The 72089-nt window shown below is 45.2% G+C and overlaps 1 long non-coding RNA gene across 1 annotated transcript; it reads left to right on the top strand.

The window, feature by feature from the left end:
• The first annotated feature begins 25925 nt into the window (after positions 1-25925).
• On the top strand, positions 25926-56355 carry LOC117516498. The gene is made up of 4 exons (XR_004562430.1): positions 25926-26041; positions 47389-47395; positions 52628-52634; positions 56345-56355. It is a non-coding gene; the product is annotated as an uncharacterized LOC117516498 (long non-coding RNA).
• Positions 56356-72089: the final 15734 nt, after the last annotated feature.

Genomic DNA, 72089 nt, shown 5'->3' with positions numbered 1-72089 from the left:
CTGCTGAAACTGAAATATGTTTAAACCTTGAGCAGAAATAATACATTCTTGCAACATTCAATGGGTTAGGGACATTTTCAATGCACTTGCTATGCTTTCCATGGTGAGGGAACTAGTCAGGGACACGTCTGATTTCAATGAGAGGGTGAATGATCACTTTGCTGCATTGAAAGACATATGAGAAAATTCCTGTGTGAGTTATTACAACCCCATTTCCAATGAAGTTAGGACATTGTGTAAAATGTAAATAAAAACAGAATACCATGATTTGCAAATCGTCTTCAACCTATATTCAATTGAATACACCACAAAGACAAGATATTTAATGTTCAAACTGATAAACTTTATTGTTTTTTGTGCAAATATTTGCTCATTTTGAAATGGATGCCTGCAACACGTTTCAAAAAGCTGGGACAGTGGTATGTTTACCACTGTGTTACATCACCTATCCTTCAAACAACACTCAATAAGTGTTTGGGAACTGAGGACACTAACTGTTGAAGCTTTGTAGGTGGAATTCTTTCCCATTCTTGCTTGATGTACGACTTCAGTTGTTCAACAGTCCGGGGTCTCCATTATCATATTTTGCACTTCATAATGCGCCACACATTTTCAATGGGCGACAAGTCTGGACTGCAGGCAGGCCAGTCTAGTACCCACACTCTTTTACTACGAAACAACGCTGTTGTAACACGTGCAGAACGTGGCTTGGCATTGTCTTGCTGAAATAAGCAGGGACGTCCCTGAAAAAGATGTTGCTTGGATGGCAGCAAGTGTTGCTTCAAAACCTGGATGTACCTTTCAGCATTGATGGTGCCATCACAGATGTGTAAGTTGCCCATGCCATGGGTACTAACACACCCCCATACCATCACAAATGCTGGCTTTTGAACTTTGCGCTGGTAACATTCTGGATCTTCTTTTTCCTCTTTTGTCCGGAGGACATGACGTCTATGATTTCCAAAAACAATTTGAAATGTGGACTCATCAGACCACAGCACACTTTTCCACTTTGCGTCTGTCCATTTCAAATGAGCTTGGGTTCAGAGAAGGCGGCAGCGTTTCTGGATGTTGTTGATATATGACTTTCACTTTGCATGGTAGCGTTTTAACTTGCACTTGTACATGTAGCAACGAAGTGTGTTAACTGACAATGGTTTTCTGAAGTGTTCCGGAGCCCATGTGGTAAGATCCTTTACACAGTGATGTTGGTTTTTAATGCAGTGCCACCTGAGGGATAGAAGGTCACGGACATTCAGTGTTGGTTTTCGGCCTTGCCGCTTACGTGTTGAAAGTTCTCCAGATTCTCTGAATCTTCTGATTATGGACTGTAGATGATGGAATCCCTAAATTCCTTGCAATTGAACATTGATAAACATTGTTCTTAAAGTGTTTGACTATTTTTTCACAGTTGTTCACAAAGTGGTGATCCTCACCCCATCTTTGCTTGTGAATGGCTGAGCCTTTTGGTGATGCTCCTTTTATACCCAGTCATGACACTCACCTGTTTCCAATTAGGTGTTCTTTGAGCATTCATCAACTTTCCCAGTCTTTTGTTGCCCCGTCCCAACTTGTTGAAATGTGTTGCAGGCATCCATTTCAAAATGAGCAAATATTTGCACAAAAACAACAAAGTCTCTCAGTTTGAACATTAAATATCTTGTCTTTGTGGTGTATTCAATTGAATATAGGTTGAAGAGGATTTGCAAATCATTGTATTCTGTTTTTATTTATATTTTACACAATGTCCCAACTTCATTGAAATTGGGGTTGTACATTCAGTCATTTTCAATGTCTCATTCGCTCTGTCACACACACACACACACACACACACACACACACACACACACACACACACACACACACACACACACACACACACACACACACACACACACACACACACTGTAACGTGTGGTGGTGCGGGCTGTAGTTAGCCATGGACAGGTGCTGCTGGATAGCAAAAGAGCATGACTTGTAGTTGTAGATTTCCACAAAATACCAGTTTATTTACCAAAAGAAAAAGAGAAGTTGCCAGCTTTACCACAAGTTACTGGAGGTTGCACAGCGGTCCGAGTACACATGGCCGAGTCCATGACATGAGAGCGAAGAAGAAAAAAAAAGGACCATTATCTATGGTAAAACACAGGGGCGCCCTCTTGAGGCGTAATACTGTAATACCATGGTAATGACTATTAAAATGGACTGTAACATAGTCCTCCCTCGTGAGAAAAGGCTGTCCCCAGCCGTACACAGAACATGAACATGCACTATACCACACCTACTAGCATCCTGTACATAGAGCATAGTTAAGGTTGGATAACACTCAGGGCAAAGAGAATGTACTAAAATCAAAATGCAAATACATTAGGCAAGATAAAAATAGAACTATGTATCGTGGAAATCTTTTTTTTTTTTAAACACGAACCACCGCTCACTGAAGAGTGCTTAACATGGGCTGAGTAGCATTAACAACATCTACACCCTGAAACATTGAAATGCAGTGAAACAACGCAACAGAGGGAAACAGTTATTCCACCAAAACAAGTCACTTCAGATCAAGTCTGTCAGTGTGAAAAACATTTGTCCATCTTCTGTCATGCCAACCAGACGTGATCCTGGGGCACTGTCTGGGCCTGAGGTTGTAATGTCCAGTAGAAACCAGGTCTGGGCTAGAACTGAGCAAAAGACCATTGGAATCAGTGTCCACGTCGGTATTTGAGTCAACGTCCGGTAAATTAAAGGGAATTGGGTCAGTGTCAGTGTATGTGGGCGGGGCCTGAGGGGCAAAAGAATCATTGTTCATAACCTCAGGGGTCCCACTTGCAAAAGGAGAGGAAACAGAGTGTCCTTTGGAAGAGAGAGAGTCCCAAGTATGGAATGGGTGCATATTCACAACATGATAAACACCAGCATCAGCACCAGAGTCCGCTCGTGCGAGTCTGTAGTTAACATCACTGAGCTTTTGAGATACACACAGAGGACCTTCAAACAGCGGTGCAAGTTTAGCAGCAAAGTTAGACTGAGCATCAGACCTGGGGTGCGTCTTAACCCTAACGCGGTCACCGACATTAAATGTGGCATGTCGATGTCTCAAGTCATAGTAGTGTTTTTGTCTGTCATGACTATAGTCAAGAGCTGCTCTCACATCAATCAATCAATCAATTTTTTTATATAGCGCCAAATCACAACAAACAGTTGCCCCAAGGCGCTTTATATTGTAAGGCAAGGCCATACAATAATTATGTAAAACCCCAACGGTCAAAACGACCCCCTGTGAGCAAGCACTTGGCTACAGTGGGAAGGAATGATCATGATCACATGATCATGAGCTTCCTGCAAGGAGGCTCTGAGAGTCTCAGGGTAAGGTACACCTGGCTTGTCAACACCGTCACTGGAGGGTTGTGTGATGAGGTCAAGTGGGGTGTCCAACTCACGACCATAAAGCATCATGGAGGGACTCAGTCCAGTACTGTCATGTGGGGCGGTACATAGAGCAAAGCAAATCTGGGGGAGGTACTTGTCCCATGAAGTGTGCTTGTCACCTACATAAGCGTGTATGGCAGTTTTCAGAGTGCGGCTGACACGTTCAGTAGCATTTGTCTGAGGGTGGTAAGCCGTAGTGAGTCTGTGTACAGAGCCTATGGCTGATACAACATGTTTGAAAAGTTCACTCACAAAAGGAGACCCTCTGTCAGAAATCAAGTAAGTGGGTGCACCATGTCTGACAAAAATGTCAGAAATGAATTTACCAACTGCAACCTGAGATGTAGCTTCTTTCACAGCACTTGCTTCAATCCACTTAGTCATGTAGTCAACAAACACGATCAGGTAAGCATTACCACCTGGGGTGCGGGGTAGAGGGCCAACAAAATCTACGCCAACATACTCCCAGGGTTTCTGAGGTACAATGGGAACCATAAGACCTGAAGGTTTTCTCTGACTAGACTTAGTGAACTGGCAGACTGAGAATGAGGTTACATAGCGTTTGACATCAGCTGCCATTTTGGGCCAGAAAAACCTGAAGCGCAGCCTAGCTAAGGTCTTAGAAACACCAAGATGACCTGCAGTGGGGTGGTCATGGTAATACTCAAGCAAGGTGCCTCTAACAGATGTAGGGGCAAACAGTTTCAGCTCTTTCAAAGGGTGCAAAGCGCATTTGGACTTAGAATCTTTACAATACAGTAAAGAGTCATGCACAGCATAATGAAACAGATTTTCACTCTGAGTTGATCCGTGAGTCGGCTTTGATGTCTCTGAGTAGCGGCCTGTGACAGGATCATCTAACTGTAACTGTCTCAACTGCAAACAGTCAGAAAGCATCACAGGGGGCAGGGCACGAATGTCCAAACTGCCAATCACAGCATGCTCAGGCAAGAGATCTGTTGGGCTGTCACAAGTCAGAGGTAAGGGGTCACATGACAGTGCATCTGGCACTTTGTTGTGTGTGCCAGGTTTGTGCACAATCATGAAATCAAAGTCTTGAAGGTGAAGTGACCAGCGGGCAAGCCGACCAGTGGGGTTTGGACAAGACATCAGCCATTTAAGACTGCTGTGGTCAGTGTAAATAGTAACATGCATACCTTCAACATATGGGCGAAAGTGCTTCTGGGCCCATATCACAGCAAGGCACTCCTTTTCTGAAGTGCAGTAGGGGAGTTCAGCTTTGTGAAGGGAGCGACTAGCGAAGGCAACAGCATACTCACGACCTTTGTCATCCTTTTGCATTAATGCAGCACCAAGACCAATGTCACAAGCATCAGTGTGAATGAAAAAGGGACGCTTGAAGTCAGGAAATGACAGGACAGGGGCTGATGTGACATGGTCTTTCAAAACGTCCATGGCTCTTTGGCAGTTGTCATCCCAGCAGAAAGTGGCATCCTTTCTTGTCAGAGCGTGACGGGCGTAATCCTGAATGAAGCGACGATAATAGCCAGTCAGGCCGAGAAACTGACGGACGTGTTTCACCGAGGTGGGAGTGTTAAACTCCTTAACTGCCTTAACTTTGTCCGGATCCGGTTTAACATCTGATGAGGAGATGCGGTAGCCTAGGAAGGTGAACTCTTTGAGGCAGAACTGGCACTTACTGAGCTTCACTGACAGGCCAGCATCTCAGAGTCTGTCCAGCACTTCTTTAAGATCTGCCAAGTGCTGTTCAAAGGTGGGTGAGGCAATAACAATGTCGTCGAGGTAGATTGTGCACGTTTTATAAATGAGGCCGGCAAGTACAGAGTTCATGAGTCTTTGAAAAGTCGCAGGTGCGTTGCAAAGTCCAAAAGGTAGCACCTGAAACTGAAAGAGGCCACAGTGTGAAATGAAGGCAGTTTTTGGCTTAGAGTCCTCTGCAACAGCAACTTGCCAATAACCTCGTGCCAAGTCCAGTGCTGAGATGCACTTACCCCTAGCCAAGAAGTGTAAAGACTCATCTATTCGAGGTAAGGGATAGGAGTCCTTTTGAGTAACTTGGTTGAGACCTCGAAAGTCTAAACAAAACCGTGGGTCAGTAGTGGCTCTGTTGACGATGACCACGGGAGCAGCCCAGGGGCTTGTGGAAGCTTCGATAATATTGTCTTTAAGCATCTGCTGCACCTGTTCTTCAATCACACGCTTCTTCGCAGGTGACGTGCGATAGGGTGGTCGATTCACAGGCGTAACATTAGCAGTCTCTATGACATGCTCGGCGAGAGAGGTTTGACCAAGATGACCGTCAAACATGGGGCCAAAGCTGGTGAGCAGATTGAGCAAAGTGTCTTTGTTGTCCTCTGAGAGGCTGGCTTCAGACACTTTTGCGTGAAGGTTTGAGTTTAGTAAGTCCATTGACATTACTGTTTCCGCTGAATGCGAGTAATCATTTTGGCAATCCTCCTCTTCATCTGAAAGGGGGCAAGGAATATCATCAATGTAGACTGTCCTTGTGGGAATGTGGATAGACAATGAAGCTCTGGACATTAAATCCATTCCCAGGATGAAAAGGAGAAGAGAACTTTGGTATTACTGCAAAACGCTGGTAAAAGTTCTTGTTCATGAATCCAATGTTGAGCCAAGTGACACCCTCAGGGATGCAAGGAGCATTATTGGCGAGGTTGACTGCAGGACCAATTCACTCACTTGTTTTGTTGGGGTAGGTGCCATTGACTTAAATGAGATCTGCTCTTACTGCTGAGAGGGAAGCACCAGTGTCAAGAGTAGCCTCCAAAGATGTAGCGTTGAAGCTGACTTTTGTTCTCAGAGGAGTATTCCAGTGGGCTTTGGAAAAATTGTCCTCCAAGTTTCCGAGAATTGGACCATCTTGGGGTGTCGTAGGTGAATGAGGCTCTGTTAGCGGCTGGAGGGAGGTTGGCCTCTGCAAAATGTCCTCCCTCCCCTGCAGTTTCCCGATTGCTTGCTTTCTGTCGGGGCCCGGGCGCTGTCGTTGTTTTTGTGTTGGCCTGAGTCAGGGGGACCAGACGCTGGAGATGGTTGAAATGGGTTGGGCCGCGTAGCATCTGCAGGGGTTTGCATAGAAGAAGGCTGGCCGTTGCAATTTGGGCAGGTGCGCGATGTGAATCCTGGTTTAGAGCATTTAAAGCAGTATGGCTCAGGCTTGCGCTGTTCTTTGTAACGGGAAAAAGTCTGTGGTCCACTTGGTCCAAGCACTGAGTGGAGCTCATGAGCATGTAGCAAAAGTTCCATTACAGAAGTAATATTAGCTCCATACAGCGCAACTCTGTATTTTTCAAGAGAGTGCTTGCTAATCAAGTTGATTTGCTCTTTTTCAGGTGGCGGACTTTTCAGTTTATTAAACTCACTCAGCATGTGGGCCACAAAGGATGGGAGCGGTTCATCCTGAGCCTGGACACGATCCAAAAGTCCCCTCAGAATGCATTCTTGGTTGTCAGAAGGCAGAAAAACTGTCCTGAAGAGCTGACAGAACTGGGCCCATGAGGTGATGTGGGAGCTCAGGACTTTGAACCATTTCCCGGGCTCTTTAGCAAGAAAGTGTGGAAGTTCATTTAGTACTTGTCCATCTGTTAAGCCGAATGAGGATTTGTATGTAGCAACAGCTTGTAACCAGTCCTCAGGTTGCACTTTATTGTCCCCAGCATATACCGGTGGCTCTAGCTTGGTGTGATGTAAAGCAGCTGCTATCACCCTTGATGCATTGCTGAGCTCGAGTGACTGAGGTGGCAGGAAAGGATTGGTGTGTAGAAATGGATTGGTAGGCAGGAATGGATTAGTACCTTTAGCATTGACTGTAGATTCAGCTCCGACTGCTGTAGGGACGTGAGGCATGGACGTAGCCATTGAGAAAACAGGAGACTGTATGATTGCAGGATAAAAAGGGTTTTCCTCGTTGAGACGGCCCCACTGCTTCAGTAAAGTCTGCTGAATGTTCATTGAGTCACGTAAACAGTCTGTCATCTTCTGTTCTCAAATCCACTACTTGTTGGTTAAGGTCAGGAATTTTATTTTCAACAATACTGTGTATCGGTAAAGGGGTGAGTCCCATGTCTGAGTCAAAATCGTGCGGGTAACGTGCCATTGTGCTTTCCAAAAATAAAGCACACTTAAACACAGCACAGGGCCTTAATAGTAAGCAAAAAGAGTCAGTCAGACTAAGCTATGTTGACCAAAAGTGAAAAAAAAAAAAAAAAAAAACACGCCTAAAGGTGCTGGTCAAGACTAAATTTAGAGAAAGCCACTCAAAAAAAATGTTACCCAAAATTAGACTGAAACCAGAATGGTCATTATCACTGTATTACTATAAGCATGACAAAGTACAACCAGTAAATAGTGTAAAGTAGTTTTATATAGTCATATTTTACGATAATATATGACTAACACTACTGTTTGTGGTCGAAAAAGTCACTACTTACAGTCAAGGGTCCGTCTAATTTCAGCAGAGGGGTAAATGTCTGTGTACTTTAATGTGGACAAAAAGATTCCCTCGCAGTGCCAAAACAGCGTGAAAAGTTCAGTTTTTGTCTTCCAACGGATGTGGGCATTTGTAGAAACAAATCCACGTGGTGATTTCCACATAACTGATCCACAGGTTGCATTTTCTTGGTGGAATTAGCTTCATCCAGTCAAGTAAAACTGTATTGCACTCATGGGCATCAAGGAAATAGTCAGGTCCCGCCTGCACGAGGCTGCAGCTATGACTGGGAAACGTCCGGAGCGTCCACAAAAGCACTGGGATCACTAAAAAAATGTATACGTGAGGCAAAAGAATCCTTTTTTGGGATCCAAAAACTTGATTGAGGTCCAGAGAAAACAATGTTCGGGCGCCACTTGTAACGTGTGGTGGTGCGGGCTGTAGTTAGCCATTGACAGGTGCTGCTGGATAGCAAAAGAGCACAACTTGTAGTTGTACATTTCCACAAAATGCCAGTTTATTTACCAAAAGAAAAAGAGAGGTTGCCAGCTTTACCACAAGTTACTGGAGGTTGCACAGCGGTCCGAGTACACACGGCCGAGTCCATGACATGAGAGCGAAGAAGAAAGAAAAAAGGACCATTATCTATGGTAAAACACAGGGGCTCCCTCTTGAGGCATAATACTGTAATACCATGGTAATGACTATTAAAATGGACTGTTACAACACACACACACACACACACAAAACAGATTAATTGAGGACAGTTGTGAGCTACGAGGTCTATTAGAAAAGTATCCGACCTTATTATTTTTTTCACAAACCATGTGGATTTGAATCACATGTGATTGCGTCAGCCAAGCTTGAAACTTCGTGCGCATGTGTGAGTTTTTTTACGCCTGTCGGTTGCATCATTCGCCTGTGAGCAGGCTTTGAGTGAGGAGTGGTCCACCCCCTCATCGTTTTTTTCATTGTTTAGGAATGGCTCAGAGACTGCCGCTTTGCTTGATCAAAATTTTTTCAGAAACTGTGAGGGACATCAAAGTGGACACCATTCGAGAAATTCAGATGGTTTTGGATGATAATTTTATGGGCTTCAAAGAGATTACGGAGTGTTACTGTCGCTTTAAGGATGGCCCAGAGCGACTGGTGGTGCGCCGCGCTCCAAAGCCGCCATCGACAGGCTGAGCGACCATTTCATTTCTAAACGGATGGCTGAATGGATCCGTGACCAGCCGAGCAGAGGCTTCACGCGTCACGATTGATTCGCTACTGGAATGAGACAAAACCACCTCCATTTTGGTCTCACAGGAAGGCTTTGAGATGGCGTTCAGACAGCTGTCGGTGGTTTTTCCATCGAGTGATTATCCGAGAAATTGTGGATGTGCCTGGACATGCCAGAACATGTCCTGTGAGGCTTCATCACGGCTTGCTTTGTGCCATGCGGCACATATTTCCTGTTCTGTCTGGTCACATTCATTACATTTGTTTATATATATATATATATATATATATATATATATATATATAGGAATGGATATAGCCATTCCTGTATTTAGGGTTTGAAACACATTCCGTCACATAGTGGCCTCTTATCCATTTCTTTGCATTCCTGTGCGAGCTTGTGACATATTAGTGAACTAAGTTGGTTTAAGGTAATGTTATAGCAACTCAACTGATACTGAAGGACTGAATGCAGTGTCCATGCTATGCTTTGAGGCTTGGTACAAGGTGCTTCCAGCTGTTACATGACTTTGTTGAACAGGTCACCATACCTCGTTTTTCTCCCGTTCATATATCTCAAAATATTGAACTCTAAGTTGACGAGGTATAAACTCTGTTTCTTCTTTGGACCAAAAGTGGGTTCTTGCTCTCTGTTGGCATGATGGTGTCTGTTGTTACCAGCACCAGTGCCACTCTAGTCATCATCTTTGCATTGTTCTTCTTCCAGGTCAAAGCCTGAGAAGGAAATTACAGATCCTGTGCAGAGAGCCTTGACCAATTTGAGTCCAGCTGCACATATACATGCAGGAGTTATTTGACATTCAGTTTGTCAGGGTTTGACCTTTTGTCTAGTTATCTGGTTTTATTTTTCTGGTCTGTTTGTTATTTTTTCTGATTCATTGGGTTTCTGTTTGATTATTCTCTTACTGGGTTTTTCTGCTTGGGTCTGTCTGTCTCTATCTCTCTTGTCTGTCTCTTGATTCTTGGTGGTGGGTGTTTCACTCTCTCTGGCCACGCCCTTGTTCTGGTGCTTTCCATGGACACCTGTTCCTAATTTGCAGCTCGTCACCTGGGGTTATATAAGCTGGGTGCATGGGTGCTTTAGTCCCTCACCAATTTGATGTGCCTTGTGCCTCTTTCCAGCTCTGTTCCTTGAGTTCCATAGTCCTGCCTGCCTCATAGTGTTCCTGTCCTAGTGTATGCCTGTTTGATCAACCATGCCTCAGCCTGATGATTTTTGTACTGCTGTGTTTTCTGGACTGCCTACTCGTGTACCGATCTCTGCTATCCTCCTCAGTAAAGGCTTTTTACAACCAGAGCTGTGCATTTGTGTCCAGCCGTTTCTGACCAACCAGCCAAATACAACTGCATCATCTGTGTGATTTTGTGTGACTTTGCAAAATTTAATGTAGTCCAATTTAAGTCAGACTGACATGTTTACATGTATTTTTAAAGTCTGGTGGCACCAAGTCAGCCTCTAAATTAACCAGCCCAGCAGAAGGCCAGACCCTAACCAGAAGTCTCTCCATTTTTCCAGTGTTACATTGGATCATGTCAGGCCTGAAAAAACAGCGAAGAGCCATTTGACAAGGGCTACGTGAAGACATTATGTTTGGTTCTGAGTGACAAAAAGGTGACTTGAGCATTTTTACTTTCTTATTCATGGCTCCATTACATGAGCATTTTACAACTGGTAAAGTAAAATGTTGGTGTGACCTGGAGTCAAACCAAGGTTGCTGTGACCACAACACAGAGTACCAACCACTATACAATCAGAGCAATCGCATCCTGTTGTCTTTAGAAACCTAGATCTAGACCTTGTCCCCAACACAATTGTAGCAATGAAATGTCGATAAAAAGTATTTGATGTTTTCTGTGTATGACTCTATTGTGACGGTCTGCCCCTTGTCTGGGTCTGTGTCATGGTTTGTTCCCTCTCTGTGTCTGCTTCCCCGCCCCTTTGATCTGCAGTCTGGCCCCTCTTTTTGATTATCTGTTTGTTATACTCTCTTTTCTGGTCTTACCTTTGTTTTCCTGTTTGATTCTATGTTCTTTTTGTGTTGGCTTTATATTAGGCCTTCCGTTTTGCTTATCTTTGCTTTAGGTATTTTATTTTGATGGTTATAGCTGGTGTTACTATCATGGATTATGCTTACCTATGCTCTTGGGCTGTCATGCCCTATCTGTCACTAATCCTTTTGTCTCCTGTCTTCCCACATCTTTGTCTCATCTGACCACACCCTCTTCCTTAACGTTCTCTGCACCTGCCTCACATCAGGCCATAATTACCCACTGTCTTTAAGCCTTGCGTGGTATGTTTGTCTCTGCCAGTTCATTGTGGTTTTTGCATTCATTCCAGCCTTTGTATTATTATCATTGCCATAGTTTCATCATTGGTAAATGGTAAATGGACTGCATTTATATAGTGCTTTTCTGCATCAGATGCGCTTTACAAATAATGCCTCACATTCACCCCGATGTGAGGGTGCTGCCACACAAGGCGCTCACTTCAGACCGAGGATCTTCTGGTCTCAAACCCAATGCCTTAACCACTAGACCATCAGCTCCCCTGAGGTGATGGTCTTCTGCCTAGCCATGTATGATTCCGCTTTGTTTTTGGGCCTTGCTCTTTTCTCAGCCTTTGAGCTTTGTCTCTCTGTGTTTTTGAACTTTGCTCGTTTTTTGGACCACACCTTCTGTCTCAGGGCTGTTTGTTACCTCTGCCTGGCTGTCTGTCAAACTGTGTGTCAAACCTTTGCCTGATTTCTACATAAAGCCTTTCTGATTACTGCTACGCCACAGTCTGTGAATCTACACTTGTGTCTGTCAGCTTTCTGTGACATGCCTCCATGTTCCATGACAGCTATATTGCCATACTGTTATTACTATTTATTTCTAGAGGAGCCTTGGTTCATGTCAGACCTTAAATCATGAAGGGCCATGTGGCAAGCATGAGTTGTTGATGTTCGGGTTGGTTCTCAGTAACAAAAAAAGTGACTTGAGCATTTGGCTTTCTTATTCAAGATGTGCTAAACGAGACCATTTTGCAATTTACAGCTTGGAAAGTAAAAGGTTGCTGTGACCTGCATTAGAACCATGGTTACTGCAACCACAACGCAGATTACTAACCACTATACGATCAGAGCCATCAACTCAACCTATCTCTTGAGACTGTTGTTGTGAAGAACCCACACCTACCACATCCTGCTGGCTTTTGATGTTGTTGTTAAGAAGTGCCTTGACCTTGTCCAAAACACAAACGTCATGATAAAATGTCGATTGGAGGAACTGAAGTGTTCTGTGTATGACACTATATTATCCTCCTGTAATTACTGTTTATTTATAGGAGGAGCCTTGGATCATGTCAGGCCTTAAAATCATGAAGGACCATTTGGCAAGGATTAGTTTGATAATTTAGTGAAAACAAAGGTGACTTGAGCATTTAGACTTAGGGTTATTGACCCAGACTGGCATTGCTGCTGCCCACTGCTAACCACGATATGATCACAGCCGCCATCTGCTGCTGATTTCCCAGACTGTTGTTACAAAGTACCCCATCCTTGTCCCCAATATAAACTTAGGGATAAAATGTGAAGAAAAAATGTCGAGCATTCTGTGTATTAATTCACAGTGCCATATGGTCGTGTAATGGATCACAGATGTTCACATGATTAATGCATATGAACCACGCATTAATTGCAAAGTTATATAGATGTGATTTGTGTCATGCTGACATCTTTTTAAAATGATAACTGCATTTATCTATATTATAATAGCCAAGTGGCCTCTGTGTATGTGTGTGTGTGGAGAGTGTATTGTTTGATGTCTTGCACCACCGTCTCTGTCATTTTGCCGCACCTACTTGCAGCAAAATGCGACAAAAAACAAAAAGCTCTGCATGTGTGCATCTAGATCACAGAGAAACTATGAACAGCTGGCATTTGCCGTTCAGTATGCTTATGTATTTTGGGTCAACATTGAATGCCGCCAAAATGGAACATTGATAGGACTAATATTTTTGGAGAAGCTAGCTAACAACACTGAACAATGGACACTGCTACCTACATTCTGGACTCACACGCCATTCCAGCAGGGGGCGGTAAATCATCTTTATATTTAAAGCATGTGTGTGTGATTTTATTTAATAAGTTCAATGTGCGCAAGTACATAATATAATTTTAAATATGTTAAAAATACATGGAGGACCCAAGAAAACAGAAACATGTATAAAATAAAATAATAATAATACTGATAACAATACTGTGTATGATAACAACAACCTAAACAATTTAAAAATACATTAGACAGTAAATTAACATTGAAAAAATGCACAATTAACAGGAAAGGTTCTAAAAACATTCTGGATTCACATGCCATTCCAATTCATTATACAAGCTTTGCTTAATTTATTACCACCCTTGACAATGGCATCTACCTATGGATCCGCCTGGGCAATGCACTAGTTTCAAAGTAAAAATCACACTGAGTGGAGATTGTCATCTGTCAACACCTTAAAGTGCTGGGATGTGCTGTAATCTGGCACAGTTATTTTATCACAGAACTCAAAGTAAGCGTTTTTCTAATGAGTTCATGGATCTGTGCACAGCATGTATGTAAAAACAAGCCCATTCTCATGCTTTTCTTTGTGCTCCCGAGTGCCACATTTTCATGACAGTATCATGAATTAATAGATCTTTTTTTTTCTTTGGTGATGTCATCACGAAATGACATGCGATTGGGTTGGTAAAACACACTGTACACAGTTCCATCACCTCATCACTCAGCACTTGTCAGGAATGCAGCCACCAAATCTCCCTGAGGTGAAGCAGTAAAGTTCAGTTTTGTATTTTTCTATGGATGTTTACTTTTATTTTGTTTAATCATTGATTTTAATCCAGTTTTGTTAGATTTACAAGTTGAGTTTGTGGTGGCCACATTATCAGTACACTTGCTTCCAAAACAAAGGTGCCCATTCAAAACCACACCCATTCTCCATGTAATGTGGAGTTGCATCACAAAGAGCATCCAGTGTAAAAACATGTGGCAAATTGATATGTAGATACATATTCTATCAGCTTGCCCTGTGCTGTGGGATGCAGTTGAAATGGATGGATGATAGAAGCTGTCTGATACAAGAAATCTGGGCTGAAAAAAGAACATTTTAAGTTGTGCATAATTTTGTTGTAAGCTACCAGTCAAACGTTTGGTACTGTAACAAATATATTACCAAAAACCAATGAATGTTGGCATATTCTTAATTTTTAAGACACTTTTCCTAATTTGGATGCCAAGACAAACATTCAACTGCCTTAGCCACTTCAGTGCTGCTGCAGACAGTTGACTATTACATTTTTGAATGGTGGTAAAGTTTATGGGTTAGCATTGGATGCCTCCAAAGCATTTGACAGGGTAGAATATTCCAGATTGTTCTCACTGCTGGTTCAGCATGGTATTAATTCAGTATACATGACATTGCTGAAATGTACCTCAATCAAAAAAAGTGTGTGAAATACAACAATAGTAAATCCGGATGGTTTTGTCCCAGTAATGGAGTCAAACAGGGAAAAGTTGTAAGCCCTACACTGTTTGCGGTGTACATTGATGGTCTGTTGAAAGATCTAGAAGATACTAGCTTGGGTGGTTATGTTGGGAACAAATATTGTGGAGTCATTGGGTATGCTGATGATGTCCTACTTTTGTCACCCTCCCAAACTGCCATGAATGCGATGATCGCAACATGTGAGAGCTATGCTGGGAGATATCTTGTAAAATTTAATGGCAGTAAGTGTCAAGCAGTTGGTTTTACCAAAGGAGACACAAACATCAAACCAAAACTTTTTGTTGAAGGACATCAGGTTACTGTAGTGAAGGACTTGGTTTAGTTGGGGTATACACTAAAAGGGAACAGAAATGACCCGCTTGTTAAATCAGTTATCTCAGACTTTAATCGAAAATTTAATGCATTTATAGGTGATCTTGGCTGCATATCTTCGGATGTTAAAGGATCCCTTTTCCAACAAGTCTATATGGTGTGTTATTTGCTCAGATGTACCACCCAGAATTTACCAGACTGTTACTTGGAGGAAGGCCATGAGGAGAATGTTCAGGTTACCTTGCAGAACACACTGTAAATTACCTCCCTATGTTACAGAAATTCTGCCACTGGAGTGTCAAGTAGATAGGAAATTTCTCAAATAGATGCATTCTGGTTTGACACACAGGAACAGTACCATCAGCTTCTTGTTTAGACGAGATGAGATCTCTGAGATTATACACTACCCTGCCACTGGATGAGCATGGCAGATCCACCATGAGTGAAAAAAAAAAATACCAAATCACTGTTACGATTATTTATGTTTTTGTAGTGAAAGGAGTGCACATTCACTGCAGTATATGAGTGAAAAGTATACCCATTCTCTCTTGTTTATCTATTTGTGGTGAAAAGAATATACTTTCACTACACTTGGATTACTATAAGGTAAACTATGTTGTGAGTTTTAGATTTTATTTGGTTGTGCACTATTGTTTTATGTAGTTTTTTCTGTTTGTTTTTTTTAATTACATTATAATTTTATTTTATTCATTGATTTCTTTTACTACTGTTATGTATTGCATTTCACTGAATAAAGATATTTATAAAATAGATGATGGAATATGTTGTAATCTGACACATACGTATGTAGGTAATGGTCAACATATTTAATAGTGTAATTCATCAACGTAGCATTTAGTTTATCATAGTACTTGATAAAATTGATAAAGTTTAATTTGACAAATCTGCTCAACTGGAGAGAGACTTTTATTTGTGCCATGAGGCAGAAAAGAAGAGGTAAGTTTGAAAACAGGCAATGAGGCCCACTGGTCCTGCTGTTTATCCCTGCATCACAAGCCGGGTGCCCATTACAGGGCATAATATAGATGAAGTGTCTTGTCAAAGCTGAAGTTGCAAGTAGAGACTGTTTGGAAACGAAGTTGCTGGCTGTCAACCATTAAGAATATATTCATTTCTGTGTTTTTCTCTTGATCACCCCTTCCTCTTTTTGCACAGTAAACTTAAGTACACAGAGAAATAGCCATATGTTTGTTGCCTTGTTGCATACCTTGAGAAAAGAAGGATTTTACATGGTGTCTTGGATAAATCAATCAGCATCTTGAATGAAAGTTGAATACTAAACATTGCAAACATCCAGGGGAGAAACCAACTCTTGCATTGCTCCCTGTCTGTTAAATCCTGAAGGATGTTGCACTTTTGGCCACACCCCAATCAGCAATATCATATCTGTGGTTCATTCTTCAGTATTGGCTCATTGATACCCAGTAAAACAATGGTTGGCAACCACAGCATAACCCAAATTAGTACAACCTTGTGCAATCACCTAGCAACCATGAATTCTTGACAATTTTTGACAATGGCACCATGTCTGTGGCCACCCACCTGCTGTGGGTGTTTACTGTAAGTGAACGGATGACATGCAATCAGTATGAAATAATACGTCATATGACTGACAAATCGGCTACCATTGCATATCTGTTGTGGTCTGTTGTTTCTGTGACCAGAGCTGTCTCTCTGCGGCTGCATGTAGTGGTACTGGAGCAGGACAACAGATTAAGTTTAATTAATTTAATATTAATACAAGTAAGTAACCCATATGGGCAAGGGACACAACTCAGTTGATATAGTGACTGTCAACCCCTAACTCATACTAAAACACAAGTGTAGGAGATAAACATTGATTTTAAGAATAAACTGTGGGTTTTATGATGAAAACATCAAATAAAACATCAAAGACAATGACTGAGAATAATCAGAATTTAATGTAAAACATTTAATGGTTTAGTGGTTCTTGAGTTTTAGGACGAGGAAGAGTTCTTTCAGGTTCTCCCTTTTTTTGCTGTGGTCTCCACAGCAGATCGATTAGGGGGAGGTGATGGTCTAGTGGTTAAGTGTTGGGCTTGACACCAGAGGATCCTCGGTTCAAATCCCAGCCTGACTGGAAAATCACTAAGGAACCCTTAGGCAAGGTCCTTAACCCCCAAGTTGCTCCCAGTGTGTAGTGAGCACTTTGTATGGCAGCAACCTGACATCGGGGTGAATGTGAGGCATTATTCTAAAGCACTGTGAGCGTCTGATGCAGATGGAAAGGCGGTATATAAATGCAGTCCATTTACCACTTCACGTGGAGGTTGAGGGTGCTGCACACTTAACTTCAACATGACCAACTGGTCAATGCAACTACTTGCAGTCAGTTGCTGGCAGCGTCACAACTGTCTACAATCACCAAGCAACCACTATTGTTGTCCTGGTTGCAAGAAGAGTGCCATCTTGTTTTTACTCTTGTGTGACTGGGACCTTAACCAGTGCAACAATTGCATGACATTTGCAAAAATAAATATATAAGGATAAAAATATCTTGACATTGATACAAGCTATTGTAAAAAAAAACAAAAAAAACTTATAAAACAAAATATGCTTGTTTGCATCTGCTGCAGCAGTTTACCGCATTATGGCTTCCACCACACTATGAAACACCTCAGGCCCTGTGACCTCATGTACAAAGCATGTGTACACACAAAAACATGGCAGACGCCGCTTCCACGTGCAGCAGCCCAGTCTCACTTTTTTTTTTCGTGCTCCCGTCACGAAATTATTCAAATTTTTGTGACAGGGCTTTTTTAAACTCACTATTATGTACCCTACTCCTACCCCCAACCCTAACCTTAACCATAAGCTAACCATACTCCTTCCCCAAACCCTAACCATAACCACCTCGACCCCCCCACATGCTTCACTTTTAATTTTGTGCAGCCATCACAGAATGAATAAGAATAAATTTAGGCTGCCGTGACGAAAATGAGGTGCTTTTCGTGACAATATCACGAACCAATAGATTAATGTATATTTCGTGCTGCTGAATCATGACATGCCGTGAGACTGAGTTGCGTGCAGATGTATCAAAAGTAACCTGAGCGTGGAAATGTGTGGTGCATCACACAAAATCCTGGCTGGTGTACGCACGTTGCTAGAGCTATTGTACCATCTCCAACATGTGCACATGATGCAGGGAACTGTTAATACTGTGAAAACAAGAAGTCATCAGAGTGTGAAAACAAAAAGTCAGAGTGATGTGCACATCAGAGACATACTGATGAACATTTAACACACCCACGTGTTTGCAATTATATGGATGGATATAAAAGCATGCACATGCACAATGGCTGCATTAGCGTTGTTAGAGCACCTTGCAAATGGTGCAATCTGACGTGAGCGTGTTTTCAGGGAACACAAGGATTTACTTTCAAATGAGGATAAGTGCCTCTGAAACCGATTTCGATTATCAAGGCCACTGTTAGTGGAGTTGTGCACTTAACTGCAGTCAGCCCAGAGCGCAATACGGTGAGGAGCCAGGAGGTTGTTGTCAGGATCAGACTAGGCGTGGCACAGAAGGTGGATGGACGCAAACACAAAACTCACAGGGACAGGTGTGATTTGGTGTGATAGTAAAAAGGCTTTATCTCAAAAAGGCAGGCAGGGATTCGGTACACAAGTAGACAGTCAGAGAGGCGGTGGTACAGGCTGCGAACAGGCTAAGGCGAGGTCCAAAAACACGCACTGGTCAAAACACAAGGCAGCAATGGTCATGGGCTGAGGCGAGAGCAAGGTCAAAGGCAGAACATGGTCAAAAACACTGCAGAGCAAAACAAAGCAAAACAAAGGCCTGGAACGTGAACTAGAAAGCACAAACAAACTGGCAGGGAGAGTAGAAAGTGAGAGGTTTAAATAACAGGTGCAGTAATTAGGAAAACAAGACACAGGTGTCAGGGAAAGTGCTGGAAGGGGCGTGGTCAGACAAGACAGAGGTGAGGCAGGTGTAGACAGGTGGGCGTGACTAAAAGAAACAGACTCAGTGACTGAAAATCAAACCCCAACCAACTGTGATAAAAACTGAAAAACTTAACGCAGAGAAGAAGACAAGAAAAGAGTGCCAACATAAGACAGTGATCAACAAGAAAATAAAGGCAGAGACCACACTAGAACGGGACCAACAAGTGGCAACAGTAAAACAGAAAATACAACTAATGACTACCCAGAAAATAAAGGATAAACAGAGCATAAAACCAATGACAAAAGTAATATGCACAGAAAAGAGATACTCAGAACAAAACCAAACAAGACTTAAGTGACTAAAATACAATGGCCAAATACATATAACTAGGGACTGAAATCATGATAAACAGAAAATTAAAGACACATTATCGAAGACCGATACACACGAGTCCAGATAATAACAAGAGCCCAGAATGGGCTGAATCATGACAGTTGTCTGTGCCCACACAGGTGCTGACCACACTGGGAATCCTGGCATCAGGGGCACTCCAGCGTGAGCTTGCTGATCGGTCAGTCAGATTCAGGGTTTTGGCGTACGCCAACTTTTAGTAGAAAGTCCACGCAAGTTGCTTGTACATGAGGCAACCAGCCCAGCACCTCCCAAAAGTCACCATCTGTTTGTCATAGCTTGGTGATATAATCCTCTTAAGAATGATCCTTGCAAACAGCTTTCCCCGCACAGAGAGCAGTGTTACACCTCTCTAGTTCTTGCATTCCAAACAATCCAGTTGCTCTCATTGTGTTCTATATAACAACACTTTATATAGCACCCCTCGGGCACATCCTGCAGTGTAATGTGATTACTTTTCATTGCTATGCTGATGACACTCAGTTGTACTGCTGGTAATCTCATACACACAACCTCTTTGTCCAGTACATCACAGAGTGTTGTGTTGTCCACGAGATGCCCTTGCTGAAGCTGATGCAGCACACTGCAGTCTACTTTTGGAATGTACTCCTTCATGATGACGTGATGGATGGATGCTGGCCCCGCATCCCGTAGCATTGGACGACGCCCTGCCAATGACTGCGTGCTCATCTCAATAATGCACTTTGTTTTGATGCTATTCTGATTTTCCTGTCTCCTGAGCTTGGTAAAAACTTTGTAAAAACCTTGTAACTATTAGAATGGCCTCTGTGTCTGGTCATCAGATGGAGTTTGTTGTGCTTGCTCTAGGGGTTGGTAAGGTTAGACATTACTTGTGTGAAGCGCCTTGACACAGCTTTGTTGTGAATTGGGACTGTAAAAATGAAATGAATTGAAATTGAAAAATTGAGCTTGGTTTGTTGATGTTGCAAGGTTTTCAGATCTTAGCAACTGTTAAATAACATGATCTGATAATCATTAACAATAATGGATAAATGTCCAAAAATATCCAAATTTTCCTTTAATGCAAACTAAAAACAGTTTGACACAACAAACATGCCAGATGAATAAACTGCAGGAATTGACCCTCAATGCACAGTACGTACAGATATACAAGTACTTCTTTTACTTGTCACAGCAGGCTGTTCTCCCAACACCATTGCACCACCAATATTTTGCTGAAATAACCTAATGGTTGAGCAACTGAAAATCCTGCAGGCAGTAGAAAATGCATGAAAAAAAGGTAAATTACCTGAATAAACATATAACTAAGATGGGCAAATATGATGACAAAGTGATAAAAGGTTAGTTATGTATTGTCTTCTGCAGAAGCATGATCCCTGAGAACATGTTGTGTGGGCCGCTGAAGAGGAGGTACTGCTGGCCCCACCACCACCAGAGGGCGCCCTGCCTGGAGTGCGGGCTCCAGGCACCAGAGGGCGCTGCCGCATCATGGGAGTAGCCTGGGTGACAGCTGTCACCCATCACCAGACCACAGCTGTTCTACTCAGCACCGAGGTATATCAGGAGGACGGCGTCTCCACCTCAGTGCCGAGATATCGCCTAAGACCAAGGTAGTATTCTCTGCAGTTATACATTGCATCATCAGCTAAGACTGTTTAAAACCTTTTTCAGGACTGGTGACTACTGAAAACCTCATTCTTTGGATAAGTACTCACCTTCCTGCTATACTTTGCCAAGAGGTGGAGGCGGCTTCTCCCCTCTCTGTTACTGGGTGCGTCCATCCACTCCTGTGTGTTGTTGCTCTCTCCTGCCAGCAGTACCGGATCCGACGAGCGGAGGCAGTGGCCACCTGGGAATTCGGGGACTTGGCGGTTCCAGTATTTCCAGGGTTCGGTGGCAGAGGAGATCTGGGTGGTTCCGGTTCGACTGAGACAGACGTCTCCTACCTTTGAGCCTGCCCACACGACACCAGCGGATTCGACCCCAAATTGTGTTTGTTGTATACTCGTGCTTGTTTCAGTAGTAAATCTTGTTATTTACTCTCTCCATTGTCCGTTCATTGCGCCCCCCTGTTGTGGGTCCGTGTTCCTACACTTTCACAACAGGATATCTCGGCCAGCGTCATGGATCCCGAGGGGCGTCAACCGGCTGTTGAACGGCCAATGGAAGACCAAGGCGCGGCGGAGGCTTCGGGAGGGGTAATCGGTGACTTGCAGCGGATCCTCACCGCTTTCACCTCTCGGATCGACTTAATGACCGGCAGCACGTTCTCCTAAACCGCAGGGTGGAGGCTCTCGCCGCACAAGTGGAGGCGCGCCCTTTGGGCGCCGCTGCGGCTCTCCCTCCCGAGGACCCTGCGTGCGAAAGTAACGTTCCACTGGTCGTTCAACGGTCCCTCCCTCCGTCCCCAGAAGCATACATAAGCCCTCCAGAACCGTACGGAGGCTGTGTGGAGACGTGCGCGGACTTTCTTATGCAGTGTTCGCTCGTCTTCGCTCAGCGTCCCGTGATGTACGCGACTGATGCTAGCAAAGTAGCTTATGTGATAAATCTGCTTCGCGGGGAGGCACGCGCTTGGGCTACAGCGCTCTGGGAGCAGAACTCACGGCTCCTTCATACATACGATGGGTTTGTACGGGAGCTCAGAACGGTGTTCGATCATCCCAACAGAGGAGAGTCCGCTTCAACCGCACTACTGTCCATACGACAGGGACGTCGGAGCGCAGCTGCCTATGCAGTCGCCTTCCGCATCGCGGCGGCGAGATCCGGCTGGAATAGCACTGCCCTCCGCGCTGCCTTTGTAAACGGACTGTCTCTGGTCCTAAAGAGCACCTGGTGGCTAAGGACGAACCGCGGGATTTAGATGGGCTCATCGATCTAGTCATACGACTCGACAACCGGTGGCTGATGACACTTGGCTGTTGTGGGCGTACTCGATCCAGGCCAGGTGGGTACTCCAGGCCGTCGGGTGCGCGGCTGTCACACAGCGAAGTGTCTGCTCCAGTTCTTGATTCGCCCGCTCTGCCTGCCCGTTGGTCTGGGGGTGGTACCCAGACGAGAGGCTGACCGTGGCCCCCAGGTCCCGGCAGAAGCTCCTCCAGCCATGTGAGGTGAACTGGGGACCGCGATCGGAGACGATGTCTGATGGTATGCCATGCAGACGGACGACGTGGTGGACCAGGAGGTCCGCTGTCTCCTGGGCCGTAGGGAGCTTCGGGAGGGCCACGAAGTGGGCCGCCTTGGAGAAACGGTCCACTATCGTGAAGACGACGGTGTTTCCCTTCCTGGGACGGCGGGAGACCCGTGACGAAGTCCAGGCCGATGTGGGACCAGGGGCGATGAGGCACGGGCAATGGCTGTAGCTGCCCTGAGGTCTTCCTATGGTCGGCCTTTGCCCCTGGCGCAGGTGGTTACAGGCCTGGACGTAGCCCGGACGTCGGTCTCCAGGGATGCCCACCAGAAGCGTTGCCGGACGACTGCCACGGTCCTTCGCACCCCTGGGTGACAGGAGAGCTTAGAACCGTGACAGAAGTCCAGGACTGCAGCTCTAGCCTCTGGTGGGACGTATAGTCTGTTTTTTGGTCCGTTTCCGGGGTCCGGGACACGGAGTCAGGGCCTCCCGGACGGTCTTCTCCACGTCCCAGGTGAGGGCGGCCACGGATAGCGTGACTCCGGGATGATGGGATCCGGGGGATCCGACGGTTCCGTTTTGACCTCATCTTCGTGCACCCGGGACAATGCATCCGATCTCTGATTCTTGGTCCCGGGACGGTAGGTAATCCGGAAGTCAAAACGGCCAAAGAACAGTGACCAGCGGGCTTGCCTGGGGTTCAGACGCTTGGCGGTTCTGATGTACTCCAGGTTCCGATGGTCAGTGAAAACCGTGAATGGCACGGCTGTTCCCTCCAACAGATGTCTCCACTCTTCGAGGGCCTCTTTCACAGCAAGGAGTTTCCCGATTGCCGACGTCGTAATTCCGTTCAGCGGGGTCAACCTGCGAGAAAAATAGGCACACGGGTGAAGGACCTTATCGGTCTTCCCGCTCTGGGAGAGCACCGCTCCTATCCCTGAGTCCCGAGGCATCCACTTCAACCACTAACTGGCGGCTAGGATCGGGCCTGCACCAGAACTGGTGCAGACGAGAAGCGCGTTTCAACTCCTTGAACGCGGCCTCAGCACCGGTCCGACCAGTGAAGGGAACTTTGGAGAGGTCAGGGCTGTCAGGGGGCTAACTACCTGACTGTAGCCCTTAATGAACCTCCTATAAAAATTAGCAAAACCGAGGAACTGTTGCAGCTTCCTACGGCTTGTAGGTTGGGGCCAATCTCTCACCGCCATTGTGCATGCACATGCACAATGGCTGCATTAGCGTTGTTAGAGCACCTTGCAAATGGTGCAATCTGACGTGAGCGTGTTTTCAGGGAACACAAGGATTTACTTTCAAATGAGGATAAGTGCCTCTGAAACCGATTTCGATTATCAAGGCCACTGTTAGTGGAGTTGTGCACTTAACTGCAGTCAGCCCAGAGCGCAATACGGTGAGGAGCCAGGAGGTTGTTGTCAGGATCAGACTAGGCGTGGCACAGAAGGTGGATGGACGCAAACACAAAACTCACAGGGACAGGTGTGATTTGGTGTGATAGTAAAAAGGCTTTATCTCAAAAAGGCAGGCAGGGATTCGGTACACAAGTAGACAGTCAGAGAGGCGGTGGTACAGGCTGCGAACAGGCTAAGGCGAGGTCCAAAAACACGCACTGGTCAAAACACAAGGCAGCAATGGTCATGGGCTGAGGCGAGAGCAAGGTCAAAGGCAGAACATGGTCAAAAACACTGCAGAGCAAAACAAAGCAAAACAAAGGCCTGGAACGTGAACTAGAAAGCACAAACAAACTGGCAGGGAGAGTAGAAAGTGAGAGGTTTAAATAACAGGTGCAGTAATTAGGAAAACAAGACACAGGTGTCAGGGAAAGTGCTGGAAGGGGCGTGGTCAGACAAGACAGAGGTGAGGCAGGTGTAGACAGGTGGGCGTGACTAAAAGAAACAGACTCAGTGACTGAAAATCAAACCCCAACCAACTGTGATAAAGCAGCGTTTCTGGATGTTGTTGATATATGACTTTCACTTTGCATGGTAGCGTTTTAACTTGCACTTGTAGATGTAGCAACGAAGTGTGTTAACTGACAATGGTTTTCTGAAGTGTTCCGGAGCCCATGTGGTAAGATCCTTTACACAGTGATGTTGGTTTTTAATGCAGTGCCACCTGAGGGATAGAAGGTCACGGACATTCAGTGTTGGTTTTCGGCCTTGCCGCTTACGTGTTGAAAGTTCTCCAGATTCTCTGATCTTCTGATTATGGACTGTAGATGATGGAATCCCTAAATTCCTTGCAATTGAACATTGATAAACATTGTTCTTAAAGTGTTTGACTATTTTTTCACAGTTGTTCACAAAGTGGTGATCCTCACCCCATCTTTGCTTGTGAATGGCTGAGCCTTTTGGTGATGCTCCTTTTATACCCAGTCATGACACTCACCTGTTTCCAATTAGGTGTTCTTTGAGCATTCATCAACTTTCCCAGTCTTTTGTTGCCCCGTCCCAACTTGTTGAAATGTGTTGCAGGCATCCATTTCAAAATGAGCAAATATTTGCACAAAAACAACAAAGTCTCTCAGTTTGAACATTAAATATCTTGTCTTTGTGGTGTATTCAATTGAATATAGGTTGAAGAGGATTTGCAAATCATTGTATTCTGTTTTTATTATATTTTACACAATGTCCCCAACTTCATTGAAATTGGGGTTGTACATTCAGTCATTTTCAATGTCTCATTCGCTCTGTCACACACACACACCACACACACACACACACACACACACACACACACACACACCACACACACACACACACACACACACACACACACACACACACACTGTACGTGTGGTGGTGCGGGCTGTAGTTAGCCATGGACAGGTGCTGCTGGATAGCAAAAGAGCATGACTTGTAGTTGTAGATTTCCACAAAATACCAGTTTATTACCAAAAGAAAAAAGAGAAGTTGCCAGCTTTACCACAAGTTACTGGAGGTTGCACAGCGGTCCGAGTACACATGGCCGAGTCCATGACATGAGAGCGAAGAAGAAAAAAAAGGACCATTATCTATGGTAAAACACAGGGGCGCCCTCTTGAGGCGTAATACTGTAATACCATGGTAATGACTATTAAAATGGACTGTAACATAGTCCTCCCTCGTGAGAAAAGGCTGTCCCCAGCCGTACACAGAACATGAACATGCACTATACCACACCTACTAGCATCCTGTACATAGAGCATAGTTAAGGTTGGATAACACTCAGGGCAAAGAGAATGTACTAAAATCAAAATGCAAATACATTAGGCAAGATAAAAATAGAACTATGTATCGTGGAAATCTTTTTTTTTTTAAACACGAACCACCGCTCACTGAAGAGTGCTTAACATGGGCTGAGTAGCATTAACAACATCTACACCCTGAAACATTGAAATGCAGTGAAACAACGCAACAGAGGGAACAAGTTATTCCACCAAAACAAGTCACTTCAGATCAAGTCTGTCAGTGTGAAAAACATTGTCCATCTTCTGTCATGCCAACCAGACGTGATCCTGGGGCACTGTCTGGGCCTGAGGTTGTAATGTCCAGTAGAAACCAGGTCTGGGCTAGAACTGAGCAAAAGACCATTGGAATCAGTGTCCACGTCGGTATTTGAGTCAACGTCCGGTAAATTAAAGGGAATTGGGTCAGTGTCAGTGTATGTGGCGGGGCCTGAGGGGCAAAAGAATCATTGTTCATAAACCTCAGGGGTCCCACTTGCAAAAGGAGAGGAAACAGAGTGTCCTTTGGAAGAGAGAGAGTCCCAAGTATGGAATGGGTGCATATTCACAACATGATAAACACCAGCATCAGCACCAGAGTCCGCTCGTGCGAGTCTGTAGTTAACATCACTGAGCTTTTGAGATACACACAGAGGACCTTCAAACAGCGGTGCAAGTTTAGCAGCAAAGTTAGACTGAGCATCAGACCTGGGGTGCGTCTTAACCCTAACGCGGTCACCGACATTAAATGTGGCATGTCGATGTCTCAAGTCATAGTAGTGTTTTGTCTGTCATGACTATAGTCAAGAGCTGCTCTCACATCAATCAATCAATCAATTTTTTTATATAGCGCCAAATCACAACAAACAGTTGCCCCAAGGCGCTTTATATTGTAAGGCAAGGCCATACAATAATTATGTAAAACCCCAACGGTCAAAACGACCCCCTGTGAGCAAGCACTTGGCTACAGTGGGAAGGAATGATCATGATCACATGATCATGAGCTTCCTGCAAGGAGGCTCTGAGAGTCTCAGGGTAAGGTACACCTGGCTTGTCAACACCGTCACTGGAGGGTTGTGTGATGAGGTCAAGTGGGGTGTCCAACTCACGACCATAAAGCATCATGGAGGGACTCAGTCCAGTACTGTCATGTGGGGCGGTACATAGAGCAAAGCAAATCTGGGGGAGGTACTTGTCCCATGAAGTGTGCTTGTCACCTACATAAGCGTGTATGGCAGTTTTCAGAGTGCGGCTGACACGTTCAGTAGCATTTGTCTGAGGGTGGTAAGCCGTAGTGAGTCTGTGTACAGAGCCTATGGCTGATACATGTTTGAAAAGTTCACTCACAAAAGGAGACCCTCTGTCAGAAATCAAGTAAGTGGGTGCACCATGTCTGACAAAAATGTCAGAAATGAATTTACCAACTGCAACCTGAGATGTAGCTTCTTTCACAGCACTTGCTTCAATCCACTTAGTCATGTAGTCAACAAACACGATCAGGTAAGCATTACCACCTGGGGTGCGGGGTAGAGGGCCAACAAAATCTACGCCAACATACTCCCAGGGTTTCTGAGGTACAATGGGAACCATAAGACCTGAAGGTTTTCTCTGACTAGACTTAGTGAACTGGCAGACTGAGAATGAGGTTACATAGCGTTTGACATCAGCTGCCATTTTGGGCCAGAAAAACCTGAAGCGCAGCCTAGCTAAGGTCTTAGAAACACCAAGATGACCTGCAGTGGGGTGGTCATGGTAATACTCAAGCAAGGTGCCTCTAACAGATGGGGCAAACAGTTTCAGCTCTTTCAAAGGGTGCAAAGCGCATTTGGACTTAGAATCTTTACAATACAGTAAAGAGTCATGCACAATAATGAAACAGATTTTCACTCTGAGTTGATCCGTGAGTCGGCTTTGATGTCTCTGAGTAGGGCCTGTGACAGGATCATCTAACTGTAACTGTCTCAACTGCAAACAGTCAGAAAGCATCACAGGGGGCAGGGCACGAATGTCCAAACTGCCAATCACAGCATGCTCAGGCAAGAGATCTGTTGGGCTGTCACAAGTCAGAGGTAAGGGGTCACATGACAGTGCATCTGGCACTTTGTTGTGTGTGCCAGGTTTGTGCACAATCGTGAAATCAAAGTCTTGAAGGAAGTGACCAGCGGGCAAGCCGACCAGTGGGGTTTGGACAAGACATCAGCCATTTAAGACTGCTGTGGTCAGTGTAAATAGTAACATGCATACCTTCAACATATGGGCGAAAGTGCTCCAGGGCCCATATCACAGCAAGGCACTCCTTTTCTGAAGTGCAGTAGGGGAGTTCAGCTTTGTGAAGGGAGCGACTAGCGAAGGCAACAGCATACTCACGACCTTTGTCATCCTTTTGCATTAATGCAGCACCAAGACCAATGTCACAAGCATCAGTGTGAATGAAAAAGGGACGCTTGAAGTCAGGAAATGACAGGACAGGGGCTGATGTGACATGGTCTTTCAAAACGTCCATGGCTCTTTGGCAGTTGTCGTCCCAGCAGAAAGTGGCATCCTTTCTTGTCAGAGCGTGACGGCGTAATCCTGAATGAAGCGACGATAATAGCCAGTCAGGCCGAGAAACTGACGGACGTGTTTCACCGAGGTGGGGTGTTAAACTCCTTAACTGCCTTAACTTTGTCTGGATCCGGTTTAACATCTGATGAGGAGATGCGGTAGCCTAGGAAGGTGAACTCTTTGAGGCAGAACTGGCACTTACTGAGCTTCACTGACAGGCCAGCATCTCGGAGTCTGTCCAGCACTTCTTTAAGATCTGCCAAGTGCTGTTCAAAGGTGGGTGAGGCAATAACAATGTCGTCGAGGTAGATTGTGCACGTTTTATAAATGAGGCCGGCAAGTACAGAGTTTCATGAGTCTTTGAAAGTCGCAGGTGCGTTGCAAGTCCAAAAGGTAGCACCTGAAACTGAAAGAGGCCACAGTGTGAAATGAAGGCAGTTTTTGGCTTAGAGTCCTCTGCAACAGCAACTTGCCAATAACCTCGTGCCAAGTCCAGTGCTGAGATGCACTTACCCCTAGCCACGAAGTGTAAAGACTCATCTATTCGAGGTAAGGGATAGGAGTCCTTTGAGTAACTGGTTGAGACCTCGAAGTCTAAACAAACCGTGGGTCAGTAGTGGCTCTGTTGACGATGACCACGGGAGCAGCCCAGGGGCTTGTGGAAGCTTCGATAATATTGTCTTTAAGCATCTGCTGCACCTGTTCTTCAATCACACGCTTCTCGCAGGTGACGTGCGATAGGGTGGTCGATTCACAGGCGTAACATTAGCAGTCTCTATGACATGCTCGGCGAGAGAGGTTTGACCAAGATGACCGTCAAACATGGGGCCAAAGCTGGTGAGCAGATTGAGCAAAGTGCTTTGTTGTCCTCTGAGAGGCTGGCTTCAGACACTTTTGCGTGAAGGTTTGAGTTTAGTAAGTCCATTGACATTACTGTTTCCGCTGAATGCGAGTAATCATTTTGGCAATCCTCCTCTTCATCTGAAAGGGGGCAAAGAATATCATCAATGTAGACTGTCCTTGTGGGAATGTGGATAGACAATGAAGCTCTGGACATTAAATCCATTCCCAGGATGAAAAGGAGAAGAGAACTTTGGTATTACTGCAAAACGCTGGTAAAAAGTTCTTGTTCATGAATCCAATGTTGAGCCAAGTGACACCCTCAGGGATGCAAGGAGCATTATTGGCGAGGTTGACTGCAGGACCAATTCACTCACTTGTTTTGTTGGGGTAGGGTGCCATTGACTTAAATGAGATTCTGCTCTTACTGCTGAGAGGGAAGCACCAGTGTCAAGAGTAGCCTCCAAAGATGTAGCGTTGAAGCTGACTTTTGTTCTCAGAGGAGTATTCCAGTGGGCTTTGGAAAAATTGTCCTCCAAGTTTCCGAGGAATTGGACCATCTTGGGGTGTCGTAGGTGAATGAGGCTCTGTTAGCGGCTGGAGGGAGGTTGGCCTCTGCAAAATGTCCTCCCTCCCCTGCAGTTTCCCGATTGCTTGCTTTCTGTCGGGGCCCGGGCGCTGTCGTTGTTTTTGTGTTGGCCTGAGTCAGGGGACCAGACGCTGGAGATGGTTTGAAATGGGTTGGGCCGCGTAGCATCTGCAGGGGTTTGCATAGAAGAAGGCTGGCCGTTGCAATTTGGGCAGGTGCGCGATGTGAATCCTGGTTTAGAGCATTTAAAGCAGTATGGCTCAGGCTTGCGCTGTTCTTTGTAACGGGAAAAAGTCTGTGGTCCACTTGGTCCAAGCACTGAGTGGAGCTCATGAGCATGTAGCAAAAGTTCCATTACAGAAGTAATATTAGCTCCATACAGCGCAACTCTGTATTTTTCAAGAGAGTGCTTGCTAATCAAGTTGATTTGCTCTTTTTCAGGTGGCGGACTTTTCAGTTTATTAAACTCACTCAGCATGTGGGCCACAAAGGATGGGGAGCGGTTCATCCTGAGCCTGGACACGATCCAAAAGTCCCCTCAGAATGCATTCTTGGTTGTCAGAAGGCAGAAAAACTGTCCTGAAGAGCTGACAGAACTGGGCCCATGAGGTGATGTGGGAGCTCAGGACTTTGAACCATTTCCCGGGCTCTTTAGCAAGAAAGTGTGGAAGTTCATTTAGTACTTTGTCCATCTGTTAAGCCGAATGAGGATTTGTATGTAGCAACAGCTTGTAACCAGTCCTCAGGTTGCACTTTATTGTCCCCAGCATATACCGGTGGCTCTAGCTTGGTGTGATGTAAAGCAGCTGCTATCACCCTTGATGCATTGCTGAGCTCGAGTGACTGAGGTGGCAGGAAAGGATTGGTGTGTAGAAATGGATTGGTAGGCAGGAATGGATTAGTACCTTTAGCATTGACTGTAGATTCAGCTCCGACTGCTGTAGGGACGTGAGGCATGGACGTAGCCATTGAGAAAACAGGAGACTGTATGATTGCAGGATAAAAGGGTTTTCCTCGTTGAGACGGCCCCCACTGCTTCAGTAAAGTCTGCTGAATGTTCATTGAGTCACGTAAACAGTCTGTCATCTTCTGTTCTCAAATCCACTACTTGTTGGTTAAGGTCAGGAATTTTATTTTCAACAATACTGTGTATCGGTAAAGGGGTGAGTCCCATGTCTGAGTCAAAATCGTGCGGGTAACGTGCCATTGTGCTTTCCAAAAATAAAGCACACTTAAACACAGCACAGGGCCTTAATAGTAAGCAAAAAGAGTCAGTCAGACTAAGCTATGTTGACCAAAAGTGAAAAAAAAAAAAAAAAAACACGCCTAAAGGTGCTGGTCAAGACTAAATTTAGAGGAAAGCCACTCAAAAAAATGTTACCCAAAATTAGACTGAAACCAGAATGGTCATTATCACTGTATTACTATAAGCATGACAAAGTACAACCAGGTAAATAGTGTAAAGTAGTTTTATATAGTCATATTTTACGATAATATATGACTAACACTACTGTTTGTGGTCGAAAAGTCACTACTTACAGTCAAGGGTCCGTCTAATTTCAGCAGAGGGGTAAATGTCTGTGTACTTTAATGTGGACAAAAAGATTCCCTCGCAGTGCCAAAACAGCGTGAAAAGTTCAGTTTTTGTCTTCCAACGGATGTGGGCATTTGTAGAAACAAATCCACGTGGTGATTCCACATAACTGATCCACAGGTTGCATTTTCTTGGTGGAATTAGCTTCATCCAGTCAAGGTAAAACTGTATTGCACTCATGGGCATCAAGGAAATAGTCAGGTCCCGCCTGCACGAGGCTGCAGCTATGACTGGGAAACGTCCGGAGCGTCCACAAAAGCACTGGGATCACTAAAAAAATGTATACGTGAGGCAAAAGAATCCTTTTTGGGATCCAAAACTTGATTGAGTCCAGAGAAAACAATGTTCGGGCGCCACTTGTAACGTGTGGTGGTGCGGGCTGTAGTTAGCCATGACAGGTGCTGCTGGATAGCAAAAGAGCACATACTTGTAGTTGTACATTTCCACAAAATGCCAGTTTATTTACCAAAAGAAAAAGAGAGGTTGCCAGCTTTACCACAAGTTTACTGGAGGTTGCACAGCGGTCCGAGTACACACGCCGAGTCCATGACATGAGAGCGAAAGAAGAAAGAAAAAAGGACCATTATCTATGGTAAAACACAGGGGCTCCCTCTTGAGGCAATAATACTGTAATACCATGGTAATGACTATTAAAATGGACTGTTACAACACACACACACACACACACACAAAACAGATTAATTGAGGACAGTTGTGAGCTACGAGGTCTATTAGAAAAGTATCCGACCTTATTATTTTTTTCACAAACCATGTGGATTTGAATCACATGTGATTGCGTCAGCCAAGCTTGAAACTTCGTGCGCATGTGTGAGTTTTTTTACGCCTGTCGGTTGCATCATTCGCCTGTGAGCAGGCTTTGAGTGAGGAGTGGTCCACCCCCTCATCGTTTTTTTCATTGTTTAGGAATGGCTCAGAGACTGCCGCTTTGCTTGATCAAAATTTTTTCAGAAACTGTGAGGGACATCAAAGTGGACACCATTCGAGAAATTCAGATGGTTTTGGATGATAATTTTATGGGCTTCAAAGAGATTACGGAGTGTTACTGTCGCTTTAAGGATGGCCCAGAGCGACTGGTGGTGCGCCGCGCTCCAAAGCCGCCATCGACAGGCTGAGCGACCATTCATTTCTAAACGGATGGCTGTATGGATCCGTGACCAGCCGAGCAGAGGCTTCACGCGTCACGATTGATTCGCTACTGGAATGAGACAAAACCACCTCCATTTTGGTCTCACAGGAAGGCTTTGAGATGGCGTTCAGACAGCTGTCGGTGGTTTTCCATCGAGTGATTATCCGAGAAATTGGTGGATGTGCCTGGACATGCCAGAACATGTCCTGTGAGCTTCATCACGGCTTGCTTTGTGCCATGCGGCACATATTTCCTGTTCTGTCTGGTCACATTCATTACATTTGTTATATATATATATATATATATATATATATATATATATATAGGAATGGATATAGCCATTCCTGTATTTAGGGTTTGAAACACATTCCGTCACATAGTGGCCTCTTATCCATTTCTTTGCATTCCTGTGCGAGCTTGTGACATATTAGTGAACTAAGTTGGTTTAAGGTAATGTTATAGCAACTCAACTGATACTGAAGGACTGAATGCAGTGTCCCATGCTATGCTTTGAGGCTTGGTACAAGGTGCTTCCAGCTGTTACATGACTTTGTTGAACAGGTCACCATACCTCGTTTTTCTCCCGTTCATATATCTCAAAATATTGAACTCTAAGTTGACGAGGTATAAACTCTGTTTCTTCTTTGGACCAAAAGTGGGTTCTTGCTCTCTGTTGGCATGATGGTGTCTGTTGTTACCAGCACCAGTGCCACTCTAGTCATCATCTTTGCATTGTTCTTCTTCCAGGTCAAAGCCTGAGAAGGAAATTACAGATCCTGTGCAGAGAGCCTTGACCAATTTGAGTCCAGCTGCACATATACATGCAGGAGTTATTTGACATTCAGTTTGTCAGGGTTTGACCTTTTGTCTAGTTATCTGGTTTTATTTTTTCTGGTCTGTTTGTTATTTTTTCTGATTCATTGGGTTTCTGTTTGATTATTCTCTTACTGGGTTTTCTGCTTGGTCTGTCTGTCTCTATCTCTCTTGTCTGTCTCTTGATTCTTGGTGGTGGGTGTTTCACTCTCTCTGGCCACGCCCTTGTTCTGGTGCTTTCCATGGACACCTGTTCCTAATTTGCAGCTCGTCACCTGGGGTTATATAAGCTGGGTGCATGGGTGCTTTAGTCCCTCACCAATTTGTGTGCCTTGGCCCTTCCAGCTCTGTCCTTGAGTTCCATAGTCCTGCCTGCCTCATAGTGTTCCTGTCCTAGTGTATGCCTGTTTGATCAACCATGCCTCAGCCTGATGATTTTTGTACTGCTGTTGTTTTCTGGACTGCCTACTCGCTGTACAGATCTCTGCTATCTCCTCAGTAAAGGCTTTTTACACCCAGAGCTGTGCATTTGTGCCAGCCGTTTTTATGACCAACCAGCCAAATACAACTGCATCATCTGTGTGATTTTGTGTGGACTTTGCAAAATTTAATGTAGGTCCAATTTAAGTCAGACTGACATGTTTACATGTATTTTTAAAGTGGTGGCACCAAGTCAGCCTCTAAATTAACCAGCCAGCAGAAGGCCAGACCCTAACCAGAAGTTCTCCCATTTTTCCAGTGTTACATTGGATCATGTCAGGCCTGAAAAAACACGAAGAGCCATTTGACAAGGGCTACGTGAAGACCATTATGTTTGGTTCGAGTGACAAAAGGTGACTTGAGCATTTTACTTTCTTATTCATGGCTCCATTACATGAGCATTTTACAACTGGTAAAGTAAAATGTTGGTGTGACCTGGAGTCAAACCAAGGTTGCTGTGACCACAACACAGAGTACCAACCACTATACAATCAGAGCAATCGCATCCTGTTGTCTTTAGAAACCTAGATCTAGACCTTGTCCCCAACACAATTGTAGCAATGAAATGTCGATAAAAGTATTGATGTTTTCTGTGTATGACTCTATTGTGACGGTCTGCCCCTTGTCTGGGTCTGTGTCATGGTTTGTTCCCTCTCTGTGTCTGCTTCCCCGCCCTTTGATCTGCAGTCTGGCCCCTCTTTTGATTATCTGTTTGTTATACTCTCTTTTCTGGTCTTACCTTTGTTTTCCTGTTTGATTCTATGTCTTTTTGTGTTGGCTTTATATTAGGCCTTCCGTTTTGCTTATCTTTGCTTTAGGTATTTTATTTTGATGGTTATAGCTGGTGTTACTATCATGGATATGCTTACCTATGCTCTTGGGCTGTCATGCCCTATCTGTCACTAATCCTTTTGTCTCCTGTCTTCCCACATCTTTGTCTCATCTGACCACACCCTCTTCCTTAACGTTCTCTGCACCTGCCTCACATCAGGCCATAATTACCCACTGTCTTTAAGCCTTGCGTGGTATGTTTGTCTCTGCCAGTTCATTGTGGTTTTTGCATTCATTCCAGCCTTTGTATTATTATCATTGCCATAGTTTCATCATTGGTAAATGGTAAATGGACTGCATTTATATAGTGCTTTTCTGCATCAGATGCGCTTTTACAAATAATGCCTCACATTCACCCCGATGTGAGGGTGCTGCCACACAAGGCGCTCACTTCAGACCGAGGATCTTCTGGTCTCAAACCCAATGCCTTAACCACTAGACCATCAGCTCCCCTGAGGTGATGGTCTTCTGCCTAGCCATGTATGATTCCGCTTTGTTTTTGGGCCTTGCTCTTTTCTCAGCCTTTGAGCTTTGTCTCTCTGTGTTTTTGAACTTTGCTCGTTTTTTGGACCACACCTTCTGTCTCAGGGCTGTTTGTTACCTCTGCCTGGCTGTCTGTCAAACTGTGTGTCAAACCTTTGCCTGATTTCTACATAAAGCCTTTCTGATTACTGCTACGCCACAGTCCTGTGACTCTACACTTGTGTCTGTCAGCTTTCTGTGACATGCCTCCATGTTCCATGACAGCTATATTGCCATACTGTTATTACTATTTATTTCTAGAGGAGCCTTGGTTCATGTCAGACCTTAAATCATGAAGGGCCATGTGGCAAGCATGAGTTGTTGATGTTCGGGTTGGTTCTCAGTAACAAAAAAAGTGACTTGAGCATTTGGCTTTCTTATTCAAGATGTGCTAAACGAGACCATTTTGCAATTTACAGCTTGGAAAGTAAAAGGTTGCTGTGACCTGCATTAGAACCATGGTTACTGCAACCACAACGCAGATTACTAACCACTATACGATCAGAGCCATCAACCTCAACCTATCTCTTGAGACTGTTGTTGTGAAGAACCCACACCTACCACATCCTGCTGGCTTTTGATGTTGTTGTTAAGAAGTGCCTTGACCTTGTCCAAAACACAAACGTCATGATAAAATGTCGATTGGAGGAACTGAAGTGTTCTGTGTATGACACTATATTATCCTCCTGTAATTACTGTTTATTTATAGGAGGAGCCTTGGATCATGTCAGGCCTTAAAATCATGAAGGACCATTTGGCAAGGATTAGTTTGATAATTTAGTGAAAACAAAGGTGACTTGAGCATTTAGACTTAGGGTTATTGACCCAGACTGGCATTGCTGCTGCCCACTGCTAACCACGATATGATCACAGCCGCCATCTGCTGCTGATTTCCCAGACTGTTGTTACAAAGTACCCCATTTCCTTGTCCCCAATATAAACTTAGGGATAAAATGTGAAGAAAAAATGTCGAGCATTCTGTGTATTAATTCACAGTGCCATATGGTCGTGTAATGGATCACAGATGTTCACATGATTAATGCATATGAACCACGCATTAATTGCAAAGTTATATAGATGTGATTTGTGTCATGCTGACATCTTTTTTAAAATGATAACTGCATTTATCTATATTATAATAGCCAAGTGGCCTCTGTGTATGTGTGTGTGTGGAGAGTGTATTGTTTGATGTCTTGCACCACCGTCTCTGTCATTTTGCCGCACCTACTTGCAGCAAAAATGCGACAAAAAACAAAAAGCTCTGCATGTGTGCATCTAGATCACAGAGAAACTATGAACAGCTGGCATTTGCCGTTCAGTATGCTTATGTATTTTGGGTCAACATTGAATGCCGCCAAAATGGAACTTGATAGGACTAATATTTTTGGGAAGAAGCTAGCTAACAACACTGAACAATGGACACTGCTACCTACATTCTGGACTCACACGCATTCCAGCAGGGGGCGGTAATCATCTTTATATTTAAAGCATGTGTGTGTGATTTTATTTAATAAGTTCAATGTGCGCAAGTACATAATATAATTTTACATATGTTAAAAATACATGGAGGACCCAAGAAAACAGAAACATGTATAAATAAATAATAATAATACTGATAACAATACTGTTGTATGATAACAACAACCTAAACAATTTAAAAATACATTAGACAGTAAATTAACATTGAAAAAATGCACAATTAAACAGGAAGGTTCTAAAAACATTCTGGATTCACATGCCATTCCAATTCATTATACAAGCTTTGCTTAATTTATTACCACCCCTTGACAATGGCATCTACCTATGGATCCGCCTGGGCAATGCACTAGTTTCAAAGTAAAAATCACACTGAGTGGAGATTGTCATCTGTCAACACCTTAAAGTGCTGGGATGTGCTGTAATCTGGCACAGTTATTTTATCACAGAACTCAAAGTAAGCGTTTTTTCTAATGAGTTCATGGATCTGTGCACAAGCATGTATGTAAAAACAAGCCATTTCATGCTTTTCTTTGTGCTCCCGAGTGCCACATTTTCATGACAGTATCATGAATAATAGATCTTTTTTTTTTTCTTTGGTGATGTCATCACGAAATGACATGCGATTGGGTTGGTAAAACACACTGTACACAGTTCCATCACCTCATCACTCAGCACTTGTCAGGAATGCAGCACACAAATCTCCCTGAGGTGAAGCAGTAAAGTTCAGTTTTGTATTTTTCTATGGATGTTTACTTTTTATTTTGTTTAATCATTGATTTTAATCCAGTTTTGTTAGATTACAAGTTGAGTTTGTGGTGGCCACTTATCAGTACACTTGCTTCCAAAACAAAGGTGCCCATTCCAAAACCACACCATTCTCCATGTATGGGAGTTGCATCACAAGAGCATCCAGTGTAAAAACATGTGGCAACTTGATATGTAGATACATATTCTATCAGCTTGCCCCTGTGCTGTGGGATGCAGTTGAAATGGATGGATGATAGAAGCGGTCTGATACAAGAAATCTGGGCTGAAAAAAGAACATTTTAAGTTGTGCATAATTTTGTTGTAAGCTACCAGTCAAACGTTTGGTACTGTAACAAATATATTACCAAAAACCAATGAATGTTGGCATATTCTTAATTTTTAAGGACACTTTTCCTAATTTGGATGCCAAGACAAACATTCAACTGCCTTAGCCACTTCAGTGCTGCTTGCAGACAGTTGGACTATTACATTTTTGAATGGTGGTAAAAGTTTATGGGTTAGCATTGGATGCCTCCAAAGCATTTGACAGGGTAGAATATTCCAGATTGTTCTCACTGCTGGTTCAGCATGGTATTAATTCAGTATACATGACATTGCTGAAATGTACCTCAATCAAAAAAAGTGTGTGAATACAAACAATAGTAAATCCGGATGGTTTTGTCCCAGTAATGGAGTCAACAGGGAAAAGTTGTAAGCCCTACACTGTTTGCGGTGTACATTGATGGTCTGTTGAAAGATCTAGAAGATACTAGCTTGGGTGGTTATGTTGGGAAACAAATATTGTGGAGTCATTGGGTATGCTGATGATGTCCTACTTTTGTCACCCTCCCAAACTGCCATGAATGCGATGATCGCAACATGTGAGAGCTATGCTGGGAGATATCTTGTAAAATTTAATGGCAGTAAGTGTCAAGCAGTTGGTTTTACCAAAGGAGACACAAACATCAAACCAAAACTTTTTGTTGAAGGACATCAGGTTACTGTAGTTGAAGGACTTGGTTTAGTTGGGGTATACACTAAAAGGGAACAGAAATGACCCGCTTGTTAAATCAGTTATCTCAGACTTTAATCGAAAATTTAATGCATTTATAGGTGATCTTGGCTGCATATCTTCGGATGTTAAAGGATCCCTTTTCCAACAAGTCTATATGGTGTGTTATTTGCTCAGATGTACCACCCAGAATTTACCAGACTGTTACTTGGAGGAAGGCCATGAGGAGAATGTTCAGGTTACCTTGCAGAACACACTGTAAATTACCTCCCTATGTTACAGAAATTCTGCCATGGAGTGTCAAGTAGATAGGAAATTTCTCAAATAGATGCATTCTGGTTTGACACACAGGAACAGTACCATCAGCTTCTTGTTTAGACGAGATGAGATCTCTGAGATTATACACTACCCTGCCACTGGATGAGCATGGCAGATCCACCATGAGTGAAAAAAAAAAATACCAAATCACTGTTACGATTATTTATGTTTTTGTAGTGAAAGGAGTGCACATTCACTGCAGTATATGAGTGAAAAGTATACCCATTCTCTCTTGTTTATCTATTTGTGGTGAAAAGAATATTACTTTCACTACACTTGGATTACTATAAGGTAAACTATGTGTGAGTTTTAGATTTTATTTGGTTGTGCACTATTGTTTTATGTAGTTTTTCTGTTTGTTTTTTTTAATTACATTATAATTTTATTTTATTCATTGATTTCTTTACTACTGTTATGTATTGCATTTCACTGAATAAAGATATTTATAAAATAGATGATGGAATATGTTGTAATCTGACACATACGTATGTAGGTAATGGTCAACATATTTAATAGTGTAATTCATCAACGTAGCATTTAGTTTATCATAGTACTTGATAAAATTGATAAAGTTTAATTTGACAAATCTGCTCAACTGGAGAGAGACTTTTATTTGTGCCATGAGGCAGAAAAGAAGAGGTAAGTTTGAAAACAGGCAATGAGGCCCACTGGTCCTGCTGTTTATCCCTGCATCACAAGCCGGGTGCCCATTACAGGGCATAATATAGATGAAGTGTCTTGTCAAAGCTGAAGTTGCAAGTAGAGACTGTTTGGAAACGAAGTTGCTGGCTGTCAACCATTAAGAATATATTCATTTCTGTGTTTTCTCTTGATCACCCCTTCCTCTTTTTGCACAGTAAACTTAAGTACACAGAGAAATAGCCATATGTTGCCTTGTTGCATACCTTGAGAAAAGAAGGATTTTACATGGTGTCTTGGATAAATCAATCAGCATCTTGAATGAAAGTGAATACTAACATTGCAAACATCCAGGGGAGAAACCAACTCTTGCATTGCTCCCTGTCTGTTAAATCCTGAAGGATGTTGCACTTTTGGCCACACCCCACTCAGCAATATCATATCTGTGGTTCATTCTTCAGTATTGGCTCATTGATACCAGTAAAACAATGGTGGCAACCACAGCATAACCCAAATTAGTACACCCTTGTGCAATCACCTAGCAACCATGAATTCTTGACAATTTTTGACAATGGCACCATGTCTGTGGCCACCCACCTGCTGTGGGTGTTTACTGTAAGTGAACGGATGACATGCAATCAGTATGAAATAATACGTCATATGACTGACAAATCGGCTACCATTGCATATCTGTTGTGGTCTGTTGTTTCTGTGACCAGAGCTGTCTCTCTGCGGCTGCATGTAGTGGTACTGGAGCAGGACAACAGATTAAGTTTAATTAATTTAATATTAATACAAGTAAGTAACCCATATGGGCAAGGGACACAACTCAGTTGATATAGTGACTGTCAACCCCTAACTCATACTAAAACACAAGTGTAGGAGATAAACATTGATTTTAAGAATAAACTGTGGGTTTTATGATGAAAACATCAAATAAAACATCAAAGACAATGACTGAGAATAATCAGAATTAATGTAAACATTTAATGGTTTAGTGGTTCTTGAGTTTTAGGACGAGGAAGAGTTCTTTCAGGTTCTCCCTTTTTTTGCTGTGGTCTCCACAGCAGATCGATTAGGGGGAGGTGATGGTCTAGTGGTTAAGTGTTGGGCTTGACACCAGAGGATCCTCGGTTCAAATCCCAGCCTGACTGGAAAATCACTAAGGAACCCTTAGGCAAGGTCCTTAACCCCCAAGTTGCTCCCAGTGTGTAGTGAGCACTTTGTATGGCAGCAACCTGACATCGGGGTGAATGTGAGGCATTATTCTAAAGCACTGTGAGCGTCTGATGCAGATGGAAAGGCGGTATATAAATGCAGTCCATTTACCACTTCACGTGGAGGTTGAGGGTGCTGCACACTTAACTTCAACATGACCAACTGGTCAATGCAACTACTTGCAGTCAGTTGCTGGCAGCGTCACAACTGTCTACAATCACCAAGCAACCACTATTGTTGTCCTGGTTGCAAGAAGAGTGCCATCTTGTTTTTACTCTTGTGTGACTGGGACCTTAACCAGTGCAACAATTGCATGACATTTGCAAAAATAAATATATAAGGATAAAAATATCTTGACATTGATACAAGCTATTGTAAAAAAAAACAAAAAAAAACTTATAAAACAAAATATGCTTGTTTGCATCTGCTGCAGCAGTTTACCGCATTATGGCTTCCACCACACTATGAAACACCTCAGGCCCTGTGACCTCATGTACAAAGCATGTGTACACACAAAAACATGGCAGACGCCGCTTCCACGTGCAGCAGCCCAGTCTCACTTTTTTTTTTTCGTGCTCCCGTCACGAAATTATTCAAATTTTTGTGACAGGGCTTTTTTAAACTCACTATTATGTACCCTACTCCTACCCCCAACCCTAACCTTAACCATAAGCTAACCATACTCCTTCCCCAAACCCTAACCATAACCACCTCGACCCCCCCACATGCTTCACTTTTAATTTTGTGCAGCCATCACAGAATGAATAAGAATAAATTTAGGCTGCCGTGACGAAAATGAGGTGCTTTTCGTGACAATATCACGAACCAATAGATTAATGTATATTTCGTGCTGCTGAATCATGACATGCCGTGAGACTGAGTTGCGTGCAGATGTATCAAAAGTACCTGAGCGTGGAAATGTGTGGTGCATCACACAAAATCCTGGCTGGTGTACGCACGTTGCTAGAGCTATTGTACCATCTCCAACATGTGCACATGATGCAGGGAACTGTTAATACTGTGAAAACAAGAAGTCATCAGAGTGTGAAAACAAAAAGTCAGAGTGATGTGCACATCAGAGACATACTGATGAACATTTAACACACCCACGTGTTTGCAATTATATGGATGGATATAAAAGCATGCACATGCACAATGGCTGCATTAGCGTTGTTAGAGCACCTTGCAAATGGTGCAATCTGACGTGAGCGTGTTTTCAGGGAACACAAGGATTTACTTTCAAATGAGGATAAGTGCCTCTGAAACCGATTTCGATTATCAAGGCCACTGTTAGTGGAGTTGTGCACTTAACTGCAGTCAGCCCAGAGCGCAATACGGTGAGGAGCCAGGAGGTTGTTGTCAGGATCAGACTAGGCGTGGCACAGAAGGTGGATGGACGCAAACACAAAACTCACAGGGACAGGTGTGATTTGGTGTGATAGTAAAAAGGCTTTATCTCAAAAAGGCAGGCAGGGATTCGGTACACAAGTAGACAGTCAGAGAGGCGGTGGTACAGGCTGCGAACAGGCTAAGGCGAGGTCCAAAAAACACGCACTGGTCAAAAACACAAGGCAGCAATGGTCATGGGCTGAGGCGAGAGCAAGGTCAAAGGCAGAACATGGTCAAAAACACTGCAGAGCAAAACAAAGCAAAACAAAGGCCTGGAACGTGAACTAGAAAGCACAAACAAACTGGCAGGGAGAGTAGAAAGTGAGAGGTTTAAATAACAGGTGCAGTAATTAGGAAAACAAGACACAGGTGTCAGGGAAAGTGCTGGAAGGGGCGTGGTCAGACAAGACAGAGGTGAGGCAGGTGTAGACAGGTGGGCGTGACTAAAAGAAACAGACTCAGTGACTGAAAATCAAACCCCAACCAACTGTGATAAAAACTGAAAAACTTAACGCAGAGAAGAAGACAAGAAAAGAGTGCCAACATAAGACAGTGATCAACAAGAAAATAAAGGCAGAGACCACACTAGAACGGGACCAACAAGTGGCAACAGTAAAACAGAAAATACAACTAATGACTACCCAGAAAATAAAGGATAAACAGAGCATAAAACCAATGACAAAAGTAATATGCACAGAAAAGAGATACTCAGAACAAAACCAAAACAAGACTTAAGTGACTAAAATACAATGGCCAAATACATATAACTAGGGACTGAAATCATGATAAACAGAAAATTAAAGACACATTATCGAAGACCGATACACACGAGTCCAGATAATAACAAGAGCCCAGAATGGGCTGAATCATGACAGTTGTCTGTGCCCACAGGTGCTGACCACACTGGGAATCCTGGCATCAGGGGCACTCCAGCGTGAGCTTGCTGATCGGTCAGTCAGATTCAGGGTTTTGGCGTACGCCAACTTTTAGTAGAAAGTCCACGCAAGTTGCTTGTACATGAGGCAACCAGCCCAGCACCTCCCAAAAGTCACCATCTGTTTGTCATAGCTTGGTGATATAATCCTCTTAAGAATGATCCTTGCAAACAGCTTTCCCCGCACAGAGAGCAGTGTTACACCTCTCTAGTTCTTGCATTCCAAACAATCCAGTTGCTCTCATTGTGTTCTATATAACAACACTTTATATAGCACCCCTCGGGCACATCCTGCAGTGTAATGTGATTACTTTTCATTGCTATGCTGATGACACTCAGTTGTACATGCTGGTAATCTCATACACACAACCTCTTTGTCCAGTACATCACAGTGTTGTGTTGTCCACGAGATGCCCTTGCTGAAGCTGATGCAGCACACTGCAGTCTACTTTTGGAATGTACTCCTTCATGATGACGTGATGGATGGATGCTGGCCCCGCATCCCGTAGCATTGGACGACGCCCTGCCAATGACTGCGTGCTCATCTCAATAATGCACTTTGTTTTGATGCTATTCTGATTTTCCTGTCTCCTGAGCTTGGTAAAAACTTTGTAAAAACCTTGTAACTATTAGAATGGCCTCTGTGTCTGGTCATCAGATGGAGTTTGTTGTGCTTGCTCTAGGGGTTGGTAAGGTTAGACATTACTTGTGTGAAGCGCCTTGACACAGCTTTGTTGTGAATTGGGACTGTAAAATGAAATGAATTGAAATTGAAAAATTGAGCTTGGTTTGTTGATGTTGCAAGGTTTTCAGATCTTAGCAACTGTTAAATAACATGATCTGATAATCATTAACAATAATGGATAAATGTCCAAAATATCCAAATTTCCTTTAATGCAAACTAAAAACAGTTTGACACAACAAACATGCCAGATGAATAAACTGCAGGAATTGACCCTCAATGCACAGTACGTACAGATATACAAGTACTTCTTTTACTTTGTCACAGCAGGCTGTTCTCCCAACACCATTGCACCACCAATATTTTGCTGAAATAACCTAATGTTGAGCAACTGAAAATCCTGCAGGCAGTAGAAAATGCATGAAAAAAAGGTAAAATTACCTGAATAAACATATAACTAAGATGGGCAAATATGATGACAAAGTGATAAAAGGTTAGTTATGTATTGTCTTCTGCAGAAGCATGATCCCTGAGAACATGTTGTGTGGGCCGCTGAAGAGGAGGTACTGCTGGCCCACCACCACCAGAGGGCGCCCTGCCTGGAGTGCGGGCTCCAGGCACCAGAGGGCGCTGCCGCATCATGGGAGTAGCCTGGGTGACAGCTGTCACCCATCACCAGACACAGCTGTTCTACTCAGCACCGAGGTATATCAGGAGGACGGCGTCTCCACCTCAGTGCCGAGATATCGCCTAAGACCAAGGTAGTATTCTCTGCAGTTATACATTGCATCATCAGCTAAGACTGTTAAAACCTTTTCAGGACTGGTGACTACTGAAAACCTCATTCTTTGGATAAGTACTCACCTTCCTGCTATACTTTGCCAAGAGGTGGAGGCGGCTTCTCCCCTCTCTGTTACTGGGTGCGTCCATCCACTCCTGTGTGTTGTTGCTCTCTCCTGCCAGCAGTACCGGATCCGACGAGCGGAGGCAGTGGCCACCTGGGAATTCGGGACTTGGCGGTTCCAGTATTTCCAGGGTTCGGTGGCAGAGGAGATCTGGGTGGTTCCGGTTCGACTGAGACAGACGTCTCCTACCTTTGAGCCTGCCCACACGACACCAGCGGATTCGACCCCAAATTGTGTTTGTTTGTATTACTCGTGCTTGTTTCAGTAGTAAATCTTGTTATTTACTCTCTCCATTGTCCGTTCATTGCGCCCCCTGTTGTGGGTCCGTGTTCCTACACTTTCACAACAGGATATCTCGGCCAGCGTCATGGATCCCGAGGGGCGTCAACCGGCTGTTGAACGGCCAATGGAAGACCAAGGCGCGGCGGAGGCTTCGGGAGGGGTAATCGGTGACTTGCAGCGGATCCTCACCGCTTTCACCTCTCGGATCGACTTAATGACCGAGCAGCACGTTCTCCTAAACCGCAGGGTGGAGGCTCTCGCCGCACAAGTGGAGGCGCGCCCTTTGGGCGCCGCTGCGGCTCTCCCTCCCGAGGACCCTGCGTGCGAAAGTAACGTTCCACTGGTCGTTCAAACGGTCCCTCCCTCCGTCCCCAGAAGCATACATAAGCCCTCCAGAACCGTACGGAGGCTGTGTGGAGACGTGCGCGGACTTTCTTATGCAGTGTTCGCTCGTCTTCGCTCAGCGTCCCGTGATGTACGCGACTGATGCTAGCAAAGTAGCTTATGTGATAAATCTGCTTCGCGGGGAGCACGCGCTTGGGCTACAGCGCTCTGGGAGCAGAACTCACGGCTCCTTCATACATACGATGGGTTTGTACGGGAGCTCAGAACGGTGTTCGATCATCCCAACAGAGGAGAGTCCGCTTCAACCGCACTACTGTCCATACGACAGGGACGTCGGAGCGCAGCTGCCTATGCAGTCGCCTTCCGCATCGCGGAAGGCGAGATCCGGCTGGAATAGCACTGCCCTCCGCGCTGCCTTTGTAAACGGACTGTCTCTGGTCCTAAAAGAGCACCTGGTGGCTAAGGACGAACCGCGGGATTTAGATGGGCTCATCGATCTAGTCATACGACTCGACAACCGGTGGCTGATGACACTTGGCTGTTGTGGGCGTACTCGATCCAGGCCAGGTGGGTACTCCAGGCCGTCGGTGTGCGCGGCTGTCACACAGCGAAGTGTCTGCTCCAGTTCTTGATTCGCCCGCTCTGCCTGCCCGTTGGTCTGGGGGTGGTACCCAGACGAGAGGCTGACCGTGGCCCCCAGTTCCCGGCAGAAGCTCCTCCAGACATGTGAGGTGAACTGGGGACCGCGATCGGAGACGATTGTCTGATGGTATGCCATGCAGACGGACGACGTGGTGGACCAGGAGGTCCGCTGTCTCCTGGGCCGTAGGGAGCTTCGGGAGGGCCACGAAGTGGGCCGCCTTGGAGAAACGGTCCACTATCGTGAAGACGACGGTGTTTCCCTGGGACGGCGGGAGACCCGTGACGAAGTCCAGGCCGATGTGGGACCAGGGGCGATGAGGCACGGGCAATGGCTGTAGCTGCCCTGAGGTCTTCCTATGGTCGGCCTTGCCCCTGGCGCAGGTGGTACGGGCCTGGACGTAGTCCCGGACGTCGGTCTCCAGGGATGCCCCCCAGAAGCGTTGCCGGACGACTGCCACGGTCCTTCGCACCCCTGGGTGACAGGAGAGCTTAGAACCGTGACAGAAGTCCAGGACTGCAGCTCTAGCCTCTGGTGGGATGTATAGTCTGTTTTTTGGTCCGTTTTCCGGGGTCCGGGACACGGGTCAGGGCCTCCCGGACGGTCTTCTCCACGTCCCAGGTGAGGGCGGCCACGATAGCGGACTCCGGGATGATGGGATCCGGGGGATCCGACGGTTCCGTTTTGACCTCATCTTCGTGCACCCGGGGACAATGCATCCGATCTCTGATTCTTGGTCCCGGGACGGTAGGTAATCCGGAAGTCAAAACGGCCAAAGAACAGTGACCAGCGGGCTTGCCTGGGGTTCAGACGCTTGGCGGTTCTGATGTACTCCAGGTTTCCGATGGTCAGTGAAAACCGTGAATGGCACGGCTGTTCCCTCCAACAGATGTCTCCACTCTTCGAGGGCCTCTTTCACAGCAAGGAGTTCCCGATTGCCGACGTCGTAATTCCGTTCAGCGGGGGTCAACCTGCGAGGAAAAATAGGCACACGGGTGAAGGACCTTATCGGTCTTCCCGCTCTGGGAGAGCACCGCTCCTATCCCTGAGTCCAAGGCATCCACTTCAACCACTAACTGGCGGCTAGGATCGGGCTGCACCAGAACTGGTGCAGACGAGAAGCGCCGTTTCAACTCCTTGAACGCGGCCTCGCACCGGTCCGACCAGGTGAAGGGAACTTTTGGAGAGGTCAGGGCTGTCAGGGGGCTAACTACCTGACTGTAGCCCTTAATGAACCTCCTATAAAAATTAGCAAAACCGAGGAACTGTTGCAGCTTCCTACGGCTTGTAGGTTGGGGCCAATCTCTCACCGCCATTGTGCATGCACATGCACAATGGCTGCATTAGCGTTGTTAGAGCACCTTGCAAATGGTGCAATCTGACGTGAGCGTGTTTTCAGGGAACACAAGGATTTACTTTCAAATGAGGATAAGTGCCTCTGAAACCGATTTCGATTATCAAGGCCACTGTTAGTGGAGTTGTGCACTTAACTGCAGTCAGCCCAGAGCGCAATACGGTGAGGAGCCAGGAGGTTGTTGTCAGGATCAGACTAGGCGTGGCACAGAAGGTGGATGGACGCAAACACAAAACTCACAGGGACAGGTGTGATTTGGTGTGATAGTAAAAAGGCTTTATCTCAAAAAGGCAGGCAGGGATTCGGTACACAAGTAGACAGTCAGAGAGGCGGTGGTACAGGCTGCGAACAGGCTAAGGCGAGGTCCAAAAACACGCACTGGTCAAAACACAAGGCAGCAATGGTCATGGGCTGAGGCGAGAGCAAGGTCAAAGGCAGGAACATGGTCAAAAACACTGCAGAGCAAAACAAAGCAAAACAAAGGCCTGGAACGTGAACTAGAAAGCACAAACAAACTGGCAGGGAGAGTAGAAAGTGAGAGGTTTAAATAACAGGTGCAGTAATTAGGAAACAAGACACAGGTGTCAGGGAAAGTGCTGGAAGGGGCGTGGTCAGACAAGACAGAGGTGAGGCAGGTGTAGACAGGTGGGCGTGACTAAAAGAAACAGACTCAGTGACTGAAAATCAAACCCCAACCAACTGTGATAAAAACTGAAAAACTTAACGCAGAGAAGAAGACAAGAAAAGAGTGCCAACATAAGACAGTGATCAACAAGAAAATAAAGGCAGAGACCACACTAGAACGGGACCAACAAGTGGCAACAGTAAAACAGAAAATACAACTAATGACTACCCAGAAAATAAAGGATAAACAGAGCATAAAACCAATGACAAAGTAATATGCACAGAAAAGAGATACTCAGAACAAAACCAAAACAAGACTTAAGTGACTAAAATACAATGGCCAAATACATATAACTAGGGACTGAAATCATGATAAACAGAAAATTAAAGACACATTATCGAAGACCGATACACACGAGTCCAGATAATAACAAGAGCCCAGAATGGGCTGAATCATGACAGTTGTCTGTGCCCACACAGGTGCTGACCACACTGGGAATCCTGGCATCAGGGGCACTCCAGCGTGAGCTTGCTGATCGGTCAGTCAGATTCAGGGTTTTGGCGTACGCCAACTTTTAGTAGAAAGTCCACGCAAGTTGCTTGTACATGAGGCAACCAGCCCAGCACCTCCCAAAAGTCACCATCTGTTTGTCATAGCTTGGTGATATAATCCTCTTAAGAATGATCCTTGCAAACAGCTTTCCCCGCACAGAGAGCAGTGTTACACCTCTCTAGTTCTTGCATTCCAAACAATCCAGTTGCTCTCATTGTGTTCTATATAACAACACTTTATATAGCACCCCTCGGGCACATCCTGCAGTGTAATGTGATTACTTTTCATTGCTATGCTGATGACACTCAGTTGTACATGCTGGTAATCTCATACACACAACCTCTTTGTCCAGTACATCACAGAGTGTTGTGTTGTCCGCGAGATGCCCTTGCTGAAGCTGATGCAGCACACTGCAGTCTACTTTTGGAATGTACTCCTTCATGATGACGTGATGGATGGATGCTGGCCCCACATCCCGTAGCATTGGACGACGCCCTGCCAATGACTGCGTGCTCATCTCAATAATGCACTTTGTTTTGATGCTATTCTGATTTTCCTGTCTCCTGAGCTTGGTAAAAACTTTGTAAAAACCTTGTAACTATTAGAATGGCCTCTGTGTCTGGTCATCAGATGGAGTTTGTTGTGCTTGCTCTAGGGGTTGGTAAGGTTAGACATTACTTGTGTGAAGCGCCTTGACACAGCTTGTTGTGAATTGGGACTGTAAAAATGAAATGAATTGAAATTGAAAAATTGAGCTTGGTTTGTTGATGTTGCAAGGTTTTCAGATCTTAGCAACTGTTAAATAACATGATCTGATAATCATTAACAATAATGGATAAATGTCCAAAAATATCCAAATTTTCCTTTAATGCAAACTAAAAACAGTTTGACACAACAAACATGCCAGATGAATAAACTGCAGGAATTGACCCTCAATGCACAGTACGTACAGATATACAAGTACTTCTTTTACTTTGTCACAGCAGGCTGTTCTCCCAACACCATTGCACCACCAATATTTTGCTGAAATAACCTAATGTTGAGCAACTGAAAATCCTGCAGGCAGTAGAAAATGCATGAAAAAAAGGTAAAATTACCTGAATAAACATATAACTAAGATGGGCAAATATGATGACAAAGTGATAAAAGGTTAGTTATGTATTGTCTTCTGCAGAAGCATGATCCCTGAGAACATGTTGTGTGGGCCGCTGAAGAGGAGGTACTGCTGGCCCACCACCACCAGAGGGCGCCCTGCCTGGAGTGCGGGCTCCAGGCACCAGAGGGCGCTGCCGCATCATGGGAGTAGCCTGGGTGACAGCTGTCACCCATCACCAGACACAGCTGTTCTACTCAGCACCGAGGTATATCAGGAGGACGGCGTCTCCACCTCAGTGCCGAGATATCGCCTAAGACCAAGGTAGTATTCTCTGCAGTTATACATTGCATCATCAGCTAAGACTGTTAAAACCTTTTTCAGGACTGGTGACTACTGAAAACCTCATTCTTTGGATAAGTACTCACCTTCCTGCTATACTTTGCCAAGAGGTGGAGGCGGCTTCTCCCCTCTCTGTTACTGGGTGCGTCCATCCACTCCTGTGTGTTGTTGCTCTCTCCTGCCAGCAGTACCGGATCCGACGAGCGGAGGCAGTGGCCACCTGGGAATTCGGGACTTGGCGGTTCCAGTATTTCCAGGGTTCGGTGGCAGAGGAGATCTGGGTGGTTCCGGTTCGACTGAGACAGACGTCTCCTACCTTTGAGCCTGCCCACACGACACCAGCGGATTCGACCCCAAATTGTGTTTGTTGTATTACTCGTGCTTGTTTCAGTAGTAAATCTTGTTATTTACTCTCTCCATTGTCCGTTCATTGCGCCCCCTGTTGTGGGTCCGTGTTCCTACACTTTCACAACAGGATATCTCGGCCAGCGTCATGGATCCCGAGGGGCGTCAACCGGCTGTTGAACGGCCAATGGAAGACCAAGGCGCGGCGGAGGCTTCGGGAGGGGTAATCGGTGACTTGCAGCGGATCCTCACCGCTTTCACCTCTCGGATCGACTTAATGACCGAGCAGCACGTTCTCCTAAACCGCAGGGTGGAGGCTCTCGCCGCACAAGTGGAGGCGCGCCCTTTGGGCGCCGCTGCGGCTCTCCCTCCCGAGGACCCTGCGTGCGAAAGTAACGTTCCACTGGTCGTTCAACGGTCCCTCCCTCCGTCCCCAGAAGCATACATAAGCCCTCCAGAACCGTACGGAGGCTGTGTGGAGACGTGCGCGGACTTTCTTATGCAGTGTTCGCTCGTCTTCGCTCAGCGTCCCGTGATGTACGCGACTGATGCTAGCAAAGTAGCTTATGTGATAAATCTGCTTCGCGGGGAGGCACGCGCTTGGGCTACAGCGCTCTGGGAGCAGAACTCACGGCTCCTTCATACATACGATGGGTTTGTACGGGAGCTCAGAACGGTGTTCGATCATCCCAACAGAGGAGAGTCCGCTTCAAACCGCACTACTGTCCATACGACAGGGACGTCGGAGCGCAGCTGCCTATGCAGTCGCCTTCCGCATCGCGGCGGCGAGATCCGGCTGGAATAGCACTGCCCTCCGCGCTGCCTTTGTAAACGGACTGTCTCTGGTCCTAAAAGAGCACCTGGTGGCTAAGGACGAACCGCGGGATTTAGATGGGCTCATCGATCTAGTCATACGACTCGACAACCGGTGGCTGATGACACTTGGCTGTTGTGGGCGTACTCGATCCAGGCCAGGTGGGTACTCCAGGCCGTCGGGTGCGCGGCTGTCACACAGCGAAGTGTCTGCTCCAGTTCTTGATTCGCCCGCTCTGCCTGCCCGTTGGTCTGGGGGTGGTACCCAGACGAGAGGCTGACCGTGGCCCCCAGTTCCCGGCAGAAGCTCCTCCAGACATGTGAGGTGAACTGGGGACCGCGATCGGAGACGATGTCTGATGGTATGCCATGCAGACGGACGACGTGGTGGACCAGGAGGTCCGCTGTCTCCTGGGCCGTAGGGAGCTTCAGGAGGGCCACGAAGTGGGCCGCCTTGGAGAAACGGTCCACTATCGTGAAGACGACGGTGTTTCCCTGGGACGGCGGGAGACCCGTGACGAAGTCCAGGCCGATGTGGGGACCAGGGGCGATGAGGCACGGGCAATGGCTGTAGCTGCCCTGAGGTCTTCCTATGGTCGGCCTTGCCCCTGGCGCAGGTGGTACAGGCCTGGACGTAGTCCCGGACGTCGGTCTCCAGGGATGCCCACCAGAAGCGTTGCCGGACGACTGCCACGGTCCTTCGCACCCCTGGGTGACAGGAGAGCTTAGAACCGTGACAGAAGTCCAGGACTGCAGCTCTAGCCTCTGGTGGGACGTATAGTCTGTTTTTTGGTCCGTTTCCGGGGTCCGGGACACGGGTCAGGGCCTCCCGGACGGTCTTCTCCACGTCCCAGGTGAGGGCGGCCACGATAGCGGACTCCGGGATGATGGGATCCGGGGGATCCGACGGTTCCGTTTTGACCTCATCTTCGTGCACCCGGGACAATGCATCCGATCTCTGATTCTTGGTCCCGGGACGGTAGGTAATCCGGAAGTCAAAACGGCCCAAGAACAGTGACCAGCGGGCTTGCCTGGGGTTCAGACGCTTGGCGGTTCTGATGTACTCCAGGTTCCGATGGTCAGTGAAAACCGTGAATGGCACGGCTGTTCCCTCCAACAGATGTCTCCACTCTTCGAGGGCCTCTTTCACAGCAAGGAGTTCCCGATTGCCGACGTCGTAATTCCGTTCAGCGGGGGTCAACCTGCGAGAAAAATAGGCACACGGGTGAAGGACCTTATCGGTCTTCCCGCTCTGGGAGAGCACCGCTCCTATCCCTGAGTCCGAGGCATCCACTTCAACCACTAACTGGCGGCTAGGATCGGGCTGCACCAGAACTGGTGCAGACGAGAAGCGCCGTTTCAACTCCTTGAACGCGGCCTCGCACCGGTCCGACCAGGTGAAGGGAACTTTTGGAGAGGTCAGGGCTGTCAGGGGGCTAACTACCTGACTGTAGCCCTTAATGAACCTCCTATAAAAATTAGCAAAACCGAGGAACTGTTGCAGCTTCCTACGGCTTGTAGGTTGGGGCCAATCTCTCACCGCCATTGTGCATGCACATGCACAATGGCTGCATTAGCGTTGTTAGAGCACCTTGCAAATGGTGCAATCTGACGTGAGCGTGTTTTCAGGGAACACAAGGATTTACTTTCAAATGAGGATAAGTGCCTCTGAAACCGATTTCGATTATCAAGGCCACTGTTAGTGGAGTTGTGCACTTAACTGCAGTCAGCCCAAAGCGCAATACGGTGAGGAGCCAGGAGGTTGTTGTCAGGATCAGACTAGGCGTGGCACAGAAGGTGGATGGACGCAAACACAAAACTCACAGGGACAGGTGTGATTTGGTGTGATAGTAAAAGGCTTTATCTCAAAAGGCAGGCAGGGATTCGGTACACAAGTAGACAGTCAGAGAGGCGGTGGTACAGGCTGCGAACAGGCTAAGGCGAGGTCCAAAAACACGCACTGGTCAAAACACAAGGCAGCAATGGTCATGGGCTGAGGCGAGAGCAAGGTCAAAGGCAGAACATGGTCAAAAACACTGCAGAGCAAAACAAAGCAAAACAAAGGCCTGGAACGTGAACTAGAAAGCACAAACAAACTGGCAGGGAGAGTAGAAAGTGAGAGGTTTAAATAACAGGTGCAGTAATTAGGAAAACAAGACACAGGTGTCAGGGAAAGTGCTGGAAGGGGGCGTGGTCAGACAAGACAGAGGTGAGGAAGGTGTAGACAGGTGGGCGTGACTAAAAGAAACAGACTCAGTGACTGAAAATCAAACCCCAACCAACTGTGATAAAAACTGAAAAACTTAACGCAGAGAAGAAGACAAGAAAGAGTGCCAACATAAGACAGTGATCAACAAGAAAATAAAGGCAGAGACCACACTAGAACGGGACCAACAAGTGGCAACAGTAAAACAGAAAATACAACTAATGACTACCCAGAAAATAAAGGATAAACAGAGCATAAAACCAATGACAAAAGTAATATGCACAGAAAAGAGATACTCAGAACAAAACCAAAACAAGACTTAAGTGACTAAAATACAATGGCCAAATACATATAACTAGGGACTGAAATCATGATAAACAGAAAATTAAAGACACATTATCGAAGACCGATACACACGAGTCCAGATAATAACAAGAGCCCAGAATGGGCTGAATCATGACAGTTGTCTGTGCCCACACAGGTGCTGACCACACTGGGAATCCTGGCATCAGGGGCACTCCAGCGTGAGCTTGCTGATCGGTCAGTCAGATTCAGGGTTTTGGCGTACGCCAACTTTTAGTAGAAAGTCCACGCAAGTTGCTTGTACATGAGGCAACCAGCCCAGCACCTCCCAAAAGTCACCATCTGTTTGTCATAGCTTGGTGATATAATCCTCTTAAGAATGATCCTTGCAAACAGCTTTCCCCGCACAGAGAGCAGTGTTACACCTCTCTAGTTCTTGCATTCCAAACAATCCAGTTGCTCTCATTGTGTTCTATATAACAACACTTTATATAGCACCCCTCGGGCACATCCTGCAGTGTAATGTGATTACTTTTCATTGCTATGCTGATGACACTCAGTTGTACATGCTGGTAATCTCATACACACAACCTCTTTGTCCAGTACATCACAGAGTGTTGTGTTGTCCACGAGATGCCCTTGCTGAAGCTGATGCAGCACACTGCAGTCTACTTTTGGAATGTACTCCTTCATGATGACGTGATGGATGGATGCTGACCCCGCATCCCGTAGCATTGGACGACGCCCTGCCAATGACTGCGTGCTCATCTCAATAATGCACTTTGTTTTGATGCTATTCTGATTTTCCTGTCTCCTGAGCTTGGTAAAAACTTTGTAAAAACCTTGTAACTATTAGAATGGCCTCTGTGTCTGGTCATCAGATGGAGTTTGTTGTGCTTGCTCTAGGGGTTGATAAGGTTAGACATTACTTGTGTGAAGCGCCTTGACACAGCTTGTTGTGAATTGGGACTGTAAAAATGAAATGAATTGAAATTGAAAAATTGAGCTTGGTTGTTGATGTTGCAAGGTTTTCAGATCTTAGCAACTGTTAAATAACATGATCTGATAATCATTAACAATAATGGATAAATGTCCAAAAATATCCAAATTTTCCTTTAATGCAAACTAAAACAGTTTGACACAACAAACATGCCAGATGAATAAACTGCAGGAATTGACCCTCAATGCACAGTACGTACAGATATACAAGTACTTCTTTTACTTTGTCACAGCAGGCTGTTCTCCCACACCATTGCACCACCAATATTTTGCTGAAATAACCTAATGTTGAGCAACTGAAAATCCTGCAGGCAGTAGAAAATGCATGAAAAAAGGTAAAATTACCTGAATAAACATATAACTAAGATGGGCAAATATGATGACAAAGTGATAAAAGGTTAGTTATGTATTGTCTTCTGCAGAAGCATGATCCCTGAGAACATGTTGTGTGGGCCGCTGAAGAGGAGGTACTGCTGGCCCACCACCACCAGAGGGCGCCCTGCCTGGAGTGCGGGCTCCAGGCACCAGAGGGCGCTGCCGCATCATGGGAGTAGCCTGGGTGACAGCTGTCACCCATCACCAGACACAGCTGTTCTACTCAGCACCGAGGTATATCAGGAGGACGGCGTCTCCACCTCAGTGCCGAGATATCGCCTAAGACCAAGGTAGTATTCTCTGCAGTTATACATTGCATCATCAGCTAAGACTGTTAAAACCTTTTTCAGGACTGGTGACTACTGAAAACCTCATTCTTTGGATAAGTACTCACCTTCCTGCTATACTTTGCCAAGAGGTGGAGGCGGCTTCTCCCCTCTCTGTTACTGGGTGCGTCCATCCACTCCTGTGTGTTGTTGCTCTCTCCTGCCAGCAGTACCGGATCCGACGAGCGGAGGCAGTGGCCACCTGGGAATTCGGGACTTGGCGGTTCCAGTATTTCCAGGGTTCGGTGGCAGAGGAGATCTGGGTGGTTCCGGTTCGACTGAGACAGACGTCTCCTACCTTCGAGCCTGCCCACACGACACCAGCGGATTCGACCCCAAATTGTGTTTGTTGTATTACTCGTGCTTGTTTCAGTAGTAAATCTTGTTATTTACTCTCTCCATTGTCCGTTCATTGCGCCCCCTGTTGTGGGTCCGTGTTCCTACACTTTCACAACAGGATATCTCGGCCAGCGTCATGGATCCCGAGGGGCGTCAACCGGCTGTTGAACGGCCAATGGAAGACCAAGGCGCGGCGGAGGCTTCGGGAGGGGTAATCGGTGACTTGCAGCGGATCCTCACCGCTTTCACCTCTCGGATCGACTTAATGACCGAGCAGCACGTTCTCCTAAACCGCAGGGTGGAGGCTCTCGCCGCACAAGTGGAGGCGCGCCCTTTGGGCGCCGCTGCGGCTCTCCCTCCCGAGGACCCTGCGTGCGAAAGTAACGTTCCACTGGTCGTTCAACGGTCCCTCCCTCCGTCCCCAGAAGCATACATAAGCCCTCCAGAACCGTACGGAGGCTGTGTGGAGACGTGCGCGGACTTTCTTATGCAGTGTTCGCTCGTCTTCGCTCAGCGTCCCGTGATGTACGCGACTGATGCTAGCAAAGTAGCTTATGTGATAAATCTGCTTCGCGGGAGGCACGCGCTTGGGCTACAGCGCTCTGGGAGCAGAACTCACGGCTCCTTCATACATACGATGGGTTTGTACGGGAGCTCAGAACGGTGTTTCGATCATCCCAACAGAGGAGAGTCCGCTTCAACCGCACTACTGTCCATACGACAGGGACGTCGGAGCGCAGCTGCCTATGCAGTCGCCTTCCGCATCGCGGCGGCGAGATCCGGCTGGAATAGCACTGCCCTCCGCGCTGCCTTTGTAAACGGACTGTCTCTGGTCCTAAAAGAGCACCTGGTGGCTAAGGACGAACCGCGGGATTTAGATGGGCTCATCGATCTAGTCATACGACTCGACAACCGGTGGCTGATGACACTTGGCTGTTGTGGGCGTACTCGATCCAGGCCAGGTGGGTACTCCAGGCCGTCGGGTGCGCGGCTGTCACACAGCGAAGTGTCTGCTCCAGTTCTTGATTCGCCCGCTCTGCCTGCCCGTTGGTCTGGGGGTGGTACCCAGACGAGAGGCTGACCGTGGCCCCCAGTTCCCGGCAGAAGCTCCTCCAGACATGTGAGGTGAACTGGGGACCGCGATCGGAGACGATGTCTGATGGTATGCCATGCAGACGGACGACGTGGTGGACCAGGAGGTCCGCTGTCTCCTGGGCCGTAGGGAGCTTCGGGAGGGCCACGAAGTGGGCCGCCTTGGAGAAACGGTCCACTATCGTGAAGACGACGGTGTTTCCCTGGGACGGCGGGAGACCCGTGACGAAGTCCAGGCCGATGTGGGACCAGGGGCGATGAGGCACGGGCAATGGCTGTAGCTGCCCTGAGGTCTTCCTATGGTCGGCCTTGCCCCTGGCGCAGGTGGTACAGGCCTGGACGTAGTCCCGGACGTCGGTCTCCAGGGATGCCCACCAGAAGCGTTGCCGGACGACTGCCACGGTCCTTCGCACCCCTGGGTGACAGGAGAGCTTAGAACCGTGACAGAAGTCCAGGACTGCAGCTCTAGCCTCTGGTGGGACGTATAGTCTGTTTTTTGGTCCGTTTCCGGGGTCCGGGACACGGGTCAGGGCCTCCCGGACGGTCTTCTCCACGTCCCAGGTGAGGGCGGCCACGATAGCGGACTCCGGGATGATGGGATCCGGGGGATCCGACGGTTCCGTTTTGACCTCATCTTCGTGCACCCGGGACAATGCATCCGATCTCTGATTCTTGGTCCCGGGACGGTAGGTAATCCGGAAGTCAAAACGGCCAAAGAACAGTGACCAGCGGGCTTGCCTGGGGTTCAGACGCTTGGCGGTTCTGATGTACTCCAGGTTCCGATGGTCAGTGAAAACCGTGAATGGCACGGCTGTTCCCTCCAACAGATGTCTCCACTCTTCGAGGGCCTCTTTCACAGCAAGGAGTTCCCGATTGCCGACGTCGTAATTCCGTTCAGCGGGGGTCAACCTGCGAGAAAAATAGGCACACGGGTGAAGGACCTTATCGGTCTTCCCGCTCTGGGAGAGCACCGCTCCTATCCCTGAGTCCGAGGCATCCACTTCAACCACTAACTGGCGGCTAGGATCGGGCTGCACCAGAACTGGTGCAGACGAGAAGCGCCGTTTCAACTCCTTGAACGCGGCCTCGCATCGGTCCGACCAGGTGAAGGGAACATTTGGAGAGGTCAGGGCTGTCAGGGGGCTAACTACCTGACTGTAGCCCTTAATGAACCTCCTATAAAAATTAGCAAAACCGAGGAACTGTTGCAGCTTCCTACGGCTTGTAGGTTGGGGCCAATCTTTCACCGCCATTGTGCATGCACATGCACAATGGCTGCATTAGCGTTGTTAGAGCACCTTGCAAATGGTGCAATCTGACGTGAGCGTGTTTTCAGGGAACACAAGGATTTACTTTCAAATGAGGATAAGTGCCTCTGAAACCGATTTCGATTATCAAGGCCACTGTTAGTGGAGTTGTGCACTTAACTGCAGTCAGCCCAGAGCGCAATACGGTGAGGAGCCAGGAGGTTGTTGTCAGGATCAGACTAGGCGTGGCACAGAAGGTGGATGGACGCAAACACAAAACTCACAGGGACAGGTGTGATTTGGTGTGATAGTAAAAAGGCTTTATCTCAAAAAGGCAGGCAGGGATTCGGTACACAAGTAGACAGTCAGAGAGGCGGTGGTACAGGCTGCGAACAGGCTAAGGCGAGGTCCAAAAACACGCACTGGTCAAAACACAAGGCAGCAATGGTCATGGGCTGAGGCGAGAGCAAGGTCAAAGGCAGACATGGTCAAAACACTGCAGAGCAAACAAAGCAAAACAAAGGCCTGGAACGTGAACTAGAAAGCACAAACAAACTGGCAGGAGAGTAGAAAGTGAGAGGTTTAAATAACAGGTGCAGTAATTAGGAAAACAAGACACAGGTGTCAGGGAAAGTGCTGGAAGGGGCGTGGTCAGACAAGACAGAGGTGAGGCAGGTGTAGACAGGTGGGCGTGACTAAAAGAAACAGACTCAGTGACTGAAAATCAAACCCCAACCAACTGTGATAAAAACTGAAAACTTAACGCAGAGAAGAAGACAAGAAAAGAGTGCCAACATAAGACAGTGATCAACAAGAAATAAAGGCAGAGACCACACTAGAACGGGACCAACAAGTGGCAACAGTAAAACAGAAAATACAACTAATGACTACCCAGAAAATAAAGGATAAACAGAGCATAAAACCAATGACAAAAGTAATATGCACAGAAAAGAGATACTCAGAACAAAACCAAAACAAGACTTAAGTGACTAAAATACAATGGCCAAATACATATAACTAGGGACTGAAATCATGATAAACAGAAATTAAAGACACATTATCGAAGACCGATACACACGAGTCCAGATAATAACAAGAGCCCAGAATGGGCTGAATCATGACAGTTGTCTGTGCCCACACAGGTGCTGACCACACTGGGAATCCTGGCATCAGGGGCACTCCAGCGTGAGCTTGCTGATCGGTCAGTCAGATTCAGGGTTTTGGCGTACGCCAACTTTTAGTAGAAAGTCCACGCAAGTTGCTTGTACATGAGGCAACCAGCCCAGCACCTCCCAAAAGTCACCATCTGTTTGTCATAGCTTGGTGATATAATCCTCTTAAGAATGATCCTTGCAAACAGCTTTCCCCGCACAGAGAGCAGTGTTACACCTCTCTAGTTCTTGCATTCCAAACAATCCAGTTGCTCTCATTGTGTTCTATATAACAACACTTTATATAGCACCCTCGGGCACATCCTGCAGTGTAATGTGATTACTTTTCATTGCTATGCTGATGACACTCAGTTGTACATGCTGGTAATCTCATACACACAACCTCTTTGTCCAGTACATCACAGAGTGTTGTGTTGTCCACGAGATGCCCTTGCTGAAGCTGATGCAGCACACTGCAGTCTACTTTTGGAATGTACTCCTTCATGATGACGTGATGGATGGATGCTGGCCCCGCATCCCGTAGCATTGGACGACGCCCTGCCAATGACTGCGTGCTCATCTCAATAATGCACTTTGTTTTGATGCTATTCTGATTTTCCTGTCTCCTGAGCTTGGTAAAAACTTTGTAAAAACCTTGTAACTATTAGAATGGCCTCTGTGTCTGGTCATCAGATGGAGTTTGTTGTGCTTGCTCTAGGGGTTGGTAAGGTTAGACATTACTTGTGTGAAGCGCCTTGACACAGCTTTGTTGTGAATTGGGACTGTAAAAATGAAATGAATTGAAATTGAAAAATTGAGCTTGGTTTGTTGATGTTGCAAGGTTTTCAGATCTTAGCAACTGTTAAATAACATGATCTGATAATCATTAACAATAATGGATAAATGTCCAAAAATATCCAAATTTTCCTTTAATGCAAACTAAAACAGTTTGACACAACAAACATGCCAGATGAATAAACTGCAGGAATTGACCCTCAATGCACAGTACGTACAGATATACAAGTACTTCTTTTACTTTGTCACAGCAGGCTGTTCTCCCAACACCATTGCACCACCAATATTTTGCTGAAATAACCTAATGTTGAGCAACTGAAAATCCTGCAGGCAGTAGAAAATGCATGAAAAAAAAGGTAAAATTACCTGAATAAACATATAACTAAGATGGGCAAATATGATGACAAGTGATAAAAGGTTAGTTATGTATTGTCTTCTGCAGAAGCATGATCCTGAGAACATGTTGTGTGGGCCGCTGAAGAGGAGGTACTGCTGGCCCACCACCACCAGAGGGCGCCCTGCCTGGAGTGCGGGCTCCAGGCACCAGAGGGCGCTGCCGCATCATGGGAGTAGCCTGGGTGACAGCTGTCACCCATCACCAGACACAGCTGTTCTACTCAGCACCGAGGTATATCAGGAGGACGGCGTCTCCACCTCAGTGCCGAGATATCGCCTAAGACCAAGGTAGTATTCTCTGCAGTTATACATTGCATCATCAGCTAAGACTGTTAAAACCTTTTCAGGACTGGTGACTACTGAAAACTCATTCTTTGGATAAGTACTCACCTTCCTGCTATACTTTGCCAAGAGGTGGAGGCGGCTTCTCCCCTCTCTGTTACTGGGTGCGTCCATCCACTCCTGTGTGTTGTTGCTCTCTCCTGCCAGCAGTACCGGATCCGACGAGCGGAGGCAGTGGCCACCTGGGAATTCGGGACTTGGCGGTTCCAGTATTTCCAGGGTTCGGTGGCAGAGGAGATCTGGGTGGTTCCGGTTCGACTGAGACAGACGTCTCCTACCTTCGAGCCTGCCCACACGACACCAGCAGATTCGACCCCAAATTGTGTTTGTTGTATTACTCGTGCTTGTTTCAGTAGTAAATCTTGTTATTTACTCTCTCCATTGTCCGTTCATTGCGCCCCCTGTTGTGGGTCCGTGTTCCTACACTTTCACAACAGAACAAGCATTTTCACACTGTGCCAGTCACCAGGAGAGAGCGAAATACAGCACCGAGAGTGTCTGGTCAGCTGGTCACCATAAACATTTGACTTCATGCCCTCTTCAAAAGTTTGGGAAATTTTCAAATTTTAAAAGTGTTTTGTGAATCTTTAAGAAGCATTTAATTGCTTCTTGGCACCACAAATTCCTGTCATATACACTTTGACACATTGTTTTATTTGTTATATAAAATGACAGGTGATATTGCACATCGCCAACATGCACTGAGCACACAATTAGTAGGTAAGAGAATACTCTAAACTATTCTGATCATTTTTATGCATATTTCCCAACTCCAAGCTATATACACCTGAAAGCTTCTTGAATTTAAGCATTCTCAGGTAATGTGTATTTGTGTAATGAGGGAGGGTGTGGCCTAAAGTGATTAACACCTGTGTATGATTAAGCACCTTCTTTACATCAGGCAAAATAGTGTGGAGAAGAAAAGAGGCATATTAACCCTCTGGGGCACAAGAGCATCCTGTCAGTTTTACATACTTTCAATAACACCCCCCAAGATACTTTCTGTTAGTATAATGCCCATGTGCTGGCTATCAAAAGTGTTGTGTGTTGGGGGGGTGTGGCTGGACGTTTTGGTGTTCTTTTCTTTTCTTTGCTCTCCAGGTGGTATGCAAACTGATTTATTGTCTGTGGAGAAGGTGCTGGTAGAAGAGTCCTTCACCCTCATCAACATGATGTGCAGCACCTGTGGATGGTGCTCACGTGCAACCTTAAAGACTTTCAGCTGAAGCAGATAATGAGATGGCGTTCTGCATTTAAGACATGTGTGATTCAAGCAGAATTGCCGGGAACTCGACCTTGTGATGTTCGTTTGTGAGACGCTGAGGACCGCGCCTGGGTTTGACACATCATGCCTGTGAAGGAGGAAGGGTGAGGGACACATGCTGTCAGCACACATCAGAGGTGATTGATTATCTGAATAATTGTTAACAGTAACTTGGTATTTTGTTACGCAGTATATTTGAACTTTGATGAGAGTTGTGCAGCTCGCTTCTCACTGCCGTGGCATGCGGACTGATGATCCTCCACCTGTTGTGATGGCTGCTCATTTACATAAAGCTTGAATTCGGACCTGAATGTGTTGCTGATAGTGTGTGCCTTTTGAAGGATATTAGTTGTAGCTGCTGACTTACCTCACCTTTTCTATCCTTCGCAGAGTCGGTTTGTCGTGTCCACCTGGGGGGTGTTTGGCGGTGAACGTGGGTCCAGAAGCGCCGGGCTTCGATCCTTTTGGAGAGCGTGCCGTCCTTCACTCCGCCAGACCGACGCAGTTTTTGTTTGTACACTTTGTTATGCACCAAAGGGGGAAATAAATTGTTTTGTTATTGGAACCGCTTTCTGGTTGTTTTAGCGCTGGGTTCCGTCAGACGCAGGTCCGCTCCTCAACCCACGTCGACACATAACAAAAAGAACCATATCAAATTTCTGAATGTGACATATACTTGTCTAGAACACCATTTAAATATATAATTTGGATCTAAAGAGGAAAATGTGAATTTGCATTTTTATTCACGTAGACAAAGTGTTATGGTGTTGGTTCACCAAATTCTTCCGAAAAAAAAAAAAATGGAGTGGGAGTGTCCCTGGGAAAACAAGTTGGGCATCAAAGTGGCTAAATTCCAAATAATGCTACTCTGTATTTGCAACTCCGTAACCATGTAGAGCCCTCTGCGTTGTTGCAAATGCCCCCTGATCTCCTCTCCATAGCCTGACATGCTCTCCCAAAAATTATAATTACACATCGAGACGACGTAGACTGCATAGGCTGTGACTGGTCCTCTAACTATATCATTTCCAGAATCTCACTTTTCCAGTTTGACAGTCAATGGCTTTCATGGGATAGTTGGTCAGTCGTCACAAATGCCATGGCACCCTCTACTGTTCTAGTGGTGAATTGCATTGTGTGTAGGTTAATGGCTGCGTCAAAGCGAATGTGTGGAATGTGAATGTGAGTTAAGGAGTAGTAGAAGCAGAAAAAGGCCTTTATACTGTAAAAAATTGTTTGGCTGTGTACGACCAGACTGGTTACAATGAAAGTTTAAGGGCCATTCAGAGTAAATTCATTTTTTCCCTCAAAATTCTACTCAGAACAACCCATAATGACAACATGAAAAAGTTTCTTTGAAATTTTTGCAAAATTATAAAAACAAAACAACAACAACAAAAAATAAGAAATCACATGTGCTTAAGTATTTAAACCCTCTGCTCAATACTTTGTTGATGCACCTTTGGCAGCAATTACAGCCTTAAGTCTTCTTGCATATGATGCTACAAGCTTGGTGCACCTATCTTTGGGTAGTGTTGCCCATTCCTCTTTGCAGAATCTCTCAAGCTCTATCAGGTTGGAGGGGGAGTGTCGGTGCACAGCCATTTTCAGATCTCTCCAGAGATGTTCAATTGGACTCAGGTCTGGGCTCTGGCTGGGCCACTCAAGGACATTCACAGAGTTGAAGCCACTCCTTTCATATCTTGGCTGTGTATTTAGGATTATTGTCCTGCTGAAAGATGAACTGTCGCCCCTGTCTGAAGTCAAGAGGGCTCTGGAGCAGGTTTTCAATCCTGACTCCCAGTCTCCCAGCTGAAAAATATCCCCACATCATGATACCACCACCACACTTCACTGTAAGGATGGTGCCTGGTTTCCTCCAAACATGACGCCTGCCATTCATGCCAAAGACTTCAATCTTTGTCTCATCAGACCAGACAATTTTGTCTTTCATGGTCTGAGACTGGCTTCCGTCTGACCACTCCACCATACAGGCCTGATTGGTGGATTGCTGCAGAGATGGTTGTCCTCCATTGTGTTCTTGGTCACCTCCTTGACTAAGACCCTTCTTCCCTGATTGCTCATTTGAGATGGGCAGCCAGCTCTAGGAAGAGTCCTGGTGGATCTGAACTTCTTCCATTTATGGATGATGGAGGCCAATGTTCTCACTGGGAGCTTCAAAGCAGCAGAAATGTTTCTGTACCCTTCCCCAGATTTGTGCATTGAGACAATCCTGTCTCGGAGGTCTACAGACAATTCCTTTGACTTCATGCTTGGCTTGTGCTCTGACATGCACTGTCAACTGTGGGACTTTATATGTGGACAGGTGGGTGTCTTTCCAAATCATGTCCAAATCTACTGAATTTACCGCAGGTGGACTCCAATTAAGTTGTAGAAACATCTCAAGGATGATCAGTTGAAACAGGATGCACCTGAGCTCAATTTTGAGTTTCATGGCAAAGGCTGTGTATACTTATGTACGTGTTATTTCTTATTTTTTTAATAAATTTGCAAAAATCTAAAAAAAAAAAAAAAAAAAAAAAAAAGACAGGAAAGAAAAAAATAATTTAATCCATTTTGGAATAAGGCTGTAACATAACAAAATGTGGAAAACGTGAAGTGCTGTGAATACTATCCGGATACACTGTAAATGCTCAGAATTATAATAAAATGATTATTAAAAGAAACCTCTTAGATGTAAAGAAGTTGTCTACAAAGACGAAAAGTGGTTGCACAGTTTAATAAATATTACATATGTATCAGGTTTTTGTTATTTTTCAGACAGATTTAATGTCTATTTTAACGGTGTGTTCCTTATTAAAAGCCCACTGAGTGAAGGCGTGGACACACAGACCTTGTAAAACTACTTCATAAATAGCTTTGGGCTTTAAAAGATACCATTCGGTGTACTGTATAGAATATGCACCTCTGAGTCTCATGAGCAAAATGAATGAGCAGGAATGCAATCAGCACAAGACTGCTTTGAGATTAAAGCATGTCCCAACAGGCAGGATAAGCAGTGAACAATTTGACCCCTGAACCCCCAACAATGTTCTCAAATCCCCGTTGTAATTGACTACAAGGCCCTGACAGGTTGTCAGATCCGCGTAGGCCTCCAAGAAAGTCACCGCAAGGGCTCTTCACTTAATGAAATCCTCATCTTTTTTATTGATTTGATTCAGGTACTTTGCAGTTGGGTGCAAAACACAGTTGATTTGGAGTAAGGAATTCAATGCACATTTTTCCATTCACTTGGAAGATGACAACTTGCACTTCTACCCTACGAGCAGGGAATTAATAGGACAGTGTGACACAGAAATAATGGCTCCTGAAATCTGAAGGATCTATCAATAAAGCCAAGCATGTTTTTTTTTTATCTAGAGTGGGTGCAATCTCTGATAACATCCCTCATGCTGTGAAGTGGAATTTGATCATGTTCAGTCGATGAAATGTCAAATTATATATTGAACTGATGTCTTGTGGTATTTAGTTGAGACAGGTGTTAAGGCCTTTGATATGTCATCTGCAAAAAAGATCAAATCTATGTTGACGATTCCCTTGTGCCTTCTGGTAAACAATAGCTGAAACTTTACAGATGTCTGTGGCTGTGACTGGACAAACTGTGCAAAGTGCAGCTGTTGTCTGTTGCTTCTGTGCTTCATGGTGGAGTGGACGAAGACGTGATGTCTTGAGAGTTGTCGACGCTGTCTTGGTGGCGTCGCTCATTCATTTACTTTTTTGCACAGTCACTCAGCTTTTGAGAACAATCTACTCCCAACAGATTTACCGTAGAGTACCACATTGTTTGCATTTCTGAATGACTGATGTCGATGAAGTCCAAAACATATTCGGTGACTTGTTAAACTTCATGGATCCATCCCCTGACATGTCTCAAGAATACTGGTTGTAAAAGTGTTTATTTGTACTAACAATAATCCTCTCTCATCTTCAAGCACTTATCCTGGATCGGATCTGGTGATAATCCTTTTAATTATTTTATCTAATTAGTTATGGCCCCTGAAAATCAAGGCACTATATATACAAATGCTATCATGACTAAATGGTTAATGATAAGAAGAGAGAAGATGAAACATTACTGAGCATACGCTGGGGAAATTCACTGGTTATAGCACCCTCATGAGAAAAGAGGTCATCATGGCAATCCCTCTGGTGAGGAACGTGGCCTGTTGGTTGATTCCCAGATGGGATGGTGGACACTAAGATGACTTCAGGAGGCACAATCTTGATGAGCACACTTGCTGCAGGAAGCTTCTGCCAGTCAGGATCTTGCTCTCTCTCCTTCCTCTTTCTCCTGCGTATTTGTCTGCATTTTTTCAAAGACCTCCACTCCCGTGTGGCTCAGTCCCATGCTTGTTCTTCCCAGGTCTTCCAGTCAATGCAGCTGCTGGGGGTAGAAGATCTGCTTGGGAGGTTGGCTGTCATCCATCCTAACGATGTGACCCACCCACCAAGGCTGGTTCTTGAGGATGACACAAATGATGCTCTGGAGCTTGGCTTTAGCTGGGACACTGATGTTGGTATGGCAGTCTTCCCACTGGATGCAGAGGAAACTCCTCACGCAGTGTTTATGGAAATACTCATGGATCTTCAGATGGTGGTGGTCAGTGGTCAGTGGTCCAGGTCTCAGATTTGTACAGCAAGTTTAGCAACACAACAACATTGTCAACAACATTGTCAACAAGGATTTTTGTGCAAAGCCAGCCTAAGGCAGTTCCTGCACAGTGGTGGCTCCAGAGATAGTTTTCTGCAGGTGGTATGGGGGAGCTTGGCATTTTTATGAGGGTGCTATGGGCTCACATGTCATGACGGCTCTCTGTTACACCTCTGCCACATTCACGAGTATGCATACACATAGCCACATTCTGATCTGCGACAGTCACTAATGAAATACAGAATGACCAAAATCACACACAAACCTAGGCTACTGTTCAATACAAATATCCACAGACCTACACATGTAGTCTATAGCCTCAGGGAAAAAAAATGCCAACAGCAGGCAGAGGAAAAAACCTTTCACCTACCATTGATGTTTTCATTGTTGTTGTGGTTAAGAGCAAAAAGCATCAATGATTTGGTTGCTGTCCAGAGGCCGTGTTCCCTGAGCGTTAAATGCCAGGAGTGACACCGGGTCACTGGTTTGTCTGTGCCTACTGCTGTTCCTCAGGTAGTTCTTTAGGTGACACAGACGTCACTTCTTTCCAGTTCCACTCATGGATATTTGGGCAGCAAAAGCACTTCGAACCATTTCAGCAATTTGAATCTACACTCACTGCAGTATGACGTCATCATTGATGCTGGAAAACTCTTCCATGCCATTATCTCCTTTAGGCTTGACTACTGTAACTCCCTGCTCTGGAAAAAACTTTCAAAGGCTCCAATACATTCAAAACAGTGCTGCTAGAATTCTGATGAGATTACGTAAACAGGAGCACATTACACCTATTCTCCATACCTTCACTGGCTACCCATCACCTACAGAATCCATTTTAAGATTGCTTTTATCACCTACTAACGCATCCATGGGAGACAGGGCCTTCTGTTCAGCTGTCCATCAAATTTGGAACTCCCTCCCTGACCATCTCAGGGCTCCACAAACTGTGGAAGTTTTTAAAAAAGCCTCCAGACATGCCTGTTTAGACAGGCCTCAATAATTTGAATCTGTTGCATCTTAGTCTTTTTATTCTATTTTGTTATTTTATTTTGGTTTTATCTTAAGATTTTCTGTTTTTATTCTCTTATTTATCCTTGGGTTTTTTTTTCCTGTAGCACTTTGAGATTTTTATTAATGAAAAGTGCATTAAAATAAAACTTATAACTTATAAACTTATTACTATCATGAGATTGTTTAACGTGATGTCACTGAACATCATGTTACACTCATTTTGTGGAAAACAATCATTTCTGTTGATGAATGTTTATTTTCTTTTATGAGTGAAATATTTATCTAATCACATGAATCTGAAAATGCCAGAAGTGTCTTACTGTGGAAAACTGAAAGGATGATGTCATCGCCCTGCCTCTGTTATATGTTGTTAACAGTGTAATTTAACAGTCTAATTTAGCATATTATTGTTTTTTTCTTTGTGTTGGTGAGACAAAGTGCTGGCGTCCTCCAGCTCAGTCTGAGAAACTCACCCAGAGCAGAACAATAAGACGCTGAGGGGCTTCTTTAAAAACTCTTAACCCCCCCAACAAGTAACTTCCATCATAATGAATTAACACATTTCCAGACGTCATATTCCAAAACAAGGGTGTCATGTGTGGAACAGTTTTCATCTGTGATGATGAATTATGGCAACAGGTCAGATTAAAAGACGTTATTTAATCCGTGAGCCGGCTTCTAAAGTTGTAGCTTTCATTGCTAAATTGATTAGCTCCACGTCTTCTTCCCCATTTTTTGTAGAAGCGTTACAGCGCCACATACAGGCCTGGTATGTGTACTACAGCATTTTCAAGTGGTTTCACTGGATCTGTGAGAATGGAGATATTTCTTGAATGGAACAGTTTTTGAAAATGATGAAGAAAAAGATTGTATAGGAGAAGTTCAGTTTCATTGTAGGCAAGGCCTTAAAAACATGGGATGAAATTAAATTCATTTCAATTTCAATTTTTTATTTATATAGCACTAAATCACAACAGAGTTGCCTCAAGGCGCTTCACACAAGTCAGGTCTAACCTTACTAACCTCCAGAGCAGCAGTGGTAAGGAAAAACTCCCTCTGAGGAAGAAACCTCAAGCAGACCAGACTCAAAGGGGTGACCCTCTGCTTGGGCCATGCTACAGACAATAATTACGGAACAATTCACAAAACGAATATACAGGAAATGCTATTGGTGCACAGGACAGGAGGGATGCAGCGATGCAAATTAAAATAATAAATGAGGAATTATTTTCTTGGGGGTGCTATGGGTGTGGTATGGTTTGGCAGAGATGTCATCGTGTAGAAGCCTCAGGATCTTGATGAATTTCTCCGGACAGCCTGTTTCGCTAAGGATCTTCCACAGAAGTGGGTGTGGCACACTGTCAAACAGCTTTGTCAAGTCAATGAAGGTGAAGTACAATGGTTTCTTGTTACTTTAAACACTTTTCTTGCAACTGTCGAGCATTAAAGATCATGTCTGTTGTCCCTCTTGATGGTTGAAAGCCACTCTGGGTTTTAGGAAAGATGTTTTCTGCTGGTGGTCTCCAACGGTTGTTGGCAAACTGTTGCTAAAGTAGATGAGTTTAAATGGAGAGTGTGGATGAGAGTTATGGAACGATGTTTCAGGTGATGTTATAGATCTGAATTTGAGGTAATACCATCATGAAATGTACTATACGTGGTCTGTCCATAAATTAACGGTCCTTTTTATTTTTTTAAAAAACTATATGGATTTCATTCATATGTTTTTACGTCAGACATGCTTGAACCCTCGTGCGCATGCGTGAATTTTTCCACGCCTGTCGGTGATGTCATTCGCCTGTGAGCACACCTTGTGGAAGGAGTGGTCCCGCCCCCTCGTCAGATTTTCATTGTCTGGAAATGGCGGAATACAAAGGACTTTTTTTCCATCAGAATTTTTTCAGAAGCTGTTAGAGACTGGCACCTAGAAACCATTCGAAAAATGTATCTGGCTTTCAGTAAAAATTTTACGGGCTTCACAGAGAATAAGGACTTTAACTACAGCTTTAAGGACCCCTTTAAGGACGGTCGGTGCGCCGCGCTGCGAGCTGCGATGATGCGGCACAAACCACTGGATCATTTCTAAGCTGATGGCTCTGTGGATACGAGACCGTCGTGTGCTCTTTCTCTGGTTATCACAAGACCTGGACATCAGCCATTTTCTGGCAGATTTCACTTTTAACAAGAGATTTTGTCATGGAAAGCCGCGCGGAGGCTTCACGCGTCACGACCGATTCGCTGATGAAGCGAGACAAAGGAACACCTCCGTTTCGGAGTGTTAGAGGACAAGTTGGGACATGTCTATCTCGGCTTTCAGTGCTTACCAGTCGAGTGAGTATAAAAGAACTTGTGCTCACAGGCGAATGACGTCACCGACAGGCGTGGAAAAACTCACGCATGCGCACGAGGGTTCAAGCATGTCTGACGTAAAAACATATGAATGAAATCCATATAGTTTTTTAAAAAGGTACGATACTTTATGGACAGACCTTGTATTTCATAAAATTATCACAAACTATTAAATCACTTTTCATGATGTCATCACATTTTTGCAGTGTGATTGGGTTGTTAAAATGAGAGCATATTCATGGACTGTGACTGTCAGTGGTATGGCACCTACTCTGCCTCAGTTAGAAAACACTGTAGTGAGTACTGAAAACTGGCCAGTACATCACTGTCACCTAATTATCCCACATCAAGGACACTGGTAATAAGAGATGCCTGCAGATAGTGCAGGGTATCATTAAGAACATCCCTCACCCCAGTTGCGGACAGTTTAACTTCCTGCCCTCTGCTTTGGATTGCAGAAGAGTTCGCCACGGCACTAGCCAGCTGAGGATAAGTTTTATTCCCATGACATTTACAGATCCTAACAAAAACTCAATCTCCCTTAAAATGTGAAATACTCCAACCACCCAGGCAGACAAACCAGTCCATCCGTGACTTGAAAGTAGCCATCTATCTGCCACAGTCAGGTGGCATTTTCCAGTTATGGTCCCAAACACTGAGGAACCTGTGTGGTGTCATGCACAGACAATTGTGCCACATGGCCAAAATTTTGTAGTTTACATTTTCTCACAAAGCAAATAATACTCCAAATCAGAGTCTCTTGGGCAGCACATTGGCTCAGTGGTTAGCGTGCATGCTTCACAGCAAGAACATCCTGCTTGTTTCCACCCATGCCCAGTTGCTTTCTTGAATCTTCTCTCCATGTCTGCGCTGGTTTCCACCAGGTACTCCAGTTTCCTCCTACTGTCAAAAACATGTACATTATGGGCTGCAGCTTTCTCTGCCCTTGACCAAGAGAGGGAATCTACATCTGGAGTTGGTCTCCAGGTGGTGGACTGTGGCTAGCCACTGCTCAGAGTGTTGGATTGTGTCTTGCTGTAATTAGGATTGGCTAAATGCAGAGGACAAATTTTATTGTATGTATTCATGTATGTATGTTACCAGTCATTCCTGCAGTGCCCTTCTTCATCAAGACCTGATGGCTCAAGCATCCAAGTCTTACAACAATACAGTAAGACAGGAAGCACCAGAACCCTAAAGTCCTGGATTGTTCTTCTTCTTACAAATGTATCAGCATCGCTAAACACCTCTAACCAGTGACCATATGACTCCATGAGCTCTTCCAAGGCATTTCTTGATCTCAGTGGTTGAGGACCCACAGAACCCATGAAAGTCACTGCCAAGATAAGTGAATGCCTCTGCAAATTGAACACCTTCACCACATGGAGGTACACTCCTGTCTCCTGATGGCTGTGTCCAGGAAGTCATTGAAAGACTGGATCTTATTCTTGATCCAGGACAATTGCAAACACAGACACACGACTCCTCACTCAGCTGAACTTCAACCATATTATACTCTAATGACGCATACACACACAGAGTAAATAACTGTCATTACGCAGATTCTTCTACCATCTTGTGCGGCTGTTCATTAACAAGCCCCTGTGATGTCATCATTCCTTTGTAGATTGCATCACTAAGTCTTAAATTTGCACTTCTCAGCATGTCATAGCTTTTCCTACACATTAATCAACTGACTGTTGTGAATCACTGTAATTTAGTCCAATTGCCACCTTTTACCACGTACTCTGTTTGCCTTCATGAAAACTGGCTGACAGAAAGCTGTTCTCTCTAAAATGCACAGTAACGGTCAGATCTGTGTGTGTTTGGACTGTGGGAGCCATACAAACCAAACACATATATTTGGAGAATCTCCACACAAAGGCCCCAACTGGAGTCAAACAGACAACTTTACAATTGGAAATCAAAATTTGTAAAGCCAGGAGAAGCAAGAGGTTGAATGAAGGACCAAGTGCAAACCTTTAAGTTGACTGTTCAAATGGTCCACAAACAAATTGGAAAAACATTTGCCTTTTGAAAGGACTATTATTCCCTGTGGCTTTAAGGTCCTGGAATGTGTGATTTAGTTGGTGTTAACAGTTTCATAGAAGATAAAAATAATTGAGCAGTTTTAATTGGAATAATTATTGGGAATTTTTCAGTCGGGCTTTAACTTTTAAGGAGCAGACCTTAAAATGAAAACAGTGTAACAAGCTCTTAACCAAATAAGATCTTTAGGAGCCAGCCGCAATGTGCAAAATCAGTTGTCTACTTTTATATTTTCAAGTTTTCAATTGCTAAAGGCCCCTTCACACATAACACGAAAGACGTAGAAACCGGAAGAAAATCCGTGAACCAAATACAAAATGGGAGACCACAAAACATTCCACCTGCTGTCATGAGAGACACATGGTCTCACAGTGCACAACACACTGGCAACAGATTATAGTTTTGTGTGCGTACGAGGGTGCATGAAACACAGTGCGAGCAGCTGGAACGTGT

Source organism: Thalassophryne amazonica, chromosome 9 (assembly GCF_902500255.1).
Source record: "Thalassophryne amazonica chromosome 9, fThaAma1.1, whole genome shotgun sequence".
NCBI lineage: Eukaryota > Metazoa > Chordata > Actinopteri > Batrachoidiformes > Batrachoididae > Thalassophryne > Thalassophryne amazonica.
Note: the sequence above shows the minus strand (reverse complement) of the source record. Positions and strands in the feature narration are given on the sequence as shown.